The following is a 71,223-nucleotide window of genomic DNA, read 5'->3' on the forward strand; positions in this document are numbered from 1 at the left end:
CAGCCCATCAGCACACTGCTCTGTTGCTCACAGAGGCTGAAGGATTTGCCTGGGGAGACTGCGTTCTGCAGTGTCTACTAACTGACATGATGTCAGAGACTCGACTCAATAACGGTTTCCATTGTAGACAAAGACAGTTGCACATAACTTAGCAATATAGGCAGGGTGGGTAGCGTGCTATGCTGTTAGGGTCGGACAGCCTACCCCAGTTCAGGAAATGAAGGCCATCTGGTCCACTGGAGAGAAAGAGATCTGGAGTCTGAGTCTAGCTTGGCTATCACTAGGTGAGTGACTTTAGTCCTGGGTCTTCCTCTCCTGGGCAGTTTCCTCATCCAAGGTGGGAAGACCATCGCCTGATGGTCTCAGGTTCTTCACCGTCTGTCAGATGTCTGAGTCCCTAAGGCAGTGGGCGGAGCTCATGAAGAGGACAAAGATTCTGGCTCCAACTGACCACCTCCGTGCTCAGTCACACAGCCCCGCAAGACCTAGACATTTACAACCATCTGATGGAAGCAAGCAGTTCTTGCCCAGCTGACTTTCGTGAGTGAGTGAAGGGATATCACAGGATAAGGCTTCATGATAATCACTTGTGAGCTTCTGTTCCAATTAGCCACATGGTAAGAACTCTATGCGTTTGTGCCTCAGTTAGTACACAGTCGGAGTGGGTAAGAACCGCACCCACAGCTGCACTGGTAAACACTCAATAACTGCCATCGGGGAGAAGAATCCTGCTTTTAGGGGTTTCCCTTTTGGAGCTAGCCACCTCTTGTGACTGAGGAGTTGGATTTCAGGAGCAGGAACAGCCAGCCCCAGAGTGTCACTGACTGTCCACTGTATTTATGAGAACACCGAGAGTCACTCAGCTCATACCAGCGGTGGCAGGACCTGGAACGAAGCCTGCCTGCTTCTAGGCTTCATGCCCTCCTTGAAACTGAGCAGTGTGCTTTTTGTGACCTGGGGAGACCATGCTTTGCAACAGAAGAAATGGGTCCTAAGCCTGACTCTACCACTTTTTAGCTATAAGATCCTTGGATACCCAAACGTATTTGTTTGTTCACGGAGTGAGTGACCAGCACACGGGTCTCTCTCTGACTCTGACAAACATGGCCGAACTTTGTGACAAGAAACAGGACTCCCCTCCCACCCACCCTTTGACGAAGGGTCTGTGCCCCCCTCAACTCTGTCCCATGACCCCCAACATTCCAGCATAGTCCCTTGCTTCCGCCTTTTCCCATGAGTTCCAGCTCTGCAAAAAGCCAGAACCCTCCTCAGAGCTGCTGGAGCCTTGTGCCCTATAAATCAGGGCATGTCCTGAGCCGCAAGACCAAAGGAACACCCTGGAAAAGTCAATGATTTGATGATTGTTTTTAAACATCATTCCACCAAGGCCAGACCCATCTGTGAGATTAAGCTGCCTTCCAACTCTGCCTTCAGCAAAGACTCTCGGGGTTCAGTTTCTTTTCTGTTTCTTTATCCTTAGGTGATTCTCAGCCTTCCTAATGCTGTAACCGTTTGATGCAGTTCCTCATGTTGTGGTGACCCCCAACTACAAAATTACTTCATTGCTACTTTGTAACAGTAATTTTGTTACTGTTATGAATCATAATGTAAATTTCTGACATATAGGATATCCAAAATGCAACCCCAAAGAGTTTGAGACCCACAGGCTGAGAACCACTGCTTTGGGCTTATTTTCCATGTAGCACAGGCTGGCCTCAAATTTGCTTTGTAGTCAAGGCTAGACTTGAACTTCTGATCCTTCTGCCTCTACTTCCCAAGTGCTGGGATTACCAACATCTCTTCCTTGGTATTCAAGAAGCAAGGGGGAGAAGGGTCCTCCCACATGGCCCAGGGTTCCTGAAAGCCATGCCCTGTTCTCTGATATGACTTGGGCCTTCATCAATTCTGTCTGGGTAACTTTGCCAGAGGCCAGGGATCTTTAAGGACTTCTGTAAGGAGACTGCATTAGTCACCTTTTCTTGCTGTATACCATACATCACCATAGGGGAAAGCACAGTGGGAAGTGTGAGTGGCTCTAGCTGTGGCAGCAGGGGTGGGAGGCTGAGGATCACATCTACAGTCAGGAAGCCCAACTAAATGAACGCTGCTGGTTGGCTGTTTTCCTGTTTTCCCTTTCTATTCAGTTCAAATAGCCAATGGGATGGGTGCCACCCATGGTTAGGGTGGATCTTCCTGCCTCTGCTAAACCTCTATGGAAATAGTCTCTCGGGTATAACTAGAAGTGTGTCTCCTAGGTGGCTCCAAAATCCTGCCAAGTGGATGATGAAGCTGAAACCTCACGAAGATAGTGGGCTTTTATAGGATGGGCCTGACCCTAAGTCACATGATCTCCTTCTCTCTCTCTCTCTCTCTCTCTCTCTCTCTCTCTCTCTCTCTCTCTCTCACACACACACACACACACACACACACACACACACAATCTCACAATTGTGCTCCCACTTCCACCTAAGTCATCCTGGATTCTCTGGGATCTCAAAGATACAGAGTGTGACAGGGATTGTTTTTTCAGCGAAGATAAGAAAGATATCTAGATTTTCTGCTCCTGGGGAATGCTGTAAGGTTGTGGAACTGGAAAAATCACAGACTGTAAAGCTAAAGAAGGAGAAAGGTGGGTTGGATGCTGGCCTCGGGAGGACAGTTAGCCTGGAGTTCACTCACTGGACAGCTGGGGCTCTCCAGAGCGTTTTTGACCTGGAGCTAGGAAGTACATACTTGGGATTTGACAGGAGACCATTCCTTCTGGGAGGATATGAGAAAGATCTCTAACCATAGGAGGAAGGTTTGGGAGGCTGAGAGGGGGCCTGGAGATCCCTATGACATGGGCTCATAGAAGGCCCAACGAGAGTGAGCCCTGGGGCTAGGGTTTGTCTTTGCCCTGTCTTAAATGTTATAAAGTACAGATCTTTCCTTAAATATATTCCTGTGAAGTGATCTGAACAATCTAAAAACACAAAGTCACCAGCCCCTAAGGGAGCAGGCTTTAGGAGTCAGGTGGCCTGGGGATTCGCCTGTTGCTGGATGTTAATGGTCTCTGAGAAGAGTCTCCCTGTGGAAACCTGGGTTCAGAACAGGTAAGCCAGTGGGATGGGGTAGGAGTCCAGTCAGACAGGTCCCAGGTTAATCAAGAGACTTCCCACATACGTAACCATGGGGTAATGATTATTATTGCAAACTGGGCCTTGTCAGAATCCCGGGTCAGTCAAACAAGAGATAAGTATTTACATCATGAGTAAATACATGTTCATCTTGACCAACGTGTTCCAGCCCAGTGCAGGTTGTGTGGTACGTGCATGTGTGTGTGTGTGTGTGTGAAGGTGGGTAGTATGTATACAAGTGAATGTGTGAGTGTGTGCATGTGGAGGCCAGAAGATGTCTTTTCCTATCGCCCTCCACCTTATTTCTTTGAGACAGGATCTCTCAATGAACCTGCAGCTCATTGATTCACCCAGACTGTTAATGATGTCTCCTAGTTCCTGACCTGCCCCTAGGCCACCTTGCTTAGTTCTGGACCCCAAACAGAAAGGGCCAGGAGTATAAGAACTGTGTAAAATCTAAGGGACCCGCCCACTGTGATCAGGACCAGTGGTCTCTGGAGCGTTCATAGAGTCAAAGATATGGAATTTAGGAATGAACTTGGGAAAGTGTCATACCCTGAGACCCAAGGGTCCTGCGAGACCCAGAGAATCTCAACTGGAAATGGTCCCCATTACCTTCTAGTTAAAGACCTTGGCCTCTCCCAACACTAATGAGGAATCCCCCAGACTGCAGCTTTACACAGTGGACCCCTGGGCTGGTAAGGACTCTTTATATGGCCATTCCTGGGTCACAGAAAGTGCTCAACACTGACCTGGCCCTAGCTTAAGCCTGCTAGTGCCTGTTCTTTCCAGCAAAGCTTTCTCTCCACGCTCGGACCTAGCTCTAGAACCTGAACCTAGGTCACTTCCCTGAGCCCAGGCAAGCACTCCAGCCTAACCCACCTCACAAGAGAAGCCTTGCTGAGGGTCAGGGGGAACTCTAACTAGGGCAGGAAAATGCTATCTAAACATGTCGTGGGGCCTGGGGCCTGGGTGTCTGGCTGGCTGTCACCCGGGCCAGGTGGGCCTCTGACACACAGCAGGAATTTTCCATTGGCGCATCCTCTCTGTCTGGTTGGGATCCAAGGCCTTTTCAGATTCCCCACCCCACCCCCTCTCCCTTTTACTCCAGTTGTCTCTTCTGCCTGGTGGATACACACCTCAGGGCACAGAGCATGAGGACCTGTCAGAACCTAAAATACAGAATTCTTGGGGTGGAAAAGTGAAGAGGTGCTTTAAAAAAAAATCTACAGACAATGAAAGTGAAGTTCAGAGAGAAAGTGTCCAAAGTCGGCCAAACATGGCTTCGTCTAACTCGAATGCAATTCTGTTCTCACTGTACCCATTTCCCAGGCTTAAGGACTAACAGACACACAAAAGACATTCAAAGATGCAAGCAAGGACTGAGCCATTCACACAAGGAAACCTCCGAGTCACAGAAATCTCCACAATGGACAGCTGAACATGTGGGGACACATTCTTCTTGTCATGCTGGGGTAGAAGTGGCAACTCCAATAGCTCTTTCTCTAAGGCAAGGTCTGTGGGGGTGTCCCACCCTTACGAGGCCTGTGTACCCCTCATCTCAGTGGAAGGGGTGGTTTCTATGTTGGAGCATATGTACTTGGCCCTGTAACTAGAGTATTCCTGGAGTAGTAATAAAAGCCTGGACCTAGTGTAAAATACAGACAAGGAGGCCAGGCCTTCATATTGGAAACCTGCTGGGCTTATGTGTGAGACTTGTGGGATCTTTGTTAAACCACAGGGGTAGGCCCACAGGGTACAGCCCTGAGTTTCCAAGGCCACGTTCTTGGTAGTCAGGGTGATGTGTGTGCCTGCAGCGGGGAGGTCACAATCAAAGGGAAAAGCAAAGCCTACAAGCTGAATGGCATTGTATAGCTTCCTCCTCCAGACTCTGGGTGTGCCCCCCCACCAGAAACAACTCCCTGGAGCTTGGGTGTTCACAAAACTGGACTCCCCTGGAGACTCCAAGCTATGCAGGGAAAGAGCAGGTGGGGAAGGTGGTGGCAAGAAGACGCAGGGTGCTATTCGGTATGTGGGGGTGCTATTCGGTTTGTGGGGTGCTATTCGGTATGTGCAACCTCCCACTCCCATGAAAACCAGGGCCAAGGTCCCAGCTGCCAGCCATCATCCCCTAAAGTAACTTCTATGAAACAAAGTCAGAGTGCCAGAGGGGAAACATTTAGGAAAAAAAAAAATCAGAGAAAACCCAGCCTGATTCCTCAGATATATTACTGCGAGCTCCCTGCAGGTTTCATAAATGACAGTTCTCAGCTGGGAGAGAATCTGTCCCCCACAAGATATTTGTTGATGTGTTTAGACATTTTTAGCTGCAACAACCATCAGGAAGTAGAATCCAGGAAGTTGCTAACCTCATAACGTGTAGGCTAGCCTACAACCAAGAAACAAGCAGTCTGGAAAACCAGCGGTGCTGACTGAGGTCGAAAAGCCCTATCCCATGGCACTGTGAGTTCCCAAAGAAGATGTCTAGGGTCCAGGTGTGGTGCATATGTGTTCTTTGTGTGAGCATGAGTGTGTATGGAGGCCAGGGGGACAGCCTTGAATGTCATTCTTCAGATGCCATCCATTTTCTTCCTCTTAATTCACGGGGTCTCTTATTGGCCTGAAGCTCCAAAAACAAAATAGGTTACTTGTGAGCCTCGGGCCCAGCTACCTCCACCTCCCTGGTAGTGTGTGTGCACATACGTGCTTCCAAGCCTTACATGGAACTGGGGGTTGAACTCAGTTCTTCACGCTTCCAAGGCAAGTACTTTGCCAACTGAGCCATCTCCTCGGGCCTGTTCTTCATCCTTTTGGGCCACCCAGCACACACACTCTCCTTGTCCAAATAGTTGGTTTTTATTGCTATGAGAAAACACCAGAGCCAAGGCAAATCACAGAAGGAAGAGTTTATTTCGGATTTACAGTTCCAGAGGGTTAGAGTCTAAGACGGCAGAGTTGCGGCAGCAAGAATGCAGACCGCTAGAGCAGCGGCTCAGTCTCAGTTCGCACACAGGAAACACAAAGCTCAACTGGTATAGCACATGGCTTTTGAAACCCGACCCCAGTGACACACCTCTTCCAACCAGGTCAAATCTCCCGATCCCTCCCAAACAGTTTGAACAAATGGGGACCAACTCTTCAAGCCTATGAGCCCATGTAAGTCATTCTTATCCAAACCACCACACTCATGCTTGAAGATGTCTCCCGTGTTTGGAGGCAGGGGTTGCCTTCAGGTACAGGAGCTGGAAAGATCAATTCATTGCCCCAGCTTCTCTTGAATGTAGGGGGCAGGTCCATGACTTCACTCCACCAGTAAGTTGCCTTCCCCCAGAAGAACCAAGCGCAGAAAAAGGAGGGCCCCTGCAGAAAGTGTTACACAAAAGTGGTGGCCATGGCAGCCTATCTTCAGAAGTGGTGGCGGTAGTAGTGGGTACAGAGGCTGTACTGGTGCTGACGGAGCTGGTGACCCAAGCAAAAGTGTCTGTAGGGCAATGGAACCTTCCTGAGATCAGTCCTACCATGTGACCTTGAGTGTTGCTTCTGGCTGCTTACCTTCTGACCTTGGCTTCCTGATCCTACTGAAGGTTCTTTGAACTATCTAAGGTCTTAGGAATAAATCATTTCTGAGCTTAAATTAGGAGAGTTGACTTCTGCAGCTTGCAATCAAAGGCTGAGAACAGCTGAGCTCCCCAAACATAACTGAGCCTGGGCTTCTCTCTTCCACAGAATCCCTCAGGGGACGCTGGTCTCTGAGCGTACTTTGAGGCCTGCTGACCAAAATGAAAGTCAAGTGGGAGTTCTCTGACCTTTGACCCAACCAGAGCTCGACCCCTGTAAGAGTTCCACCTCTACCCCAGCCCCCGAACCGTGGAGGAACCCAGCGGCTGTCTCTTGCTCTCCACTGAGGCAAGACTCCCCCATAATGACCCTCCTCTTCACTGCCACCCAGAGTTGAGAATAACTGCAGCTGGCTGCAGCCTCCAACCAAAACATAATCAAGGGATGGGAATGATTGGACTTGTCAGATGAAGGTGGGAGGAAGAACCAAAAACGTGCATCGAAAATCTGTTGCTTGATTGGGGTGACGCTGCTGGCAAGGCGAAGGAAGGTTTAAAAAGAAATGAGGCTTTGAGAATCTCTCGGAAGTCAGGAGGGAATAGGGAGAACATTCCAGAAAGGCCAGGTGTTCCTCACCTCAAGAGGAGAGTGACTCTATTTCAAGCAAGACCCTGAACCCCATTCCAGGTGTACTCACAGAGCAATTTCCAGAACTATCTGTCCATTTACTCACCAATACCTGTGGAGCACCTGTTGTCCCTGGCAGCTTGTCCCCGTCTTTCTGGAACCTGTGGTCTAGAAAGGAGAAGAGCATCCAGAGCTGGGGATGAAGTGAACCTTTGTTGACATGGTGTGATGGGTGAGGGTGGACTTTTCTGCAGCAGAGAGTACTTTGGGGAAATGGACCATCAGAGTTCCCAGAGGGAACAAAATGGAAGTATAAGCTAACTACTCCATTTATAGATGAGGAAAGTGAACTCTGGAAATAAACCTTGGCTCTTCAGCATCTCCTTCACTGTCCTTTCCCCTGCTTCAGGTGTGTGTGTGTGTGTGTGTGTGTGTGTGTGTGTGTGTGTCTGAGACAAGTTCATTCACCTCTCCATCCAACTGTAATCCAGGCTGGCTGTGATGGCCGCATGAATTAAGATGTTTATAGAAATGAAAAAAAAAAAAAAAGCTTGGGGGAAGAAGTTAATCTCTATGCGGGAATGAGGGGGTCCGGTTTCACGAGGTTAATGTCTTGATTTTTATTAATCCCTTTTCTGTTTTATTCAAAGAGGATTTGGTGTTCCTAGTTCCAGCTGGGAGCTTAAGAAACAGAGCAATGATTCTCGGCCTGCTGCCTTCCCCTGCAGCTTTAGAGCCCAGCATTGCAGACCTGAGAACGGGGATGCCCGGAACCTGGCCTAGGCTCAAGCCAGTTCCATGCCTCAGTTCCCTGCTCTGTCTCCGATACTGTCCAGAAGTGTCCCTTTCTGTCCTTCTCCCTCCTGTTGGAAAGATAACTGGCCTGGCTCAAGAGACAAAGGGCTCAGACCCTGGTGGCAAGACAGGATTGATAAGGGGAACCATTAGAGAGGCCTGTCCTGGCAGCTGAGGGACAACCACAACTTTCTGTGGGGACCTCCAGGTGTGCAGAGGGGAGAGAGACCACAGAGTATTATAGGGACTATGACAAGGCATGGCCATTCCATCTACTGTCTGAGTAAGTCATCTTTCTCCTGCGAAGAAGGAAGTCTGCACATTTCTGTCAGTCCCATGGGCAGATGGACAGACACCTTGGGTGGCCGTTTGTCTCCCCCAGTTGAGCCATTGGAGTTCAGCTACCTTTTACAGCCCCACTCCCTCAAACCTACAAACTCCTTTGTCCCCACATACCAGGTGAGAACCCCCCATGAAGATGTTGCACTTCACAGGGGCCCCAATCCATGGTAATCATGGTCCCAGAAACTGACTCCAACGAACAAGCGTGTTCTGGCTTCTCCAGACTGCCAAAGTCCAGGCAGGTTTCTGCTCTAACTGGGCACTCTGACCGTCATGGGAGCCCCCTTTTCTCTGCTGTGCAAAGATTTCTCTTATGAAGAGACAAAAGTGGGAGCTCAGCTCAGTGAAATCCGCGTGCTAGGGTCATGTTAACCTGGCCCGCTCTAGGCCTCTGTTTCCTCGCCATTTGTTAGGGAGGACTTTGGGTCAGCTCAGGCTCCACCCCACACCTTCCCTTCACCACACATAATAGGTTCTAAACTTAGCACTATGAGTCTCCTGCTCAGGCCTCCCACAATCCACCACTCCAAGGAGTCCTCTAGCAGACAGATCTCCTCAGCCTCAGGCTAGCTTTTGAGCTGGAGGGTTGGCTTGGTCTTTCACAGCTCTTATCAAAGGAGGGAGGAGAGGCCTGAAGTCAGTGGCTTCCTTGTCTCATTCTCCGTGGAAGAATTCCCCTCTTGGATGCTGGGTAGAGGGAGGACTCAGACCACCCTGCAGAACCAAGAACTCATACACTTTAGCCTTCTGCTGCGCAATTGGATCTTCTCTGGAAGATCAGGGCCGTGCACTCTGGACAGGTCTGCTGAGACTCGATTTATTGTGCATCAATTAACAGACCAAGAGGTAGAGAGGGCCTGCTTTTAGGGGCTGAGAAGGACCATCTGAGCCTTGGGGCTGAGGCTCAGCCCCTTCCCGAGGGTAGTGGCAGGCCATCACCAGACACCCATGGGCGTCTGGCAGCCGTTCTCCCACTTGTCCTTTCAGATCCAGCCAGTTACAGCTCATTCCTTTGGCTCACATTGTTCCTTAACGACATCACTTTTTCCATCTCCTTGATGGTGTTGTGCCCTTCTGCCTGAGCGTTGCCTCCCAGCTGACCTCCATCTCCCTGACACGCTGTGGTTTCCACGGCTCACTGGACCACACCATCTCTGGACAAGCAGAGATCTACTCAACTCATGGTCTGGGTCTTCCTCCACCCCCACCTTGTGCCTCCCTCCTCAAGGTAGCCTTGGTCCAAATGGGTGGGATGGGCCAGTCCCCTTCAGGTCACTGAGGGCCCTGGGTGCACCAGTCTTCCTCCAGGCACCAGCTCAAAGCCCCAACAATATCCTTTGGCTTCCATACAGACACGGAGACCTTCTGAGTCCCTGCCTGGGCCGGGTGCCCGAGCGCTGTGCCAGGATAGCTCTACCCCCCCCCCCTTCCTCATCTCCACTTTCAATGGGTCGAGAGCTGTTCCCTGATAGTCTTCTCTCCAAGCTCCCTTGTGAGCCAGCGTCACCAGACCTTGGACCCGCTTCCCACCTGAAGTGGAGCATCTGTCCATCCATGGCAAATCCAGATGCCGAGTCCCCGAACCTGCCCGGCGCCTTCCGTTCAGAGCTCCTCATTCATCCATGTGACAGCGTTTTCCTGAGCTCTAGCTGTACGCCAGCCCAGCCTTAGCAGCGCCTTCTGTTCTGATTCCCCCGTTGTTGCCTGGCTCTGCCCTCAGTCATTTTCTAGTGAGGGAGCATGGCCGAGAAGGAAAAGTTAGGGCCAGCCTGATCGAGGATTGAATCCTGGCTCCCGGTAAGAACTAAGAAGTTGCTCCTGGAGGAGCCTCTGTGTCTTCCTTTACAGAGCAGGAGTGGTCCCAGTCCTGTATGGTCAGGAGCACTAAGCAGATGCTTGTATGTACCTGGTATCGCATGTTTCTGGTATGAAGACAAGAAAGAGACCCAGACACTTAGCAGAAAGGAAAAAAAAAAAAAAAAAAAGAATGACAGAGTAAATAGCCTTCAGGGAGACCGGGTAAGGTGAAGGGGGCGGGGCGTGAGATCACTCTGGGGATTAGATAGAGCCCAGAAGGCTGTGCTCTCGGTGTGTGACGCCCCTTTCTCTGTTACCAGTCAAGCTTTGCCTAGCTGCACTGGAGGTACCACCACCTCTCAGGCTGGCCTTCGTGTCTGTCACCATGGAAGCAGATGGGAACAAAGTGGGATCCTCTTCACAGCCACTGTCTTGAAGGTGGTGAGCAGCTGCTGAGGAGCAGCAAGCCCAAACCTGATGCAGCCTGCCACCTTCTCCCTCGTCTCCCTTCAGTCCCATCCAAGGGAACCAGCTCTCCTCAGGCCCGACCCCAGCCAAGGTTGCTTTTCCCCACTCTCTCCACTGGAAATACTCGAGGACCACTTGGGCCTCACAAGGACATTGGCTGCTGATAAGCCGGTGAGTTCCTCTCAGAGGACAGACCAAGGCCCTTGTCTAATTGCATGGGCACCAGTCATCTGACATCACCAAGGCCAGAAGAAACAGGAAGCCAGGTGGCCCCATGGTCTGCTCCTGCAAGGTCACCCTGCTCCCAAAACCATAATTATGACCATCATCAGGGCAGAGGAACTAACGTAGGAGAGCAGCCCCAGACCCCAGGGCTAAGGGCATCTTCCCCGCAGACTCCCCACAGAGATTACTTGCCTCCCGCCCCCCGCCCCCCACCCCCCAGTTTCTGCTGGTCAGCTCATCTGTTGAGTTTGGGTCACGCCATAACTTGGTACGAGCTCAGAGTCCCAGAACTTCAGTGCCAGATGGGACAGACGTTTCGAAAACTCCCTCCTCATCATCCCGATAATATGCAAGTCCTCTCAAAGGGAATTTTTCCATAGGGAAAGGAAAGCGCTGGGTGAACCAGTGGAAAGATAGCCAGTGGATGGCCAGCATCTCCCTTGTGCTCCATCTTGCCTACCCTTCACTTCCAGAACCCTTCCCCATGGCTTCTTCATACTTGAACTTAATTCTACTTTCTTGATGAATCTGGGACCCAGGTGTCATCAAATTGTGGCTTTAAAAAAAATCAAGGGTGTTTTGGGGAAAACCCATTTCATAAAATTTCTAGATAAAAATATGAATACAAATAGAATATCTATAGATTCTAAATATATAATATTCCATCTCTTTTTGAAAACCTGGTCTGACAGGGCTGGATAAATGGCTCAGCAGTTAAAAGCGTATGCTGCTATTGTAGAATACCCAGGTTTGGTTCCCAGCACCTACACTGCAGTTCACAACCATTTAAATGTCAACACGTTCTTCTGGATCCAACACTTTCTTCTGTATCACGCACAAACACATGTAACACATACATACATGCAGACAAAAGCTCACACACATAAGATAAAAGTAAGTAAAACCTTAAAACATAGCCTAAATAACTGAATTCTGAATATGCATTCCCATGTTTGAATATTTTGAGAGAGAAAGAAATAGTGTGTGTGTGTGTGTGTGTGTGTGTGTGTGTGTGTGTGTGTGTGTATGCACCATACTCATGTAGACGCCAGAGGACATCTTTTATTGTCATTCATTTTCACAACACTGTCCATTTGTTTATTGTTTTTGTTTTGAGAAAAGGTCTCTCACTGGTCTGGACCTCACTAAGTGGAGACAGGGTCTCTCACTGGCTTGGACCTCACTCAGAAGGCTAAACTAGCTGGCCAGTGAAGCCCAAAGATCTATTTATCTCCACCTCCCCAGCCCTGGGATTACAAACGTGCACTATCCTGCCTGGTTTTTGTTAATATAGGTTGTGGGGCTAGAACTCAGGTCCTTGTGCCTGCAAAGCAAGAGATTTACTGACTGAGCTGTCTAACTCACCAAACAGGTTTCTTTCAAAAAGCTCTAATCTAGATGAGAATCTAACCAAGTAGAGGTTCAGGCTTGGAATGGGCCCTCTCTAGTCTGATCCGTTCATTTGACACATGCAGAACGTAAGGCACAAGTTTGAGATGTGCTCCCTTGGGTGAAGTTCAGCTCCTCTGTAACAGAGCTCAGTCTCAGCTCAGGGCTTTGAGTCCCGTCCCCCCCCCCCCCACACACACACACAGTGCTGCAGTGCCTGGGCCTCAAGGTAACCTGAGACCACTTTGGGAGCATCCCTGGCCTCAGAAGATCCTGCCAGGCTTGTTCCCAGGCTGCTTTGGTGTCCCTGCTCACACGTGTGTCTGGCTCACACGGCTGTTCCATTGGGCTGCTGCAAGGGGCTGATTAGGTGTAATTGCTTTGCTGGGAGCGAGCTATCTACTTAATAGAATCAGCTCCCAGTAATTAGCCTGCCACAGGCCCATTTCCTTTGCTGAAGCCCCAGGGCTACTGGGCATATTGCATGTTGGACCTCTGCAGGTGGCAGCATGTGGGGTGGATGTGGGTGGGCTTTGGTTTGGGGGTAGTCAAGAGAAAACACCACTGAGGAGATTCAGCAGCAAGAAGCCCAGAGCAACCCTTCTGAAGGCTGGGAGCCAGGGAGTTACAACATTCCAGGCTGGAGGGAGAAAGAGCCTGGCGTAGACAGACTGCTCCAGAAATGTTAGACTGAACCCACATGAATCTAGTATAGCCCCTGAACCCAATACACTCATTTCTTATAGACATACTATGTGTCAGGCATGATACTGGCTCCAAGAATGCTTCTAAAATGATCAATTAGACTATGTTTACATGCCCTCTTGACCATGAGGTCTTGACACAGGCATCACCATGCCCGGTAGTCTGTGCCTTCCTGGGAAGCCTGGAGAACACTCCATCTTATGCTGTGTTGATTGTTGGTTGCATTATTCCATGGATCACTGGTCCCTTCTTGACCCCACAGGACAAAGATAATCCCTCCTGGGGTGACAGCTCACATGGCCCCTGTATCTTTCTCTAGGCTGAACATCCCAAGTCCTCTCCTTTGTGCCATGAACATCATTCTGGAAAGGCCTCTCATTAATCTGGTTGACAGGCCTGGAACCTGCTCTTGTTTGTCAATTCTTTGCTTCCAATGCAGTCTGGAGCTCAGCGGATAGGCCTGTACAACTCCGGATCCTGTCTGAGCCAGAACAACTGTGATCTTGGACAGTCCCAGATTCCCCTCAACATGACACTTCCAACAAGGGCTATGATGGCACTTCATCCTCTTCCATTAAGGAGAAAGACACCCAGAGCCTTCCCTTGCCATCACACACACACACACACACACACACACACACACACACACACACGAACGCCCTGCCTGCCCAGCACCACTCAATACACACTGGCTGATTAATCATTGCGAGTGCTATTATAATTATTGTGTTTGGTGCTGAGAACAGGCTGCCTCTGCTTCTCAGAAGCCATAAACCTGCAAAGAAGGATTTCAAGATTTGTGAGCTGTTGACGACATCTCCGGCCTTTCTTTTCTTCAGCGGCTGTGTGTTTGTCCGGAAAGATGGGCCATGGCCACACTTGGATCTCTCCGGAAGACAATCTGGGGACTTGATTCCTGCAATGAAAGTGGTAAGTGCAGGAACTTATCTTGTGGTTATAGATAGGGCAGCCAGGAGAGCTGGGCATGAGTCCCAGCTCTGGCCCTGTGTGCTTTAAGGTGTTTAGGGTATTCAGGCCCCTTGTCGAGTCTCGGTTTCTACATAGATACTAGAGATCTAAGCATTTCTCTGGCTTTGATTATGTAATTTAATTACAGGAAAGAGAATGGGTAGAGTGGAAAATGTGAAGGCTTAGAAGATAGAGGATGGGGAGGGGACCAGGACAGAGACTGAAAGAGTAAGGCTCACAAGCTCCTGCACACACATGCACACATGCGTGCTCATGCTCACATATGGCAGGCTGGAGAAGAGTCACTGTTTTTCTCTGGGTCTTACATGTTGTCGTCTGCCTGAGATCACAGTAATGGCTGAGTCCACCCTCTGTCCCTGCTTCAAGAGTGAGGATGCAGAAGATCTAAAGAAGAAAGGAAAAGAGAGAAAAGGAGGAGGCCATGGAGAAAATAGGGAGGCCTGGAAACGACATTGCAATCAGAAAGTGAGTAATAGCAAAGCTGGGGAGGAAGTGGGCAAGCTCCCACACTGCCAGGGAGAAGAGAAACCAAGATAGCCTGCTGAGGACAAGCAGCAGGATTTAGGAACACATGGGGAGGGTGTGTGGATACACTGTGACCACTTCTGGGTATGGGTCCTAGCCACAGCTCCCAGCATATCCTAGAGCACCCACAGATGAGAATGCTCACTGCAGGCAGCACACAGACAGAGAAAGAAGGGCTCTCTAGTGGGGGAATGGGGACAACCAGACATGGGACAGGAAGTTTAGGGTGAGGACCTAATATTTATGCAAATGGCGGTCAGGTGCAAGCCTGAGATTCCTGGTAGGGTTTCCAGTTGGTCCTCACTCTGACTAGGAGCTAGGATTTTGCACCCTTTGAGTCTGAGCCCTCATCATCCCAGATCGAAGTAGCCTTTTTCCCTAGGCCACACAACCCAGCTAGAGCAGGACTGAGAGAGCCAGGTGTTCAGCTTCCCAGCCCAGTTCCACCCCAACAGCCCACAGAGCCCGGCTTTGCTAACACTTGCCTTTTGTGTTTGACTTGGGCTTGAGATGTTAAACAAACAGTGGCTCTTGACAAATGCAAGCCGTTGCTGTGGGACCAGTTATGCTCTGGAAAGTCAAGTTAATCCCCCACTTCACTGCCTCCGGAGATACACCAAGAAACCCCTCAGTCACACCCACAACCCGCCGTTCAGGGCTATGACTTTGGCGCGGCACCCTGTAGTAGCGATCCCTGTTTTTCTGCCTTTGTCCTGAACCCTGGCCCCCTCACTACTCAGGCCTTCCCTGGCTGATACTGGGATGACTCTAGACCCTTTCCCCTGCCTCTGCTTGCTTCTATGAAACCCCAGGTCACACCAACCCACCAGGTGATTGGAGCCAGCAAGAAGGGCTCAAGGAAAGTTTTCAAAGTACCTTCTCTGTCTCGACTGTTGTGCTAAAAAGCTAAAGCCCACACCTATAAGGAGTTGGGGAAAGGCTTGTCCCTATCCTGCTCTAACTTATACTCTGCTCTAGACAAATGAACTAGAACTTCCCCCAAGGCTCTGTGCTAGCTCATAACTGATGGGTCAGGCCTTGAACCAGGTTTGTCTGACTCCAGGTCAGCATCTCCCTGCTTATCTCCCTGGTCCTCCCTTGGTCTCCAACCTAACTGTCCATGCAGCAGGGATCAGAAGTAATGGACTGGAGCATCTCTGTGCCTCCATCCCTCAGGTTCACATACCTGATCATTGTAAAGTGAACAAGAGCATCATTGGGTCACAGCTAATGCTGTATTTCTCAGAAATAGAAACTGAGGCGGAGAGGCCACAAAGCTTCCCCCAGTTCACCCAGGAGCATTAGCATCATGACCCAGGCCTCATGCTATGCAGCATGCTCCTTAGCCCTTCAGACACTTGACTCTGTCTTTGCCCTTCTCTTCCCTGGCAAGACTTGCTCCAGTTTGAGAAGCATCTTGTCTGTAGGCATGGAAGCAGGATGCTGAGGTTTTTCTGTCCCAGACTCTACTGTCTGAGTCCCTTTATCACTCAATCTGCCTGCAAATCCAGCAGAGACAGGACTGTTCTGGGTCTTGGCTTGTGTCCCAAGGTCCTAAGGAAATGTGTAGTGTGTCTTTGATATACAAAGCATTATGGGAAGAACAGTACTGTAAAAGGTTCTCTACCCAGGAAAAGATATCAAGTCAATAGGGAAGTCACAGTGCAGATATCTACTTGGCAAGAGGAATTGAAGCTCAGAAGTCCATAGAGGCACAAAGTACAGGACCCTTGTCAAAGTAGCTGGTTTTTCTTATGGGCGTGGGACTGGAAAGTGTTTCATGGAGATAGTAGCCTTTGGGTTGGGTCTTAAAGCCTAAGCTGGATGGCATAAGAAGGTAGAAGAGGCAAGGAGGTACCAGCATCCCAACTGATGGGAGCCCTGGAGCCCTTGGAGTCTCATGAAACATGAGAGGACACAGATGTGTTCAGAGATTACGGACGGATGGAGTAGCATGTTCAGCTGGAAATGACTGTGTCTAATGTTTAGTACACAATAAAGCATGACAGGGAATGACAAAGTCTAAACAATTTACCCTAACCTTGTTGCTGCCTCATTCCTCAGAAACTTGTCTTCAAAGAAGTGGCTATTCCCTTTTTGCCCAATTCTCAAGAGGCCCGAGTAAACAGATGCAATCAGGCCGGGAAGGTCATGGGATGTTATAAGTGAAAGGCATGTTGATGTTTTCTGGTCCAAACCCTCCACTTAGGGATATAAAACTCGAGGAGCAGGCAAGGGAGCGGCTGACCTCTCATGCTGCAGTAAACACAGACAGAGACAGGTCGACTTTGGGTGGACATGGACAGGTCCAAGGGTCCTGTACAGAAGGAACCAAGCAACGCTGTCAAATCTTTGGTACAACCCAACCCAGGTCACCAGAAAGAAGATGGATGAGGTCATCCCCGCTGTCCCAGGGGCTAACCAAAAACCTTGACTGTTGCCAGCAAGTGCCTAAATCACAACCCTCTCTCCATAAGGAACAGGATGTTTGGGGAGACCCAAGCTGTCCTCTGGAACTCAGGGCATGACATGTAGGTGGTCGGTCCCATCCATAATGGATGCCGCCCAAGCTGCCATCCTACTCACGGCAGGACCTTCACTACTGTCCTTACTGCCCAAGCCTCCGTTTCCTAATCTGGAACACAAGAAGGCTGAGTGAGATGGTCTGTAAGAGTCCTTCGAGTTCTCAAGAGCCACGGTGAGAACAAGCTCCATCAAAATTAATAATAAGTGCTCTGCCCCAAAGACGGGTTTTCCCCTGTCCTGACGCTTTTTCACGTAATAATATCGCCTTTCTTTTGTATAGCAGTCGAAGGCTGGCAGTCAGAAGTGGGAAAACCCGGACAGCATTCCTTCCAAAGCCCAGCTCTAGGGAGTAGCTTGCACATTCAGGCAGGCTGTGGCAGAACTGGTTTCTGGGGTGATTTTGACCGGAAACCAGCACATCAAGAGCACACTGAGCTGAATTTGTACCCCACCCATGGGAAGCTGGGAAGGGCATGACTTTTCTTCCTGCAGCCAAAGAATGCCAGGGACAGAAATACCCAACAGGCTGCGTCCAAGGCCAAGGGAAAACAGTTTGTTTCATCAACAAGTTGAAACCCTTCCTTCATGCGAGAGGGGACATGGGTGCTTGGAATTCAAGGTCCTCTCTGTCAGGCTGTGGTCCAGACACCCGAGTCTTAAGAGAGTAAAGGTCACCAAAGAGCTTCAAGTTCTTCCTCACACACATATGGTTTTCTTTGATTGCTTAAAGCTAACTGCTCAGGAGACTAGTACATGCTGATCAAACCCATTTTAGAGAAGGAAAAAGAAACGACACTCAAGAACTTAAGGAGAAGAGTGTGAGCTTAAGAAACAAAGAGGTGGAAGTCTCTTCTCAGCTCAGTGACCCTAAGTGATTGCATTGCCTTCAGCCTCAGTTTTCCCATCTATAAAACTGTCCTACGTAAAAGCAGACCCACTTTTGAGGACCAAGGTAAAGGTTAGGATTGTGAGTGTGGCATACTCCGAAAGACACGAGGATGCATCCTTGTGGAATGAACGGGCTGTTAGCTCTTCTGAGGGCTTTTGGACACAGAGTGGTGTCTGGCAGTGACATCCCAGCCCAGAACGTGGCAGATGGTGCCCTCCCTTGCTTGCTACCTCCCCAGCCACGGGGTTTGGGCCTCTTCCATGTCTCTCTATGTGGCCTATGCCAGGGTCCCGTGAAGGGCTGTTTGACCCTCCTTGGCACTGGGATTTGCATTCCAATCATTCTGCTCTCTCAGCCCATCCATGTCCGGAGCTGTTTGGAGCTGAGTAAGGCCCCAGGGATCATCTACCATGACAACTCACGGAAGAGATAAGGACATGAGGCTCCAAGTGGGGCAGCAGTAACACTTTGCCCAGGTTCCCACTTCATCTCCACAGACCCCCCCCCCCGCCACGTTGACAAATGAAGAAATAGAGGCAGAGGGACCCCTGCCCCAGTTTCTCCAGAATGTCAGTGAGTCATTAGGTCTGGACACCCACCCGCAGCCCCGATTTCAGCTGGATCCTCACCTGCTCCTCTGTGCCTTGAGGTGGTATCCCGTGTTTTCTATGCCGCCCAGCCCAAGTCCTGCCTGTCATGCTGGGGCAGGACCAGAGCCATAGATAATCAAGACGGAGCAGGTGGCCTCAGCCAGTCGCCAGTGCCTGGTGTTAACCTGGGAAGGAACTCTGTGTCAAGAGAGAAGGCTTCCCCTTGAGTCTTGGCTCACATGTACCCTGGGCCACAGCAAATCTTGCCAGTTAAGATAAGCCAGGGGCTGGAACACAGGGAAGGAAGTGTGACCTGGGGGGGGGGTTGACTGAGCCCCAGTCCTATCACCAGTGTGCCCTGTGTCACTTCACCTCCTATGCCTCAGTTTCCTCATCCATGTGCTAAGGAGTGGGCCAGTAGCGCCCAAGGTCCCCTCCATTCTCAGCACCGTGACTGGGGCAAAGGGCAAAGGCTCTTCTCTCTCCTCTTTCTGCCCCTTTTCACGACATTTGTGTCTGCGGCTTTCCAAGTTTCCCTGCCTCAGTCTGTCCCTCTCTTTGCATCTTTTCTGCCAGATCCCCTTTTCCTGTGTCTGTGTGGACCTCTGGTTTGTCTCCTCCATCACACACACACACACACACACACACACACACACACACACACACACACCCCTGCCCTCAGTCCTCTCCCTTCCCTGTAGTTATCTGTTTTCCTGCCTAGTTTTCTCTGGGGCTGGCGGGCTGGATCTCTGTCTCCTTCTCTCTCTCTCTCTCTCTCTCTCTCTCTCTCTCTCTCTCTCTCTCTCTCTCTNCTCTCTCTCTCTCTCTCTCTCTCTCTCTCTCTCTCTCTCTCTCTCTCTCTCTCTCTCTCTCTCTCTCTCTCTCTCTCTCTCTCTCTCTCTCCTCCCCTCCCTCCCTCTCCTATCTTGCTCTCCCCCCTCTCTCGTTCTCCCTCTCTCTCTCCCGCCTCTGTCCTGCCCGGGTTCTCCCGCTCGCTCCCCCTTCCCTCCCCGCCCTCGGCGCGGCTCCCCAGTCCTTATTTGGCTGGGCGGGAGGGCAGGCGGGAGGTGGCGGCCGGCGGCCGGGGGGCGGGCGCGGGGGCGGGCGGAGGAGGGCGGTGGGTGGTGCTGAAGGGACAGCTCCGCGGCGGCCGGCAGCGGCGGCGGCGGCGGCGGCGGCCCCGGAGTGCGGAGCTGGTGCCCGGCGTGGAGATCCGCGAGCGCAGCCATGCCCCAGGCCGCCTCCGGGGCAGCAGCAGCGGCGGCGGCCGGGGCCGGGGCGCGGGCCGGAGACGCCGGGGGGCCGGCGACAACCCGGGAGGGACGATGAAGCGGCAGAATGTGCGCACGTTGGCGCTCATCGTGTGCACCTTCACCTACCTGCTGGTGGGCGCCGCGGTGTTCGACGCGCTGGAGTCGGAGCCGGAGATGATCGAGCGGCAGCGGCTGGAGCTGCGGCAGCTGGAGCTGCGGGCGCGCTACAACCTCAGCGAGGGCGGCTACGAGGAGCTGGAGCGCGTCGTGCTGCGCCTCAAGCCGCACAAGGCCGGCGTGCAGTGGCGCTTCGCCGGTTCCTTTTACTTCGCCATCACCGTCATCACCACCATCGGTAACTACACTCGCCGCCGCGCCGGAGGGGACGGGGGCGGGGACCTGGGAATGCTGGGGAGCCGCCCGCGGTTGGGGGGTCCCTGCGGAGCTGGGCGGGCCGCCGAACCCGCGCGCTCCCAGCGGCCGGGGCTCAACCGGCGTGTCTGCTTTGCTGGGGGACCCCTGACTCCGACCTATCTCCAGCCCGGCTAGCCCTAACTTGGCCCTACCGGGCTGTGCGAAGACCCCAGGGGACTCAAGTGTGTGAGAGGGACAGGAGCAGCCGGCCCGAGGCTCGGGAGGAGGGGTGTGGCCGGGCTAGGCCCTGGGGCTGGGCACCTAGAGTGAACCCAGCGTGCCACTCCTCCGTGTCCCTGACGTTGGGTTTAGGCACCCGGGTGTCCACACCTGCTGGGCTGTGGGGAGGCACGTAGATGCCAGAACGCTGCACTCCGCGACACACGGGCCACTCTCTATCCGCGGCTGAGTGCTGCTGGGGAGGGGGGTGGGGTGCGTGTGTCCGTGTGGGTGTGGGTGTGGGTGTGTGAGTGTGTCCACCTCCACGAGTTTGGGCCGCACCAGACAGGGCCTGTAATTCTCTGAAGGCAGCAGAGCAGGGGCTGAACGCCAGATTCGGTCCTGTTAGGTTTCTTTCCCGGTGTCCCAGAGAAACAGTCACCCTACAGAAATGGCTCCACTTCTTTTCCAAGGCCAGGACAGATCACCCTGTAGGAGGCTACCCGCACACCCAGACCCTCTGAGAACATGGCACACAGGTACACAGAGAGAGAGAGAGAGAGAGAGAGAGAGAGAGAGAGAGAGAGAGAGAGAGAGAGAGAGAGAGAGAGAACACAAATAGATGTCTGTCAGAAAAGGCATCTCCTGCCAGGCCCTTCACCAAGCTGTTGAGGTGTCAGCGCCCAGCCAGGATCACACACCTTAACCATCCCCAGGACCCTGGACTTGCAGTCCAGATCCATGGCTAACCCTCTCCATGACCGACCTTGGGCAAGTCCCTTCTCCTGCCTGAATCTTGGGCTCATGTCCCAACACGTAGAGGTTGGCCAAAATGATGTCAAGGGCTCTTCCCAGCCCCGACGTGCTTAGACTCGGAGATTGAGAACCCACCTTCCCCCAAAGCCACTGGGATGCCTCCAGGAGCTTATTCCTCCATCTTCCCCTCTCCTTCTCATCCTGACCCCCACCCCCTGCCTTGGCTGAACTCCCAGGGGCTCATTGCCATTTGGCAAAACCCATTAGAAGATGGCAGTGTTTTCCTGGGAGTCAACAGGAGTGGAAGCGGGTTAAAGACAGAGCTGGACACTGTCTTACCCACTGCAGAATTCCATTCCGAGGCTCGGGCGCTCTTCAACTGCAGAGAGAGGAACACCCAGACACTACCCAAAGAGCAGGTTTGGTCTAGGGCCCCTTCCCTCCATATCCCGCTGCCACTAGCCCAGGATTTCACAGCAGGTTAGCTGTCTGTAAATCAGAGCGGACCTGTGTATGCCTCTCTCTGTCTTCCCACACCAGTTCCCCAGTTAGTGCAACTTTCCTCTGAGTCCCGGGTTTCCTGCTTCAGCTTAACCTCCCTGCTGACCTCCTTGCTTCCAGCCTCATACCCACGGCAAAATGACGTCCCTGGGACAATGCTTCCAGGGAAAAACAAACACAAAACTCCCAAAGCTCAGCTGTCCCAGCCTGCTTCAGCAAAGCTCACATGGCTACCCACTGCCCATGCTCCTTGCCCTACCTCCACCTCCAGGCCTGACTTTATTTCTTAATTCTTATTTGGATGGCATCTCTCTGTGGCTTCCACATTAACCCTCAGAGGATACTTAATATGTTTCTAGCCAGTAACACCTTTTCTTCTGCATTCCCTTTGCTATCTAATCTAGCTCTCTAGGTCCAGTTCAACCCCCCCCCCAACACACACACCCTTGGAAACCTCACAGGGCCACTGCCCTTGAAGACTGCAGCAGGACTCATTGGTAAAATGACATAGGTGACCCAGTATGGGCTCTTTTAAATGCTTATTTACATCCTAAGGGGTGTGTTTTGTTAATGTCCCTGTAGGCAAAGCGTGTCTCTCTGACTTTGAGGGCTAGCTAGGTGCCCAAGAACCGTGAGCACTAGAGAATGCTATCGATGGATTTAATGTGTGCAGAAATGACAGGTGCTACCCTTCCCCTCCAACCGTGTTGTTGCTTTCCAAATTGTCCAGGGTTCTTACTTAGAGAGATGCTCTAAACTGGGACTAGCAGCCTAACACCCTTCTGCTGGTATTTATACAGTGCTGGTCAAGAAGAAAAACACCATCAGACTGGCAATGCCTACTCCCTACACTACCCAACCAACCCTGGATTATTTTTTTTTTTTTTTTTTTTTTTTTTTTTTTATCACCTCTCAATTTGGTTATGCCACCTAGCTGGAAGCTGTCGTTGGGATAGTGATGAGATGTCTGGAAGGGACTCTGTGAGAATGTTGTTAGCCTGATCCTGACCCGTTGCCTCCATGGGAACATCCTGCGGCCAATCCTACTGGCTAAGGCTGGATGAATGACAGAGCCAGCATCTATTGGCCACAATGGTGTTATCACTTGGTTGGATCTTAGCCCTCACAACTCAGTGTGGGATTTTTAGCTCTGTTACTCCGAGCAGTGGGTACAGGTCAGGGAAGAGAAGGGCTCTCCTGCCCAGAGCCACCAAGCTGATGGGCAGAGGACTGAAAAGAAGCTGGCACTTCTGACTCCACACCCAGGGCTGTGTCCCTGCTGGCCTCTTGGCTGCTTCCTTTGCCGCCATATGCTATGAAGCCCAGGCCCAGCCTGGCAGAGCTACCAAGTGCCCAGTGATGCCAACTTGCAGGATGCTCACGAACAGCCCTGATTGGTTGAAGGTCAGCAGGATCTAACTTAGTCATTCACCTGGTTAGTCACATTCTCCACTCCCACCCCCTCATGCCTGGCCTCGCAGCTAGGGAACCCTTCCTTCCCTGCTCCCCAAGTTCACCAGACACAAATGGAAACTCTTTCCTTGGGAAACCTCGCCCTCCCTAGCCGTTGAGTCATCAAACTCCTCCAGGCCCCAGCCCCCTCTATTCATAGCCTAAAGCTGTCAGAGGAGGAAGGGGCCTGGGGATCAGCTGGCGCCATCACCTCCTCCTACAGAGAAGGCAGGGGCCGGGGAGGAGGCCAGGAGTCACACAGAGGGGGTACAAAATCTGACTCCCAGGCCCTCGGGTACATCTTTACCTGTTATTACTTGTTTAGTTCTATTTGTTTGTTTTACAATACTGGGGGACCTCCTGCATGCCAGGCAAGCATTCTACCACTGAACTCCATCCTGCTATTTCTATTGCCACAGTAGCCACAATAGCAATGGCAGCCTCCCTTTATTATCTACGCTCCGGAAGGCTCTATCTGGACACTTCATTTGTATTCGCTTGTTAAGTTCTGCCAGTCCTCCAAAGCTGACCTTATTACCCCCACTCTTCAGCTAAGCCACAGAAGACTGTAAGTCAGCCGCTCGCCCGTGGCCTTCAGAGCTTGGGAGCATAGCACCTGGACAGACTCAACAGACCCATGACTCTTGCTGGTTGTTTCTTTCTCCATCTCAAACCCAGCTCAGATCCGTGGATGACAAGGCACCAAGATATCCAAGCTGGTTCGTCCCTAACCGGGCGTCCCAGAAGAAGGGAGTCTCTTGTTGCCAGCCTGCCATTCTCTCATTGCCTAATGACCCAACAGACAGATCTCTGCCTGGCACCTGGTTGTCCCCGAGGCCATGTGGGGTTCACAGGTGCTGGTTCTCTCACAGCAGGCCTGGGAATTTTTCTGGCTCTAAGGCAACGAGAGCCCAGGTGATAGATCCGTTGATGGAGCCCAGGCAGGAAGCCTGTGCTGTTGCTCTCTGGCTCCGAGCCCGACCTCCCGCTGAGCACAGCCTCCTGTGGCTAGCTATGCCTCACGGTGACCCTAGAACTGAATTCAAGCAGGTGGCCCCAAAGAGGGAAACTGTGCCCTTTATATCTTTCCCAGAAGAGACCTGCCACTTCCCAAATCACAGAGCCCTATAATAAAAGAATGAGAGGTGATATTAGGGAACACCCAACCACTCAGAGAGGTCAGTAACTTGCCCTAGGTTACACAGCAAGTTGAGCACTTGATGGAACCCATGATCAGCCTGTTATCTTCACACTGTGCAGCTCTCAGCATTACTCCCCCATCCTCGGCTCTTTGCCTACAGGCCAGCCCTTCTACCTTGACTCCACAAGCCCTGACCTGGAAACCAGAGTTTCCACCTTCTCACCCCACCTTCTCTCCCCTACCATGACCTGCCCAAGCTATTAAATCTCTCAGATCTCATTTTGTCAGTTATAAAATGAGAATGAAATTATCAGCAGGAAATAATACTTTCATGCAAAGGACGCGCCTGGTAGAGTTGACGTTTATGATATCTGTTATGTTTACTATCATTAATGTTACTGTTCATGGAGTATGCCTTCCCCCATGGAGGAGCCCCCTCTCTCTCTTTCTGTCTCTCTCTTCGGGGTTACCATGGCAGAGCTACCTTCTTCGGGAACAGGGTTTGCGAGGTGAGGGGGTAAGAGAAGAGTGGGGGGAAAGGTCCAAGAAGCTAGCACATCCTTTTGTCTTACCCTCCTGAGATCCTACCCAGGGTCCCCTTTTCCTTCCGCAGGCCTGGAGCATGTGGTTCAAGAACTTTGCTACCTCTCCTGAGCAGGCAGACCCCCAGAAAGTGAGTGAGGAAGACTGAAGTCCCTGCGCTAGGAGAACTTGTTACAGATTGGAGCAAGACAGAAAAAAATTAGAGTCCCGTCGGCTCCGTTACTGGTCCTCTATGACCTCAGTTTCCTCCTCTAAAAGTGGGTATATTTGACTGGAGGTCCTCCTGCTTGCCCATCCCGTTCCCACACATTCCAGTGGGGAGCTGGAGGTGTTAGAGGGAGAGGAGGCGAGGACAGGACAGAAATAGTAGACACACGACTGGCCACAGTGAGGACAGGACAAACACAATACGTGTTTCCACAGGAAAACATAAACAAGCACAGATGAATGCAATGTGGATCGCCACTACAGACAGCTTTCAGATGGCAGCACACCCCATGGGCCTGCAGTCGATTTTATAATAATTTTTAAAAAACCGAAAATGATGTCCCTGTAGCCAGCCAGCAGCCGGGGGAGAAAGCAAGCTCCAACCGAGGTCACGATCTTGCCAGTCCAGGCAAACCTCTACAGGGACCCAGGGTGGACAACCCCTCTTCCACCCTGCATCCTGGCTGTGGGCTCAGGAAATTGACATGTGTCTGCAACAGGCCAGGCTCTGCCTGCTTGCTGTTCAGAACCAGTGTTCCCACACTGCCCTGCTCATAGAGATTTGGAAATTTGCCTAAGACACTACAGAAATAAATGTCAGCCCCAGGACTCACCCCCGCCTCCCCCCACCTCCCAGGCCTGTGTGTGTATGGGCATCTTTTCTGAGAGCCGTTCTTCCCATGGAGTCCCTGCGGTTTCTTCTATGTGAACCTGTGTACGATAGAGAATGGGTGCCAGGGTGAATGCAGGGCAGCGGGACTATTACCCAGAGCAGTGTGCCCAGAGAATTAGCTCAACCCTCTCTTGTGTGGTGCCCACAGAATGCGAGAAGGGTCTTACTAAAGGCCATACAGTTAGCATCAGAGCTGGGCTTGGAGCCCTGTTTTCTGACCCCTCCGATAGCCTCTGGTCCTCAGAGAGCCACATGACAAATGCCTGTCGTGGCTGCACAGAGAGCAGTTGAGCACCCAGCTGCCGCCGCAGCCTCCCAGGCCACGCATGCTCTCTTGCTGTTCAGAAACTGCCTGTGCTTGGACAGCTGCCAGGGGTCTCCTGGGACCAGCCCCTCACCTGGAACTGCCCAGGCCCTGGCAACTGCCACAGGCCAATTCTTCGCTTTCTTGTTGGCTACTGTGCCTGAGGCATGGCTGAGAGTAGGCAACGCCTCCTTTTCTGGGGGCCTCTTTGTAGCAGAGCCAGGGCAAGGCTGGTCTTCTAGTCTCGGTCTTCACAAAGGGTTTGCTTGTTTGTTTGTTTGTTCCGAGACAGGGTCTCATTATGTAGTTCCTGCCGTCCAAGAACTCAATGTGTAGACCAAGCTGCTGCCCTCAAACACACAGATATCAAAGGTGGCTACCACTACGCCTGGCACAAAAGGGGTTTCTTACGACTCCCGTACCCACTTCTGTTTCCTCCAGTGACATAGCAAAGTCCCTTTAAAAGGAATGGACAGTAGGAACATGGCCTTGGTACCCATGTTCTCTGTGTGTGTGTCTCTGTCTCTAACCCCCACCCTGCACCGCTGCCACCATCTCTCCTGCCCACAGGGGAGCACCTGTCTCCCTAGGGAGTTAGTTTTTGTCTGACTTCCCATCTTGAGTCAGGCTTCACATAGGGCTTCCCTAAGTCAGTGTTTCTCCCGTGAAGGGCGGGCCCTGGGTGCGCCCTGATGGAAATGCAGATTCTGAATCAGAAGCTGTGTGAAACACAGCCTGAGAGTCTGCATTTATAACAAGCCCCAAGGGACGCCGATGCTAGAAAGCTATGAGCCACACTGCTTAGAATCCAATTAGTCGTAAGTCATACAAAGATTCCAAAAATATCCACCGACGTGGAATGACACCCTTCAGTCTCAAGGTTTTGAATACACCACATTTCTGAGATCATGAAGAAGATCGTCAGTATCCCACATCAGGGTCAGAGCTCCTCCTTTATATGGCGTTTCGTCTTGGAGCGAGAGGCATGAGAGGAAATGAGTCAAGTCAGAAGGGATTGCAACTGAAGGAGCTCATGGGCCCAAAGAGGAGGGTCTGCTCCGAGGGCAACCCCCACACTGGAGGAACACAACAGTCGTTCCTCCCTCTGCCTTCCTCTCCCAAGCCAAATGTGCACACCAACTGGCATTTTAATGAGGGCAAAGCTAGCCATGTAGCTCAGTAGTAGAGTCCTTGCCTTGTATGCCCAAGGACTGGGTTTGAGCTCTAGCACCAAAAAATAAAGAAGACAACAGTCTCCCCAAACTGTTCTCTAGGAAAGGCAGCAGCAGGGGACAGCGGTGTTGAGCTGGGGGACTGCACGCTTGCACTCCTGCTGTTGGCTGCACGCACACCTAGGGAAACAAAGACCTAAAGGACTCAGAACACCCGGGCAGTGGGCACTGTTATTCTAAGAAGAAGAAACTTTTGAGCTGAAGAGTCCATAGGATGGGACCTGAAGGCTTGAATCCTTCTCAGGGCTCAGAGGAGCTGGGCCACATGCCACTTGGGACCAACTATGGAGCCTGGGTACCACATGCAGAAGCTGTATTGGGGGTGGGGAAGTAGGGAGCATGGGGTAGGGGACAGAGAAGTAATAAAGGGCCCACCCCTGGGGACAGTGGCAACTAGAAGACTGCTGGCCCTTGCTGCACTTCCCCTACTTACCTTACACACACACACACACACACACACACACACACACACACACACAAAATCGTGAGAAACTGGTTCCTTTTTCCTAGCCCCTGACTGTCTTGGTTTGTGTCAGAGCTGTTAGAACAAATGATCGCAGACTTTATGTGGCTGACTGGCTTAAACAACACTCAGTTATTTCTCTTGGTGTTGGTGTCTGAGAGATCCGAAATCAAGGTGCCCACAGATTGGATGTCTGGTAGGGATTGATCTGCTTCTTTCTTGCTGGTTTTTAGTTGGATCCTCCCCCACCACCCCCACCCCCCCGCACTGCCTGCCCAGTCCAGGGACTGAATGTAGGGAGGACCTCACACACACAAGGCAAGTGTTCTATTGGGGTGCTACATCCATGGCTCCATTCTTGCTTTGGAAACAGGGTGACCAAATTACCCAGGATAGCCTTGAATTTGCTCTGCAGGTCAGAGAGAACTCAGGCCTACAAACCTCCTTCTTCAAAGTAACTGGGGCCACAGGCCTGGCTCCACCTTCTCCACCACAGAAAGAGGGAGACAGGCCTGTCTCTTTTTATCCCACCGAGAAGGACTCCATCCTCATTGCCCAGCGCCCTCCTCTGAACATGAACACATTGGGGTTCGGGTTTGAACATGTGGATTTGGGAGACTGTACCACTGCCCAATGTCCTCAGGAGCAGAGCACCACCATCTCTCGCTAGAAGCCTTAACTGGGGAATCATTTCCTCAATCAAGAAGGAGCTGTGCCTCCCAAACATAGGCTAGGCCCAGACAGGAAAAGCCTGGAGAAGTCCTGTTCTGCACCCCACCCCCAAAGACACTCAGCCTGTTGTGCCAATGGAATGCAGGTGGAAGTTGCATTTTTTTTTTAACCCCTGAGCCAAGCAGGACTCCTGTGTTTGCAAACTTAAAGGGACACGGACAACCTGGGGAATCAGATAGAGGGGAAGCACTGTGTTAAAGGAGGGTGCTTCTGTTGCTGTGACACACACCATGATCAAAGTGACTTGGTAAAGGATTTGCTTGACTTAAGGTCCATCACTAGGGAAAGCCCAAGGCAGGAACCTGGAGGCAGAAACTAAAGCAGAGACCGTGGAGGAAGGCTGCTTCCTGGCTTGCACCTCCCGGTTTGCTCAGTTTGCTTTCTTCTATACCACAGGGCCACCTGCCTAGGAGTGGCACCACCACACTCTGTACTGGGCCTGCCCACATCAATCATTAATCAAAAAAAATACCCCACAGACAATGTTATGGGCAATCTGATGGAGGCATTTTCTCAGCTAAGGTTCCTCTTCCAACATAACGCTATCTTGTGTCAAGTTGGCCAAAAAAAAACAAACAAAACAAAAACCCTCTAGGACAGAGGTCATTGAGAAAGGAAATTCCCCCCTTAGGTCCCTGCCAGGCTATGGTGAGGGGAACGGAGCAGATCCACAGGGTTGAGCCCACACCAACAGAAAGAGGCCATAGGGAGACAATTTTGTCCAGCGTAAGATGGGTCTTGTTAAAGCTGGCAAAAGACAGCTTGTGGCGCCTCAAAAGTGGTGACCTCCCATCCCAGGGTAGATAAGCCAACACTGTGCATATGGTAGAAGCCCCCCACCCACCCCATTTTACCTACCCACCCACTCACCTGCTGCTCCACCCTCTTCCCCTCCCTACCCACCTCATTCCCTGCCACCACCACCACCATGCGTCCATCAGGCTTCAGCCAGAGAAGGAGAAGCAACAGAGCGCATATGAAGTTTAAAGGGGCAGACTGCAAGGAGTTAGCAGAGAGGGTAAAAAGACAGGCTGGTAAAGCCAAATTCCACAGGGCCAGCAACCACAAAAGGCAGGCTGAAAATGCCCCCAGTTTGGGTAATTGCTCCTGTCCACAGGTAGAATTTCATCTTCAGGGACACATCCCTTCTTCAGCTAATCCATAAGCCCTTTCAGATGACTGTGTCAGACCGAGGCGGTCTATCTGGGAGAAGAGCTAATCCTACATCATAACCTAGGGATAACCTGTGCTCCTTTACCCAATGTCAACTGGTTATGAACTGTGATGCCTCTGACGAAATGCCACCCTAGCAATCCCTCCGCTGGCATTTGAAGAACCAGCAAGCTTGGCCATAGGACCATCACATTGCGGATGTATTAGACTTGCGGATGCAGTGACCAGTTTCATCCCTACCCAGGAATGTTTTGAGTCCTTCCTTGGTCTTCTTGGGGAAGACTGGGGAGTTTGGGTACCCAGAGTTAGAGACCCCTTCCAAACAGAACTGGCTTTATCCTTTCCTTCTTGGTTTATCAAAAGTCATTGAAATCTCCTGAGGCTGTCTGTATGCCAGGCTACATATAAGGTACCACAAGATCAGACAGCTAAAACACGGATCCTTCCCTCAAGGAGTTGGGGTCTAGTGGAGTCCTAGGAAGTCCAAGTTGGCTGGTGTGCATGCTGACTCCACACGAAATCTCTCAGACAAGCCTGAGGTTTTTTTCTAGAGTGGCAGAACATTAAATGTTGGGTCGAGCTTTGGGGATAAAGACTGACAGTGGTCTTCAGAGAGCGAGGTGGAGGGGCCAGAAACAGGACACCCCAACCTTCCTAATGCTGCAACCCTTTAGTACAGTTCTTCGTGTTGTGCTGACCCCCAACTATAAAATTATTTTCATTGCTACTTCATAACTCTAACTTTTCTAGTGTTATGAATCATGATGTAAATTATAACTTAATTGTTCTAATGTTATGCATCATGATGTAAAGATCTGTGTTTTCCAGTGTTCTTAGGCATCCCCTGTGAAAAGGTTGTTGGTGCCCCAAAGGGGCCACAGCCTACAAGTTGCAAACTGCTAGTGGGTAGCCTTGGCTTGACAAGCAGCATAGGCGAGGGATGACTAGCCTGTGTCTCTTGCCTGGGTCTGGACCACTGGGTGCCCATTGACCCCAGATAAACCTGCGAGTGAGAGTTCACACCCTCCAGCCTGGTTACCCAGAAGCCCTCAGCCCATCTCTAGGAAGCATTTGTGCCCCTTCTTCCTGCACATTCCCCTCTTCTCAACCAAGCTCTGGAGGGGAGGTGAGACTTAGGGTCACTGAGGCATGCGGGAGCCCACTGAGCCACAAGACTGATGCCATCTGACAGGGGGTGGGTATTTTCTGCAGGGTCCCAGGTGCCTGCTATGGCATCTTTGCCTACGTGTCCTTCCCCCATCCACATTTCCGGACCCCAAGCATTGCCCACTTGACTTCAGCTGTGGGTTCTGAAGCTTGACCTGAAGTCAGCGACCCTTGTCAGGAACAGGCAGGGCCTCTCCTGGCAAGGACTCCAGATCTGAAATGTCCATCTCAGACACACCTGCCAAGCCACATTCCATCCTGCAGGTCACAGGACCACCTGGGGCGCTTTCTTTGGGGCTCTGAACTGTGGGAGAGCCTGCAGAGAGAGAGAGACATCAGGTTCACAGATAGGGACAGCCTCCTCTTCAGGACAAAGCCACTTCAGAGAGGCTCTCTGGGGTGTAAGTGGTGACAAAGGACAGAGTTGCAGGCAGCAACCAGTCCCCTACCAATGCAGCAGATAATTCTGTTCTGGGATATTCCACAGAGATCTGAGGACTGACAGGCATCAACCTCTCTCCCAGATCCTGCCTCAGTTTCCACAGCTATATGCAAGGCTGTTCCTATGGCTGTTATCCTGAATTGGGTTCTTTGTATATGCTACCTCATCCGGACCTCACGGATGCCCCAGGAGGAGGCACTATTTAAACTTTATTTTACAACCAAGGTCTGGGGTGGAAGGGGTGCTGGGCATGTACCCGAAGTCTCCTTGACTGGCAAGGGGCAGACAAGGCTGTGTTCTACATGAACAGGACTAAACAATATTTCTCCCAAGTATCACACCAACCCAAGGTGTGGGCATCATTACTCTTATTTCACCAGGAGAGAGGCTGGGCTTGACATGAGAAAGGACTTCCTGTGCTCCACATGAGTGGTGGTGGGGCCAGCACCAAGACAAGACCCTCCAACCCTATTCTGACGCCTTCCCCAAGAATACAAGTGCCCCTGCCCCAAGCCACAGCTGGAGCAGGGGTCATTCTCACAGTACAGATGTCTGGACCTCATAGAGACACATGTTGGCCTCTGGAGGGCAAAGGGACAGCATTGTGGGGAGCTGTCTCAGACACATGTTTGTAACTCTGTCACACTGAACAGGGGACCTCCAAGTGACAGTTCTTAAAAAGAATCCCTGAAGCAGAGGGCCTTGTTGGGGATGACTTGGGCAACCTGCCTGCTCCTCTGTGAGAAGACAGGTACAATGGCTCTGTTGTGCTGGGTAGGAAGGCTACGCCAGTTCCTGGAGCCAGAGCAGTGGTGTTAGCGCGTGTGCTGGGAGTTCATTCACATTTGCTCATGTGGCTTTGTCATGATTTCTGCCATGTTGTGAGTTGAATCTCTAGCTAGGTATGGACTAGGCCAGTAGTTGATCACAGAACTCTATCCTCAGCCCTGTTTTTGTTTCACCTTAAACCTGGGTTCTGCTTTTCAATTTTAGACAGGCTCTCAACAGATTGCCCAGGATAGCCTTGAACTCACTCTGTAGCCCCAGTCAGACTTTGAATTCAAGATCCCTCTGGCTCACCCTCCCCCCAAGTACCTAGGATTACAGGTCTGCGTGATTCAACTAGGTGAGGCTCGTGTTCTAAGACTCCCAGATAATGGGAGGCTGTAGCTATGTGAAGAGCAGAGAGCTTGTTAGGCCCAGTGCTCTACCCCTGGTGACTAGGCACCCCCTCCAGCCACAGCAGCTAGTCAGCTTTCTTATTTCCTCGGCATCTCAGAAACACCGAAGAGGAGCTGAGGAGGAACTCTTAGCTCAGTGAATTCTAAGGCAATGTTTCCAGGGTGAGCTGGGTGGTGGAGAGGGAGGAGTTGGGGAAAGCAGAAAGTCATGTTCATCCTCCCCAGAGAAGGGGACTAAGTGGGTCTCAAAGGACCCCTAATACAGCCTGCGTCTACCCCTTCATGGTTATTGCTCTTAGCCTGGTCTAAAACAAGCCCAGGAAAGGGGTCCAACACAGGACAGGCCCCATCAACAGAGAACAAATGGTTGACCCTCTGAGTCCTGGCCTTTCCACCTTCCTACTGCAAGGGTCAGAGGAAACCCAGGGCTCTGGAACAGGAACCCCTCTTCTGGGCCTTCTTCGGGCCAGCCCAGGCCAGAAAGAATGTATCTAGAACGTAGGGGGCAGGCCTCCTTCCCTCAGTGCCCTCTGAATCCCAAGTGCTTGTCTTCCTGCTATCTTCTGCTTGGCCCTACAGGGTTACTCAGAGGGCACACAGGCAGGCAAGTCTCTGAGAACTGTGAGGAAGAATTTAGCTTAGGGACCCATGGGAAGATAAGGTCATCTCAAATGACAGAGGGGACCTTGAGAGTGAGAGTGGTCCCCTCCCCTGTGTCTCTACTCCTTGCTGGATCTAATACTTGGAGCAAGTCCCACATGACCCCATCTTTGCCTGTGAAGTAGGGCTGGGAAGACTTCAAGAGTCTTAAGAGTTCGTTCTCACTGGAACGTACCTGACCTCCCTTCCCAGCATCCTCCAGGATTAAGCCCTTGTCCCCACTTCACCCCATGGTGTCCAGGCCCTGGAAGGACTTCCTCTGTAGTCTATCCCAAGAACAGAGTTCTACACAGGACCTCCAAATCACCCTTTTCTGAAGAGAGTGATTCTGGCTGTGGACAAGGTCCAGCTTATCAACAGAGGGAGGCCACGGCTCCAGCCCTTGGGACTGCTGGAATGCAGGCCCCTCCCACCGGAAAGGGAAGGGGAGGATCTCTAGGCTGTCAGCTCCTACAGTAGCCCCAGACACTGGACTCAGGAGACAGTACCGTTCCAGGAATCGGCCGACCCTAGTCAACACCTTCTGACAAGGTAGCCAGGAGGAACGCTGCAGAGAGCATCTCCTCAGTCACAGCCAACCCTGGGTGTGAACAAATGACCAGGGCTGCCATCCAGACCCTGGAATGGCTCCACCCATCCCCAGGCCCTGCCAACTGACATTGTGCTGACAGGCCTTTCTTCACAGTCCCACCCAGAGATCCCAGTCTCTTGAGCCCTCCTGGTGGTTATGAAGTCAGAAGGCTTAGGAAGCATTGTAAGGACCCGTGGATCCTGCCCTAACACCTCACTCCACCTCGTGCTAAGACAGGGGTAGGGGTGGCTCACTGTGGCTTTATTGAAGAATAAAGTCTCAAATGAGGATTAGACATAGCAAATTCTAGAAAGCTCTGGGGTCCTCCAGATTCCTTGAGAACTGGTATTGCCACCCAAACTTTCCCTATTCCAAACAAGATAAGGTAGAGCCAGAGAATAAGAGGAGATGGGGTGTGCAAAGCCAGGCCCCCGACTCCCTTCCTCCTTCCCTCCCCCCCACCTCACACCCCACAGGGTCATTTCTCCATCCACCCAAGCATCTTCGATGCATCAGGAACTCCACCACCAGACCAGTCTGGACACCAGAGACTCAGCCCAGGAAAAGGTGGCTCCTGTACTCCGGATATCTACTTGACAGGCGGGGGGGGGGGGGGGGGGGCAGAGCCTGGAAACTACATCATGCAAAAACAGAAATACTAAATCTTTGGCTGGCTCAGCAGGGAAGGGTGATTGCCACAAAACCTGATGACTACCTACTTGATAGAAGGAGAGAATCAACTCCCACGAGTTGCCCTTTGACCTTCACCCACCAACCATGGCATACACATCTGTGTACGTGAGGTTGCATGCACACACATGCACGCATGCATTCACGTGCAAGTGCGAGTGCATGCACATACATGCACACACCCCTATAATGTGTGTGTGAAAAAAAATTAAATTTAAAGTAAAACTGTTCAAAATCACTCTGTACAAGAGGGGAGGTGGGTTACAGGGCTATAGTCCATAACTTACAAGGAAGAACTGTGACGGGACCAGGTGACATCAAGCGAGGGGTAGTCATGGGCGGATTGAGGCAGTTTGGACAGCAGAGTGGATGGGACTTGCTGATGGAAGGATAACCGTGTTGGGGAAAGGGAGCAGTCTGTGGGAGTCAGAAGGGAATAGAACAAGCAGGCCTGGCCCTGGGTCTTTGATGTGAGCAACGGGTGGAGGCTGATCACTTATCAGATGCAAAATGAAGCTGGAGCGTAACAGGTTTTGTGAAAGAGATTCAAGGCTGCTGCTGGAGATGTCCTGATTAATCTTGAGACAAGCCGGGGAAGGCAAGGCTGCCACTAAAAGGAGAAATCAAAGCTAAGACAGAAACCTGTGAGATAGGAATAATACTGAAAGTCAGGTGCCGCGTGAGACCAGCTGGGGATGGCAGAGTGCCCCAGCCTTCCTGTGAAAGATCAACGAGAATGGCCAGAGGGCAGAGGGCATGCTGGTGTACAGGCCCGGAATCTTCCAGCCAGGAGAGGCGGAGGCAGAAGGACTGGGAGCCAGAGTCCAGCCTGGACTACCCAGAGAAACAGTCTTGGGGAACCACAGGCTGGGGGTGTGGTTTAGTGACAAAGGGCTTGCCCAGGGTGGACAAGGCCCTGGCTGTGAGATGGGGGAAGGGAAGGAGGATGAACTTCAGGACAGTGTTTCCCAAAAGCCCAGGAGGAGCATTCCACTAGAGAGAGCGGTCAGTCTTGCCCACAGCTGCCAGGAGGTCAAATCAGGAGACTCGGTGGGTTTGCCACCATCATGGTCAAAGCGGCATTGGCCATGGAGTGTCATGCTCTACAGCTCCTTCCAGCCCAAAGGAAAGGAAGGGGGGTTGGGGTGGATGATCTTCTGTACTTGTAGATCCTGAATTGGAGCAGAAACCATATTGAAGAGAGGCAGGGGTGGGACGTGGGGGAAAACAGCATGGCAGACCCTCCTTTTCACGCCTCCTGCAGAAGCCCAGGGGTAGTGATCCTTAGGTCTATTATAGTCTATTGTGAAAATGATGCCAAGGTCCAACAAGTATATCGGCTGGGACACCCATCCAGGACTGGCCACTCAGCTTTTCCTATACAGCTCCCTCCCTTACAATCCTGCCAGCTCCATAACCTCCCACCTCCCCATCATTGCTGCCCTTTGACCCCTTCTGTCAGCTCCCAGCAGTCCTGGCCTCTGGCTCCCTCTTCTGAGAAAGCTGGTTTTTGTTTTGCTGTGTGTTGTGTTGTGTATTGTGTTGTGTATTGTGTTGTGTGTTGTGTTGTGTGTTGTGTTGTATATTGTGTTGTGTATTGTGTTGTGTATTGTGTTGTGTATTGTGTTGTGTATTGTGTTGTTGTGTTTCCTCTTTGGTCCTTGCATGCCTGTCATCTTTGGTCAGCTGCATCTTCAGCCGAGTCCCATGGCCTTTCCTCAGTCATTGTCAGATGCTCTTGTACCCTGTGCCAGGTTGTCAGGGGCCGGGAGAGTGCTGAAAGAGTATCCCAGAGCTTTAGGGGGACATCAGCCTGCCAGACAGTGGTGTGACGCTGCCTGGCTGGGACTTAGTTCAGCCCCTGCACATTGCTGGGGACCCAAGGATGTCTCCAGGAGTGATCAGTAAGAGATCAGCCAGAAGGACGCTCTATTCTTCTCTGAGTGGAAATACGAACTAATTGAGAAGTGGCTATCAGAAGTCCTGAAGAGGGAGTCCCTAGTAAAGCTAGCTGCCTGGCTAGCACTGCCACGCCCACCTCAGAGAAGGGAGGCGCTCAGGACACCAGAGCTCTTTTCAGTCCTGGGTGCAGCCCAAAGACTATGTGGGATGGAGGGAGAAATCCTGGCCACTAGTGCGTGCTGTGTGCCCTCCATCACCCCAACCCAAAACGCTGATCTGATCTCTGAGACCAGAGACGTCATCCATGATATCCCGAGGGACCCATAAAGGACCCTTTCCTGACCCTTCAGGGTTCTGTGCTCTGTCGGCCCCAGCCTGCTTCAGCTTCAAACCAGAAGATATGAGCATAGGTTATCCAGCACGCAGACACCATGGCGGCCCAGCTCACTCCCCGCATCCCTGACAGGGGGCTGCAGTGGTAATTAGCTGCTCACACATCCCCGGGGTTATTTTAAGTCTCGTTCTTCCCGGGTTTATTTTTAAAGTAACATTGGCACGTGGCTGGCCGGCTGCCCTTCCCAGGTGCCTGTGCCAATTTGGGCCAAGAATGGAGCTGGGCAAGATGAGACCCTTCCCCTAATGTCCCCCACTGAAAGCCAGGGTTTCCTGAGCCCCTTATTGGATGGTTTTCGTTATACTAAAACCTAAACTCCAACCTAGGGCAGCAGCCGGCAGGCAGGCAGGCACCAGACCCTGGGAAGTTTCCATACCAGGCATAGCGTGACCTTGACCAAGCCGCATCACCACAGAGCGCAGCCTCCTCGGTTCTCAGAGGGCTGAGCGATAGTGACACGCGTCTTACTTGCTGTCAAAACACTCAAGAGTGAGCCATAAACAAAGAGGGGACGTGGTGATCAACTCCCATGCGAGCAGGCTGCCCACCACCCTCCTACTGAAAGCCCTCTCAGTGTCCACCCCGCCCCTGCCCCCGGAGGAGTGTGTTCCGGGTCTCCCCTCATCCACCTGCTCAGAGACCTTCCTTCTTGTTTCCCATTCTCAGATGCTTGGAGACAGTGTAAAGAGATGGTCCCGCTCCACTGTGCACTTGCTGTGTGACCTTGAGCGAGCACTTGACCTCTCTGGGGCTTAGTCACCCCATCTTTAAATGGGGATAATAATAGTCCCCACTGAATAGGATTGCTGGAAGATTAAATGAGGTACATATATCAGCTTTCTCAGAGCAGCGCCTGGCACGTAGTAAGTGCTGTATAAATGTTAGCTAGTATTGTTTTGAACTGGGGAGGAGGAATGATGACAGAAGTATTTAATCATTTGAATAAAGTCAAGTGCAGAGAAAGTCAGCTTGCCTGTATTCCACCCTGGGACTCGGGAGAGGGAAGCGAGGAGCCAGAGCGGCTTTAAGAGCAGCTGGAGAGGGCCCGGTCCTGGGGAGGCTGCCTGGGTTGGAGTTCTTGGCACCATAAAAAGCAAGCTTGGGACACATGGGTGTAACTAGGCTGCGTGACTAGACCGTGGAAGCCAGGAAGTCGCTCCTGTTAGATTCTGGCTAGGCCCCTGTCGTCTGTTCTGGGCTGTGAACAGGATGTAGATGGATGGCCAGGAAGACAGGTGGCTGGTGGAGGTCATTGGGAAGGCCAGGAAAGCAGGGATCAGAGAGAGTGGTAAGTCTGGGTGAGACGGGCTGGGGATGAATGTGTAGCCTCTGGGCTCTTGGTGAAAGGCGATGTCTCCAGGCAGCAACAGCAAAGGAAAAGCCCTGTGGTCTCATTCTTTATAGGAGCATTTCCAACAGGGTGTAGGGGTGAGTGAAGTGTGTGTCCATATAGACTGGAGCCTCTAAGTAGAGTCCTGTCTCCTTGAAGAGGGAGAGAGGACTTACAAGAGGAAGAAGCCCCAAGCCCTCATCCCTTCATGGCCTTCAAGTAGAGGTAATGAGGAGGCAGCAACTGCAGTGGTTCTAAAAACCACTCCCTTATTGCTGCACAGCGTCTCCGAGAGTGGTCACCCTGTAGCTCATCTGTTCTTACACTCGGCGCTTGATGGTGGACAGAGTCATGCTACGAGGTCACGTGGAGGCAGCCGATGTGCATCAGTGTGTATGTGTGTGTGCTCGTGTGTGTGTGTGTGTGTGTGCGCGTGCGCGCACGCACGCACTACGTGCATGAGTGAACGTTGAGGGCGAGGCCCCCACATCTGCAGACTGGCTCAGGGGAGAGAAGGTTCCAGCAGCTGCTGCAGGCCGAAGTCCCTGTTGCCTAGAGTCCCTCTTCTCCCAGGCGCAATGCCAGCCTCCACCATCTGAGCTCCTGAGCCCTGGGGAGGGTGCTGAGCCTAAGAAAAGCCTCCCTTCCCAGCTCCTGGCATCTGCTCCAACATTCCCTGCCAGCCCAGTGCTGTCTGGGCCACTAGCCATGACCAGGAAGGAAAGCAGGGAGCAGGTGATAGAGAAAGGATGCCCCAAGGCCTCTCCCCATCCCCAGGCCATCCATCAAGACTGGCCTCCACGCATCTGCTGGGCTTCTGCCATAGACACTGGGTACAGTGGGCCAGCAGGAGAAGGACCTGCTCCTACCTACATTGCAATGCCTGGCAGAGAATGGGGAAGACAGAAGGTGCCCTTCTATCAAGGGACAGGGAAAGGTGTGCCAGGAGAAGCAGCCCCATATCTAATCCGAGAGGACAGAGGCGATCCAGGAGGGAACTCCGGCCTGTAGCCACACCGCGCGAGCAAGTGCGCAGGGGAAGAGCAATGCTCAGAGGCGGAGTTGGCAGGGAACCCTTGATACAGAATAGCCTGAAGGTTTATGAGATTTGGGAAGTAGCTGGTCCAGATAGGGGTGTGTTGGAGCCTAGATTTACACCCTGTGCGCTGGACCTGGACCCTTTCACTGTCTTATGTAAATTCAGGGGATAAGGAAGATTTCGGAGGATGGAGTGGCGACTCCGAGCTGTGCTGGAAAAAAAGTACAGACACACTAATAACATCTCCTGTGTCTGAAGATTCTCCAGCACACACATGCCAGGCCTTGAACTACATACTTTCCATTTAGCCTTTCCAATCCCACGGTCACTCAGTTGCCTCATCAGATTGGACCAAAGATGTCATAAGTGTGGCAGAAGAAGCAGCTGTCCCCGCCCCCATGGGGGAGAGACTGAACTTTCCAAGACCTCTGTACCTAGCTGTAGAACTGATACTGTCCTAGCCCAGGGGTTTTGCAGGGCTAAAGTGCAGAGTGGGACTAGAATGTCCCATCCCCATTGTACTGTACTATATACACCTGATATGGGGCCCCAGAAATCTGGCTAGGCCCTTCTGTTGCGCTCACCATGCAGGGCACCCTGGATTCATGTGTAGGGCTGGGCATCCCATATGCAGGGCCTGGGACTTAGCCAGTGCCTCTTTGGAGCAGGGCAAGTAACGGGACTTCTGCAAAGAAGCAATAGCTTTTAGCCAGGGTCAAAGGGCATCAACCAGACCCAGGCTGCTCCCTCCGGTCTACAGGCTGAGCTACCCGTCTCTAATTTGTTCAGCCGGGCCCTGGCTTCTTTATCCACCACTCTGACTTGCCTCACCATGCTTTTGCCTCACCATGGTCTCAGGCAGGACTCAAATTGTTACTACCCTGCAGCTCAGCTCCCCAGAGCTTACCCAGCCCCTCAGTCCAGTTCTTGGGTGAGCCTAAACCTTGGCGATAGTTCATATAGGTTGTGTATGTCCTCTTCGCTTTGGTGTTTTACCCTGCTTCCATTCACTGTGGCCTGGGCCAGGGTGACGATAAAAAGAGAAACTGCTTTAACTGGAGTTGCTGTGGAAAACAGCACCCCAAAGAGGCAGGAGAGAGCAGAAGCCCCACCAAGTCTGCCACAGATGGCCGCTTCTAGCCCTGGCACTTACCCTCCACCTCCCCACCCTCGCCTCCAGCGCTGTCTGCCTCAGGGCCATACTGAAACCTCTCAGGATGGCCATAGAGAATTTCTAGGAGCTGCTCTCAAGAAGGAAAGGCCTGGTGGCCTCCAAGTTGTGAGATCCCCAGAGACAGAGAGCAGGGACCAGGTTCAGGAGAGAAAGACTTTAGACAGGACAGTTTCCTCCAGAATCACATAATTTGAGCACCTACGGCACACACGGGTGCTACGACTCTCAGATCAAGTATGTCAACTATTGGCCTCTGCTGTGAGGGGCTTAGAGTCAAAGGTCTGCTGGACAGGATATCCACATTCTAAGATAGGAGGACAAGATAAGAGGCCCACGGGGTACCCTAGGTAGTCAGACACCTGAAAGTGCCTGAACTTTGAAGACCCCAAGACTAGGCTGAATCACGACCGTGGTCACTTTTATGTGATGACCTTGGGCCAGTAATATTTCACCTCTCTGAGTCTTCTGCAGTTTCCTCATCAGAACAGAGCTGGTGCTGGCCAGTCAGAGAGTTGTGGTGAGGAGCAGAGGTGTTGACCAAAGGTGCCTGCTTCCCTGGTGCTGTGGCCATTACTCTCAAAGGCACCGGGAGCAGAAGAGCCTGGACTTGTAGTTTCATTTCTGTTGCCATGAAAAAAACAAAACAACAACAACAACAACAAAACCCCACACAACTTAAGGGACAAAAGGTTTATTTTGGCTCAGTTTCAGGTGACAGTCCATTATTGCAGGGTCTTGGAGCAGCTGGCCACACCACACCCACAGTCCAGAGCAGAGAGAAATGAGAGCGTGTGTACCTGCTTGTCCTCAGCTCATTCTCTATATTTATACAGTCTGGGATCCAAGCCCAGGGAATGGCGCCACCCACGATGGGTGAGTCCTCCTACCTCAATCAGAGGAATCAAGGCAGTCCCTCAAAGACATACCCGCAAGCCAACTTGATCTAGATGGCCCTTCAGGTAGACTCTTTCCAGGTGATTCTAGATCATGTTGTATTGATAATTAAAATGAACCATCACTCCTAGGCTGTGTTCTGGCCAGTGGGCTTCCTCCTTCCTCTCTCCCTCCCTCCATCTCTCTCTCCCTCCCTCCCTCCCTTTCCCCTTCTTTCCCTCCCTCCTTTCCTTCCTGCACTTCACCCTCCATATCCCCAGACTCCACACAGAGAGGAAAGGGAGGAAGCAGAATTCAGGTCATGCTGAAGCCCTAACCACCTCTCCAAGCCCTTCAGTATTCAGCACCACAGTATGTAGTGGCCCATTTGCCTCCTACAATACAGAGAAGTAAACGCAGCTTTAATCATGGTGGCATGACTTGCGGTGAGGAGTGACCATGCTAGCCACTGTCACCAAGAAAGGCTAAGTGCATGAGGAGTAGGGGGGGGGCAGGTTCTCAGGGACTGAAAATAGGAGGAAGGCCTCTTAGAAGAAAGCAATGTGGGAAGGTGGGACTCACAGAACCAAGCCCACATCAACGCAGGAGGGCTACTGAGTGAGGCCAGAGCAGGAGAGTGGTCTTCACGGACATTCCGTTCACCCCAAAATGTTCTACAAACAAATTTATTGTCTTTTTTAAATGGTAAGGAGCAGGATAAGCCAATCAAAATAACAAAAAAAAAAAGGAAGCAAGAACAGAGAATGGCCTCAGACATTGACCTTGAACCAATATATAATGACATGGTCCAGATTTCACTCTGATCTGGGTACTGTTTGCAGTGTCTAAAGCCACCCCCAGAGGCCACAGGAGCAGAAGATATAGCATTCCCAAACACTAGAGGTTGGCAAAGGTGCTGTGTCTTCCGACTCCCTGTCCTGGCTTCCTGGTCCTGCCTTCAGGAGATGGAGCCCCATCCCTGGCACAGACTTGGAACTTCCGAGGGCAGTTCTCTGCTTTTTGGTCTCCTCCCACCTGCACGCTGGCTAGTCTGTTCTCAAAAAGCACGACTTGGCTGTCCCGTTTCTGCATCCTTCCTCAGCACTTAGCCGGGTGCCTGGTACAAAGTCAGAGGTGCTAAGGGAATGTTGGCTGAGCTAATCAATTACAGCAGGCAAAGAGGATGAAGCCATGCCTGTCATACCCATTTTCCACCTGATGTTCTTGATATTGACAAAGTGTCACAACCTTCGGGGGTGCCTGCTTCCTGCCCAGTCTCCCCAAGTGCCCAGGTTTCCTCTGCCAGAGGTCAGTGTCTTTTCTAGGACTAATCCCGAGCTCCTCGACAATATCCACCTTCTGCTCTCTGACTCAGGATGCTGGTAGGGTCCTTGTTGGGGACCCAGTGCAGACTTGGGCTAGGTACAGGTGGGAAAGGCAGAGAGGGAGGAAGACCTGTTGTTAGAGATGAGCCTGCTGCTTGCTCATCCCTTGATGCTACTTAACCCTAAGAGGAGAGTTCCTGAAGGTCCCATTGAGATGTCCCATGGACCCTGATCCTTGACCCGGAAGCCTGGGAGGTCATTAATATGAGAAACAAAAGTGTAGTGTGTGGCCTGGGAAGAACTGGCTCTGTCACTGACCTGGATGGCCTTGACAAATTATCCAACCCTTCAGCTTAGACTCCTTCCCTGGAGATCCTGGTCAGCTGCCTTCCGTAATTCACCATCTATGATCCATCCATCAGCTACCGGCCATGGTGCCAGGCCTGAATGCATCCCTTGACTGCCATTCACTAGCTGTGTGTGTAAGGGGGTGGAGGTAGGTGTTATGAAAATCTTCTCTGCCTCAGCTTTCTCATCTACAAAGTGAAGATCATCCATAGATGGTAAAATTTCTGAGAAGATGAAGTAAAAAGTGAGAGAGAGAGAGAGAGAGAGAGAGAGAGAGAGAGAGAGAGAGAGTTGTGTAAAGCTCTGGAACCCAAATGTTCAGTAAGTGTGGGCTGAGTGCAGTGTTATTACTAGGGCTGCGCTACTGAGAAGCACAGGTTATCACCACCACCACCACCACCAATACCACCCTGAGCCCTAGAAGTCAGGAGAGGCCAAAATGAGACATATCTAGGTAGTATCTGGAGGTGAAGGGGCAAAAGGATGGGAGACTCGAGGGTTCTGAAGACAAGTCTGTAAGACTAAAAGGCATAGGGATGGAGATTTGGGTGCCTTGGGGTTCCGCAAGCAGTAGAAGACAACGACGAGATTTCCCCTTGGCCGCTACTTCCTCCTGACTCAGAAGAGGCTGTCTAGGGGAACTGGGATTTGAACCTTTGGATGCCCCCAACTTGCTTCATCTGAGGCACTGTTACTTCTCAGAGTGAAGCAGGCAGTCTCCTCCATACTCTTTTCCTCTCCCATGAATTTGAACAGTATAGACCAAGACTGTGATCTGATTGTGCAACCAGAGACCCAGTCATTGCTTTGGACACCCAAAATTCCCCTTGGTCCTTGGCTAACTGCCACTAAGACCATTGCTCTCTCTTTGATTTGGGACTAGAAGTTGTGGCTCCTCTGAGACTCTAGAACCCTAGGTGCTGAGGGGCCTAAAACATCTTCCCTGGCCTCTTTATATTCTACAAAAGGCCTCAAAGCCCAGAGAGGACCAGGTCTTGTCTGTGGCCACACAGTACAGCTGTCCATCTGGCCGTAAAGACACAGGCCATAGGCCTATATCATGACACCTGGTACAGTGAGTGGCCTAGGGTCAGTTAGCCTTCCCAGAATCCCCAGGATGTCTGTCCTTCCATATACCAGTATCTCCCAGAGCCTCAGACTAGATTTAGCCTCCCCATCTTCAACCTGTTCCAAACTCAGAGATTTATGCAGAGGCAGCTCTGTCCCAAACTGCTTCCCAGGTATGAGAAAAGCATAAGGCACAAAAGATACAAAGACCCTGCCCTGGGGTAGCTTACAGTTTAGCCCTGAACACAAGAACATCACACACACTGTACCCCCTCCATCTCCTCCCTCCTGGCTTCCTCCTTTCCCTTCCCACACCCCTTCCTGAGACCCCCCTCCCTCCACCCACCAAGTTCTCTTTTTCTCACTAGCTCAGGCCTGAGCACTTGTCCACCAAGCTATGCTGAGGACCCCGAGTGAAGCCCCCTGCCCCCAATCTCCCACAGCCACGTCCCCTCCGTTTCTACCCAGGGATGTGAGGAAATTCACATTTGTTTTTCTTGTTCCTTTCCTACCCTGGAGTTACCAAGGGTTCCACATTGCCTTCCAGGTAAGATTCTTTCTCTTGAGCTCTGCAAAGGTTAACCCTTGCCCACCAAAACAACTCTCAATTTTCAATCAAACTTCCTGCAGCAAGAACACCAGGAAGATTTTGTTGCTGTTAGATGTTATTATTTTCATCGTTCTGATCAGGCCCACACAGTGGTGCACTCTGGTAGTCTCAGCACTCAGGAGGCTGAGGCAGAAGGATCACTTGAGCCTAGATGTTGCAAGCCCAGCAATGTGGTAAGACCCTGCCTAATAATATAAATTGCTACTGTTACTATTATTAATGTAGTTCTACCTATAAAAGTATTAGAGGGTTGGATATATACCTCAGTGGTAGAGCACTTGCTTAGTATGTGCAAGGTCCTTGGATCAACCCTCAGTACTATAAAAACCAACAACAATAATAATGGATTGTTTTTGTAGAACATGTAAAACAGTGTGAAAAGGAAATTAAAATCAATAATAAGCTCATTATTCATGGATAAACTCTGTGAGCTCTCTGTCGCCTCTCTAGCTCTTTCTCTGTGTGTATGCATATGCACTTTTTGTCTTTACAGATTTAGGGTAGGATCCCACCGTACAGAAAGCATTGTGCCTACTGTTTTTGACATAATACAGTGGTTTTCTGTGTAATTAAGAGACTCCTCAGGAATAGCACTTTAATGGCTGTGCAATATTCCACCCCATAAATATACCTTAATATGTTTAACTAAACCCTATTGGTGAACATTTGGAGTGTTTACAATTTTTCACAATGAAAATGCTGCTATAAACATCCGTGTTCATAAATCTTTGCTCCGATCTCTGGTTATTTTCCCAGCAGAGATTCCTAGAAGTGGTACCTCAGGGTCCGGGTAGATGCATTTCTAAGGATCTTGCTGTGTATATGAAACTACTTTCCTGGGAGAATCTGCTGCTCCCTGCACATTGGTGACAGTGCCACCAGGGCCATTTTTTTCTGTCCCTTGTTTCTTCCTGTACATCTTAGCTTCAACAGCTCCCCCTGTGGGAAGTCTGTATCTTCCTTCTACCCTTAAGAGATCAGGACACATGCCACCTCCTTGTAGTCCTCTCTGACACCCCAGCTAGGGTTCTTCACCTCTGTCCCTCATTCTGCCGCTACCTTAATCACCCCTCCCCCCAAACCAGTCAACTCTGTCATGTACTCAATAATGAGTGTTGTAATTATCTTTGCTCTGGGGAAAAAAACAGTGACCCTTTCAAGTGCTCCCCCAAAGGGTTTCATCTGATTTACTTGTACATGGAAAATGTCTTGAGATCGAGGACCTCGGTTTGATCATCAGGTCTCCCTCTCCTGGTCATTTTCCCCAACCTTGAGTGTAGCCCAACTGCAAGCTAGTCTTGAGCTGAAGGGCGCTTTTAACCTTGCCTTTACTGTCCCTTGGCCTGGTGGGATGGACAAGGCCGCAACCCTTGGCAGCACTGAGGATGGCAGAGAGGATAAGCCAGGATATTCTAGTCCTCACTCTGCCTGTGACTTGATGTAGTGTGGATCTGGTCCTCTATGCCCCTCTAGGCCTTAGTTTACTCCTCTGTAAAATGGGCAAGTTGAACCACCCAAAGCCCAACACTGCAGCATGAACCCCTCCTGAGGACCCTGCTTGAAATCTCTGCTCTAGACCTATGAGGCCCCTGGACAGAGCCAGCCTGGGGGGGGATGGCCCAAAGGAGCTGGGCCCTGAGGCAGGCCTGGCTACAGGCCAGACTGTGTCTGCAAACACTGACCTTGGCTGCTGCAGGGATTTTCCATGACACCAGCACCCTCCTTCTCTCCCATTCCACATGGGCCTGGGAGGTTGGGGGCGGGGCACAGGAGTTCTTCTGCCTAAGAGGTCTCCAGTCAGTAATAGGGAGAGACACCTGTGGGTGAGAGACAGCTCAAGAGCAAGGGGGACATCGGGAAGTCAGGAATGGGCAGGGAGAGAGCCGCAGCTGTAGAGTGAGGGGCAGGAGCTGAAAACGGAGAGGCTGAGATGAAACCAAGAGGCCCCGGGAAGGGGCAGGGCAGAGAGACAGGCGCCTTGCTGCAGAACTGTCCTTGCAGGAGTTCTGGCCTGCAGGGTGACAAACCCCAGACCCAGTTCTGTGTGCTCATCCCCACCCCCACTCACCTCCTTGGGGCTCTGGTGGCTCCTCAGATCTAGCTCTTGGCTGAGCCAGGCCTACAGTAGTGTGACTCCTTTGGGGCCTAGAGTGGCTTCATTTTGAGGGGAAGGGATCGTAGCAAGGGCCAGGGTTGTGAGTCAACAAAAGATCCTAAGAGAGCTGGCCTTCCTTGCAATTAGGACTTTGGGGAGGGGTATTTGGGAGTCACCATCACAGATTGCACAGATTTCAAAGTCTTTATCTTCTAGGACTTTGGTCTTCCGGGTAGAACAGCGGTTGTTGATCAGCTGCCCCCGCCAGGCCCTGTTCATGACACCAAAGGGACTTGCCACTCCGTGGAAAGAGTCCACCAAAAGGGAGAGCATGAGCAAGGCGGGGGGGGGGGGGGAGTCCTGGTGCTTTGTACAAGATGGTGTCTGGTCTCTCAGAGTCCCAGAGGAGAGCGCCTGCACACTCTATGATGTCCACTAGGCCAGCCACCCCTCCCGCTGCCCTCAGCACAGGGCCTGGCTACCATCTGCCTCCATTTCATCTCCTTTAATGCACCCACTCTGGTCCTGTGTCTCTCCTCCATACTGCTGGTGTCCCCAGACCTCCGGCCCTTTTAGAAGGCACAGTCCCTCAAAGTCACCTTTTCCAGGTGCCCATGACTGAAACCTGACTGCTCCTTTCCATCCCCAGGCAAGCAGGCCTTCTGCTATCCCTTCTCCAGCCTTTTGGAGCAGGCCCTGCCCAGAGCCCCACCGTGCCCTCTTCCTTCTGCTCAACAAACCCAAGCAGCACCCCCTGTCGGGCCATCCCCCCCATTTCCAGCCTCAACCCAGTATGCAAAGCCTTTGGGTGTCTCAGACCCCCCAGGTCACCTCATTCATCTTCCCCCTGAGACAGACATTAGCCCTGGCCAGGGCCATATTTACTCTAGATAAGAGAGTCTGCTGAGAGACAAGGGTACAGCAAGGAACTGCCAAGGTTCTAATCCGCCCAGTGATGGAAATCATAGAGTCAGAGAACAGCCTGGAAGGAGGACCCCAGTTCTTGATGTGTTCGAGGAGCTCTTTCCAAACTAATCTCAGAAGAACCCTTAGTGATAAGCACTGTGAGAAAAATGTTCCACGGCCAAATCCATGAGAAACACATACCGCATTCTCCAGCTCGGCATAGGAACACAGACAAGTATGTCCTGTGTCAGTTAAGACACGTGATAAAAAAAATTCTGTTTGTCCCTGTTTTCCTAAACTACCCTTTTCTTATCCAGCCTCTAATATACCATGGCACTGATATTTGAGGAAATTAACCTCTAAGACATACAGAAGGCACCACGCTGATGCTGAGGGGAAACTTTAATGATGGTGCCATCCTGGAGACCCAAATACATCCCCATTCACATCTCACATCAATCAGCTCACCGGATCTCCCCAACAACTCTACGAGGGCGATACCTCACTGTACCCCATTTCATAGATGAGGAAGTTGAGGCTCGGTGGGTGCCGGAGCCTGGTTCAGGTGCAGGGTCTGTGCTCTTTGTGTCTCAGTGAACTGCGGACGTCCTACCTGTCTGCAGCTTTCCCACATACAAGGGTAACTTCCTTCGGCCTCGCAGAATCAATTATCCCATGCTAATCTGAAGTTCTGATTGACAGGTGTGCTCTTAATTGATTTTGATGGGGGAAATAAACTAATTAGAGTCTTAACAATCATCTACTTGGCGCCTGTTCTGTGTAGTAAAACACCACATTTGATCAACACTTCACAAACGGAGTCTTTGATCCTATGAGTGGTGGGTGAACAGAGAAAACACTAAAAGACATTCAGTACACTTTTTGAGGGTTTTTGTTTTGTTTTGTTTTAAAGGTGGGGTAGAAAGCTAGTCACAGCCAAGCTCAGGGAAGACCCATACACTTTACTCCACTGAGGCTATGGCTAGGGGCCCACTTTGGGGCCAGCTAGGCCAAGGGTAGGAGGCAGGCAGCAGCTCACACACTCCCGAGGCCGTGGGGAGCAGGTGGCCAAGACCAGGCTATTAGCCAGCACTCAGAGTTCTGCCTTGTGTAGAGGGAGCCAGGCCACTGGGAGGAGAGACCAGTAAGAGGGGCAGGGGCAGAAACAACCCCACCAGGCCCCACAGGTCTCTGAAAGCCAGAGCTACAACCAGCGTCCGAGTGCCTGACACCAGGAACTAAAAAGAACAGACATGTGAGGCTTCCAATGCCATCTTTTAGTTTCTTGGTGCCCTGAAATATTTATTAATATTTACTAATAATAATTAACAATTATGTCCACCATGGCTTCCTCAGTCAAATTCTTTTTTTAAAGAGATTTTTTTTTAAATTACGCCTATTTGTGTGTGTGTGTGTGTGTGTGTGTGTGTGTGTGTGTGTGTTCTATGGTATATGTGTAGAACTCAGAGGAACTCGTGGGAGTTGGTTCTCTCCTTCTACCATGTGGGTCCTAGGAGTCAAACTCAGGTCGTCAGGGTTGGCAGCAAATGCCTTTACCCACTGAGCCATCTTGCCGGTCCTGGTGGCTTCTGTGCTTCTAGTCCATCCCAAACCCACCTCTTAGTGAAGCTGCTTCTCGTGATGAGCTGCCAGCCCCGGCTGTGTGCGCAGGTAGAACGCGGTTTTAGAATCAGGTATCCTGGGCGGCCGCCTGGGCATGTCACCAGCTGTAGGCCGGGAGCATGTGGCCTTCCCTTTCTGCTCCTCTGTGGCTTTATCCAGACAACCTAAGGACTGAACCACATGGATACTAAGAACCTTTATTTACATCTGTGGTGGATTCGGGACTGGAGACAGGGAGAGGAGGAGACAGCCCTAGTGAGTGCCCAGAGAGGCGGCCTCTAGAGTGTGTACACTCAGGATATGAGTGCTGACTGCTTGAACCAACAGGTACTGGGAGAGGGTACCCAAAGACTCGGCCCCAGAGAGTAGCCCCCGTGTGTGTTGGTACCCAGAGGGACTGGCAGAGGCCCCCCCACCCCAACCAGAGACTCCCAACTAGAGGGAGCAATGGGCAATTCTTTTCACCTTCTTTACAAAGCCAAACTAGGCAGGATGCTGCCCTGCTGCCGGGGGACAGGGTTGGCCAAACTCCCGGTGACTTCCCAGAAATCCAGGGTCCCCTGGGACTGGCTCCACCCTAGCTGGCAGTCCTCCAAGCTAGGCACCCACGTCAGCAGGTCTTCGGGGCTCCTTTGCCTTTTCACCCAGTGACAATAAAACAGACAAAGGGATGGTTTACCCTTGGCCCCACAATAAAGGGCTTCTGTCCCCAGGGCATCTCCCGGCCAGCACCTCCCGTTCCCTCCTGTGCCTCGTCTGGTTTGAGACAGTACCTCAGGCTGAGGCTTCACATGGAATGTGCTTCCCTCTGAGCCTCAGTTTCCCTTCCTGACATGACAGTGGCACAAATACAGAGTCAGAAATGCCCAGTGGCCACAGCCTCCTCAAAAGGCTCCTCGAAACTTCTCAAACCCAGTTGTCAAACAGAAGTCAGTCACAGGAGTGCCCTTGGGGGACGATTTTGAAGGCAAAGTTAAGTTTTTATCCTAAGGGTAAGAGTTTTTGATTAGTGACCCTGGCTCTTGGTAGGGAGTGGGGGCCAGCCTGGCCATCCGCCCCAAAGGTCAGGCACTCGTTCTGCCCCTGGTAGGAACCTCTGGTCAGGCCTGAATGAGTCACTCGAGATGGGGGTGTACTTATGGCTAAAGCTACGTTCTGAGCCCTGCTCCTCTTGGGAACAGGGAGCTGGGCAGGAGCAGAAGGATGAAGGGGGAAAAGCACTGTGGGGGAGCTGGACGCACCTCAGGGTGCCAGATGAGGATCCAGGGCAGTGCCTGGGGGCCATGGCTAGCAGGGTGGGGCAGGGTGGGGCAGGGTGGCTGTTTTGTAGGCAGAGGATACCAGGCAGGTGGGCACTGGGTTTTCCTGAAAAGCTGCTGTCTTGAATGGAATCCAAGGCAAGTTGCTAAGGGGTGGGGTGGTGGGGTAGAAGGGTTCCTTCTTCCAGTGGTGGCTATGAATGGCTCCCCGCCCCCACAGGACCCTGCTTCTTGGCCTGTGTTCTCAGGTGCTTTCCCAAGGGCCCCTCCCAGTTGCGCACTCCACAGGTTCCAGAATACTCTCCCAAGCATTTGTCTCCTTTACTCCCTGAGGCAGATCTGATAGGTTCTGAGGACGTGGAATGGCAGGAGAGGCAAATGAGCCCAGAGACAGAGAGAAAGTCACCCAGGGTCACACAGCCAGAGCCATATCCATGTTCTGCTCTGCCTGTGGAGCTTTGCCCCCAGTGTCATGCCTGGAGTCGGGTGGGGTTCGTACAGTGTGGGATGCTCGTCTGGGGGACAGGGAAGGACGGGACAAGAAGCCGCTCTGGCTGGTGGTTGTCTCACTGCCTGGCTGTCGAGGTGAGTTGTGGTCTGGCTGTGGGGCCAATCTGGCGGGCACAATTTGTTCTCACACTGCTGGGGTGCGGACGAGCCAGGCACCGTGGCTCAACAGCTCAACTGCGCAGCCCCTGGCAGAAGAAGAGACACAGCCGCTGGCTAGATGCCACGCCGAGGGCAGGGGAGCCACTCTCAGGACAGATCTGAAGCCTTCACACCCCAAACATCTGTTCCCAGACCTCTCTGAGCTTTGGGATAATGATGCCCATGGTTGGCAGAGGTGTCTCTCCAGGAACGCAGCTGCTCCCAAGCCTGGAGATCTCTTAGAAACGTGAGAGTCCTCTGCCATCTCCTTCATTATTAATCAGTGAGCTATTGTTGGGCATTTGAGATGTACCAGGCTCCAGGCTAAGTGCCTCAATGCATTATCTCACTTATTCCCCCAAAGCCCTTGCTGTGAGTGACATACCAGCCCCATTTTACATATATGAAAACTTGCAAAGCTCATAATATCCCTGCCTGAAATACAGTCATGAAGTGTATTTGGGACTCCCTTGGAAGGTTAGAGGGCCCCATTATAGGTTCACCATGGCTTCTCCCCGCCAAGTTGATGTTTAGTTCTATATAGTGGGGGCCCTACAGGCCATAGATGAGCCTTCTCAGAACCATTCACATAAGCCACTGATCACTTTCAGCTAGGAGGAATTCCGGAAAACTGCCTGGAAGAAGCAGTGTTTAGTCGGCATTTCCTAAGACTCAGAAAAGGGGAAAACTTGGAAACTTAACCCACATTCTTTCATTCTCATAATTATCTTAATAAAAGCTGAAGTGTTTATGCTCTCTGGCCTGGTAGGAGAAACGAGTGGCCAGAACAAGGTTTCATTTTCAAATGAAGAGACACGATCAAAGAGAGAAAGTCATTTGTTCAAGGTCACAAGGCCACGACTAATAAGGCCAGAACTTGTGCCCAGAGTTTCTGGTTCTCATCCAAGGTCCTCCCCACCCCCACCTCCCCCAGGTAGCCAGGAAGATTTTGCTGCCTCTCAAACTCTCACTCTCCTGCCTCAGCCTCACACACGCTGAGGTTACAGGCATGCACCATTACACACAGCTGGGGGCAGAATTTTTGGTGATCAGCTCAGGGGGGCAGAGTACAAGCTCAGACACGGAGGACAGACACAGAAGAGGAGAGGGCTACTCCTGAGGAACGCTCAGGACTCCGGCCTTGCCAAGGGTGATGCACCACCCTCATGTGGACAGAGCTTACTTTTGGACCAAGTCCCTTGGGAAGACCCCAGTCTCAGGCAGGGTGGAAAACCTGGAGTACTTACTAATTCAGCTGTGGCAAGGGAGGGCCCTGCTAGGCCAGCTGCCCCGGGAAGTTGCAAGTTCCCAGTGGCCTTCACCCCACCCCACCCTACCCCGCCCCACCCTGCCCCAATAAGCTTTTGCTGCAGCAGGGAAACCATCAAGAAGCAAGAAGCCATTCATGCCTCGGTTTCCCTCCCCCCACAGTGAATCATCACCATTCCATCCAACCACCTCCCCTCACAGCCATGGGCACTGAGGCCCCCTGAGGGCAGGGAGCATGGCAAAGCCCTCAACAGCCTGGCTTCCATTCCCATATATCAGCTGCCCATGAAAAACTTCCCAGCAAGCACCAGCAGAAGTTTTCAAGAAAGCAGATTCAAGTTCAAACTTGGGTTGCAAAACTTCCCAACAGCGTGGCCTGGAAAGTCACTGAGTTCTCTTGGCTGTCTGGGATTATCATCTGAGCATTTCCAGTGATACAATGAGTTTGTCGCCCAAAGCAACAGGACATGAATGTGCCCATGCATTGAAAGGCAGACTCAGTAGCCAGCTGTTGTGGCAGACATAGAGGTGCATGCCTGTAACCCTAGCACTTGGAAAGCAGAGACAGGAAGACCGATATGAGTTCAAAGCCAGCCAGATCTACATAGTCAGAGACCCAGGCTAGCCATGGCTCCCTATCTAGCAAAAAATGAAGTGAGGTGGGGAGGTAGATCGAGAACCTGCAAGGCGAGGAGTGGAGGGGGCAGGCAGAGGAGGAAGGACCCCGGCCAGGTCAGCCCCACAGTGTGTGCTTTCTCTCCTCTCTCACAGGCTATGGCCACGCAGCGCCCAGCACAGATGGTGGCAAGGTGTTCTGCATGTTCTACGCGCTGCTGGGGATCCCGCTCACACTTGTCATGTTCCAGAGCCTAGGTGAGCGCATCAATACCTTGGTGAGGTACCTGCTGCATCGTGCCAAGAGGGGGCTGGGCATGCGGCACGCCGAGGTGTCCATGGCCAACATGGTGCTCATCGGCTTCGTGTCGTGCATCAGCACCCTGTGCATTGGCGCTGCTGCCTTCTCCTACTACGAGCGCTGGACCTTCTTCCAGGCCTATTACTACTGCTTCATCACGCTCACCACCATCGGCTTCGGCGACTACGTGGCGCTGCAGAAGGACCAGGCGCTGCAGACGCAGCCACAGTATGTGGCCTTCAGCTTCGTGTACATCCTCACGGGCCTCACGGTCATCGGCGCCTTCCTCAACCTTGTGGTGCTGCGATTCATGACCATGAACGCCGAGGACGAGAAGCGTGATGCGGAGCACCGTGCCCTGCTCACGCACAACGGCCAGGCTGGTGGCCTGGGTGGCCTGAGCTGCCTGAGCGGTAGCCTGAACGACAGCGTGCGTCCCCGCGACCCAGTCATGTGCCCAGCAGCCGCGGGCAGCATGGGCGTGGGTGGCAGCGGCTTCCGCAATGTCTACGCTGAGGTGCTGCACTTCCAGTCCATGTGCTCATGCCTGTGGTACAAGAGCCGGGAGAAGCTGCAGTACTCCATCCCTATGATCATCCCGCGGGACCTCTCCACGTCCGACACATGCGTGGAGCACAGCCACTCGTCGCCAGGAGGCGGTGGCCGCTACAGCGACACGCCCTCACACCCTTGCCTGTGCAGCGGGACGCAGCGCTCGGCCATCAGCTCGGTGTCCACGGGCCTGCACAGCCTGGCTACCTTCCGTGGCCTCATGAAGCGCAGGAGCTCGGTGTGAACCACAGCCAGGCCTAGAGTACCTGTGAGCCAGCGGGGTGGGGGTCCTGCCTGCAGAAGCCGCAGGAGTTGACCGGGAGGCCTCCCCAAAAAGACGCCTTTGGGCCCCGTGGGAAGTCCCCAGTCCACCATTACCACCTCTATTCTTCCCCAGCCCCTAATCTCCAACTGTGCGGGCTTGTACCAGCCAACAGGAGGTCGGGCTCTGAGGACCCCTGGAGCCCCTTTCCGAGCCCAACGAATTCCGAGAAATGTGAAACTTGGGAGGTGGGGAAGGCAGCCACTGGGAATCTTTCAGGAATCTGAGAAGCTCCCCAGTCCTCAGAGGCTCTGCTGGAACCCAGAACCCTTACCTCCCAAGGGGACTTCTGTTCTCGGTTGTTTTTTGTTTTCTGGTTTTCTCCTTCTTCTTCTTCTTCTTCTTCTTCTTCTTCTTCTTCTTCTTCTTCTTCTTCTTCTTCTTCTTCTTCTTCTTCTTCTTCTTCTTCTTCTTCTTCTTCTTCTTCTTCTTCTTCTTCTTCTTCTTCTTCTTCTTCTTCTTCTTCTTCTTCTTCTTCTTCTTTTCAATCTCTACTTATACCTCCCCTGAGCTCTCCAAAGCCCACAGTGTCTTTGTCCAGGTCACCCCCACTCAGTCCCACCTTGCTCTCTCATCCCCAGCCATGTCTCCCAGCCTTCCACTACCTTCTGTGTCTTTTTTTTTTTGCATGGCTATGCAGTTATGGAAGAAAAAAAAAAGGAAATCCCAGCAGTCTCTAAAGCTAGTCCCCAGGGAGCAGGACAGGAAAAAGGGAAATGGTGGGCCACAGGAGTTAGAGCCGAGTAAGTGCAGAAACTGTGGCTTCCAATTCTACAAGGTGGCCACATCCATAGGTGAGCTATCTGGAGTCTGATGCTGTGCTCAGGGCTCCTGGGAGACTCCAGCCTTCAGGACTGCCCTTGGAATGGGAAACACAGACTCCCGCTTGCTGTCTGTCCCTGGCTGCTGTTGCTGCTGCTCACCTCCTCTTCCATTTATAGTGATTTTTAGCACCGGAAACCTGTCCACCTACTCATTCACGTGAGTGTACTAACACTCCGGTTAGGTCACCTGGGCAATTCTTATGGCCATTTTTTCAGAAGAGGAAAACAGGTAAAAAATTACTTGCCCGGGGTGATGCAAGTCTTGAAGGGGAACGAGAACCTGCAGACTTGTTCCCAGCCCAAGTGCTCTTCTTTCTGGCCCAGCCTGCTCTCAGAAGCAAAGCCCCTGCAGGCAACACCCTGGCCTTGTGTAGGCAGCTGGGGCTTAAACTAGAAATCTAAAACCCTAGTCAGAGCCCCCCTGCCATGGCTCTGCCTCTGCTACTCTTAGCCCAGAGACTGCGGCTCTAAATGGACTCTTGTCTCTGTTCGCAAGCAGGGAAGTCTTTGGGACCCAGGTAAGCAGGACTGAGTCTCATGGACTAAAAGCCAGGAGTTGACACTCTGAGAGTTCAGGGATTGGGCAGAGCAGCCCAGACAGCTGGCAGGTATAACCTGGGACATTATCCCTGGACCAGAAGCCAGGGTGGGTACCTGCATCCTAAGTTGCGAGAGTAAGGCTTCCACTATAGCCAGGAACACCCCTCTGGGGGAGAGAAGGCATAGGACCTGGTATACCTTCTACCTCCTCCATCTGTGACCCAGGTGGAGGGTGGCAGACTGTTGGCTTGCTAGTGGGGACAAGCTGGAAGAGGGACAGTGCCCAGGACAACAGAAGGGTATGTGTGGGGCTGTGGGTATGGCTCAGAGGTAAAGCACTTTCTTAGTGTGCTTGAGGCCCTGAGTCTGATCCCCGGCACCAGGAAAAGGGGGACCCCCCCCAGCAGCCTTCACTCACTGTTCCCAAGCCCGGCTCCTTACTGCTGAGTAAGGCCAGCCTGACCACTTGGGAAGCTACAGAGAGAGCCCCACCATGTCCTCCAGGCCCTGGAGACCCCTAGGTGGAAGGACTGTGACTTCTGTGTATCCCGTGTCCATGTGGAAGAGCTGGCCCATGTGCCAAGACGAGTGGGACCCAGGAGCTGGAGAGGTGCTGTCTGTGTTTATGTTGGGCCAGAGGCGGCACTTGCTGCCCCTGTCCTGTGTGTGACCCTGCCCTCGAGGGGTCAAGTCCCGTCAGATCCGAGGGAGCCACAACCAAAGTTACAGAGAGGGTGGGGAAGGCAGCGAGTGGCCCTAGGGGTCTGAGCATGGGGGACTGCTTGTCTCCTGTAGGGTCTTGCCTAGGGAACTAGAAGGCCACTGTCACTTCCTGTCTCACCCCCTCCCACTGCAGACAGCCTTTCTGCTTCCCCAATGCCTTATGCCTGGGCACACTGCCACAGAATATGCAATATGTGTGGGTGACATGCCCCACACCCACCTGGGCAGCCCCTGAGTCCCCAGGCTGTGGCTGCCCTGGCCCCCCTCAGCAGCTCCTGCCCATCTGTCTTCACACTGAGATTGGCGCCTAATAAATGCTGTCCATGGAGACCAGGCTCTGGTTCCCGCTCCTCTGTCATTGGTCACCCTGCCCCACCAGTGCCTACAAACACGGCTAGAGAATTTCCCTCGGGCTGACAGGCTGCTTGAGGAGCCTTGTGTAGAAACCCGGGAGTTAAGCCTGGCTTCCCTCGGTAAATAATGTCTCAGAAGATCTGCATCTTTTCGATTTCATCCTGGAATAGACCATGAGAACAGGACCTTAGAAATGACTGGATCCTGTCCTCCCGCTGTGCATAAGTAAACTGAGGCCAACGAGGGCAAAGTACGTGCCCTGGGTCACACGGCCGCGAATGACAACTTCCCCACTTTTCCCGCCTCACCTGGCCTGAAAAGTCAAACAGGACGAAACCCAGCTTCTCTTTTAGCTAAGGCCCCTCCCCCAATGACCTGACAGACACACACATATAGATTATCTCTTTCAAAAGGGGCACATCACAAGTCATTGTCTTTAGGGTATTTTTCTCAGCATCTAGAGGGACACCTCAGGCTTGGGAACGGACCTTAGAGCCTGAGACAGATGTGTAGGAAGCAGATGGACCCTGCCCATTGGTGCCAGCACCTGAATCACTAGCCAATGGCTTCCAGGCTTCCCTGAGCATGAGCCATAGTAATATGTTCAGCACCACGATCTCTCGGCACAGCATGACTCATAACCACCCCCCTACATCCAATATGTGCATAGCCATTCCTTGTATAAATGCCAGCCGTGATCCACTCGGTTGAATCGCTTTACCCACCCATAGCTTGCTGTCTTCAGATTGACGCGCACTAGAGGACAAGGGCCTGGGGCCGGGCACATGCTTCCCTGATCTCCCCTTCTACCTACTTAGACCCACTGAAGAGACGCGGGAACATATTTGTGGGGAGGTTTTGGGCTCAAAGAAAAAAGGAGGAAAACCTGTGACCTCTCCAGGATACAGCCAGCCTTCCTATGATGCACCCCTGGCCGTCCCACGGTTTTAGGACAGGCTCATGGGTAATCGACTGCTCTCGGGGTGGGCACAGCAGAACCCTGGCTCACCCACTCCTAAAATCTGCTTCATACAATCAGGGCTCAAAGGCCTCCAGCTCCTGCCTTTCTTAGCTCTATGAAATGCAGCGTCAGCAGAGGTGGGTCCTTCTGGAGGTCAGCGGTGGCCGGCACAAGGTCACTTGTACTTTCTTACGCAGTGCTTTCAGGACACAAACATGACGGCTCTTGCACTGCTTTCAACATCGTCTGGGCAAAGCTACCACAAACAGATGTGGCAGGGATTCCCAGAGGGGACCCGCGCCCCAGCCCCACCCACTGCTCCCCAGAGCGCAGCACTACCACAGGATCTCCATGTTTAGACACTGCCAGGCCCATCCTCCTTACCTGTGAGGCTAGCTTAACTGGAAAACACACACACAAGGAAACAGAAGTTGCAAATCTGCCCCGGACACAGAGTGGGAACAAATGTCCTAAGCTCCAGCGTGGTGATTTGGATGAGCATCAGTGGGAATAAGCTTCCTGGGAGCCAAGAGAAAAAGAAGGTTGCAATGACAGCTCCTCTCTAAGCATGCAGCAGGTGACTCATAGCAAAGGTGCTTAGCAGGGTGACTCACATCTGTAATCTCCACTGAAGGAAGCTAAGGCAGGGAGATTGACGTGAGTTTGGGGTCAGTGTGCCTGTAGCCTGTCTCAGAACACCAGAGGGAAGATTAGGGCGGGCCATGGTCAAATGAATGTTACAGAAGGCTGCACACGACACCCTTTGTTGGAACTCCACAAAATTCTTTTTTTTTTTTTTTGGTTTTTCGAGACAGGGTTTCTCTGTGGTTTGGGAGCCTGTCCTGGAATTGGCTCTTGTAGACCAGGCTGGTCTCGAACTCCCAGAGATCCGCCTGCCTCTGCCTCCCGAGTGCTGGGATTAAAGGCGTGCGCCACCACCGCCCGGCCACAAAATTCTTAATGCAGTAAAGGTCCTGGGAAGTCCTGCAGCAAAACCACGGCTTATTTTTAGGTAAGCCAGTGCCACACAAACTCATTCCACACCAGATCCTGTTTGCCTGGCACTTCTTTACAGCCCAGATTCTCCAGGGCACTTTGGGACCTGCTCATCTGTCACAATATCACTGACAGAGAAGTAGGTCTCGGCCTTTCCTCTTGTCCCCCACTCTATTCTAAAGGACATTCAGGGGCTGTGAATGTCGCTCAGTTGGTAGCATGCTTGCATAGCATGCACAAAGCCCTGTGTTTGCTCCCCCTGCACCGCACAAAGGTGGCAGCACGTGCCTATAATCCAGCACTTGAGAGGTGAAGGCAGGATGATCAGGAGTGCAAAGTCATCCTTGGCTACATAGTGAGTTGAAGTCCAACCTGCAATACATAAGATCCTCAACGAATGAAGGAATAAACAAAAAAAGTAAATTTAAGGTTAAATAATTTATAACTGACAGCTGTAACAATGTGATATCTACAAGTTCATCATGTATTAAGTCAGAAAAGGCTCAGAGCATCACACTGGTCCAAAACCAGGCAGTGAATTGGTAGCACCACTGAGCCTGGGAGCCAGGCTAAGTGACTGCGTGGATGAAGCATGTGTCCTCACTCCTCCTATTGGACACTGCCTGGCAGTGGCCACTGTCTTCAGAAAAGCTTTGGCCATTGAGTATGAGACAAAGGCTCCCTCTCTGCCCCACCTCACAAAGCCCAGTCTCAGGTGGACTCAGTGGCCACCTGTGATGCTGCAACATCAGCCTTCTAGCTGCCCCTTCCCTCCTTGCCAACAGATATGGAAAAATGTACATGTGCGTGTTGTGTGTGTGTGTGTGTGTGTGTGTGTGTGTGTCCCAAGATCAGAGGGCCAGCTCTTAACTGTCAGAGGCAAGGAACTGGGTTCATGGTAAAGAAATGATAATTTCAAGGTCATGAAGCAAGACGATGGTACAGCCAGGGTTAGTAGCCACAGATCCTAACTTGTGTTCACATACACACACACTCGCATCCATGTACACACACACTCACATGCACCACACATACTCACGTGCTCTCACAAGTACACACATAAACACTCACACATATAAACGTACACTCACATCCATGCATACACTCACATGCCCACTCATATGTACACACACACACATACACCCAGGACCCTGGTTCCTCTGCTACTGACTGGAGCAAAGTGCTAATCCAGGAGCTGAGTCACTTGGATGCTGGAAATTTACATTGCATCTGGACAAACTAGGAGACTCACATCCTTGCTTCCCAGCTGCATCGAGGACTCATAGGGGGGCGATTGTGATGACACTGGTCTCTTTGATTCCCTCTCCAGTGACATATACATTGACAGCATTTGGCCACAACGAATTAACACTCTTATCAGGAAGACTATGGTCATGCCACGTGACCAAGGTCACAGAACTCGGTGTCAGAGCACTGAACAGAGCCTTAAGTATCCCCTCAGTGGGAGCTGTGCTGGGCCAGGACAGCAGTCAGCAGTCAGGTCCTGAGAGGTCTGAGACAGCCAGCACCCTATTGCTTACAGCTTCTCAGAGGGCTGGACAGGTCCCAGGCTTAGGGAGGATCCAAGTGGACACAGTTCCAAAGTCATTGGTAAACAGGGACAGGGAGTAAAGGACTCTTCACCCACTTTACCCTGTGCCCTGGACTTTGGACCAAGGTCAGCGGAATGTCCAGTCAACAACCCCTGCCCTCAGCAGGAGGGGACAAAGACTCTGCCTGTGACCCAGGTCACCTCTATGCATCTTCGTCTGCCATAGTTCTTGTTCCCAGGAAAAGGGTACCCGTGACCCAGTCATCTGCAGCCATGGAATGTTGTGGTCTCACTACAGGATCAGACGGGAGTCCTCGGAGGCCTGAGATCTTGAACTCTCTAGCATCAGGCTGTAAAGACACGGTGAAGGTTAAACCCTGAAGAGCAAGCAGGACTGCCCCCTAGCAAGGGGTCTGCCAGGCCCTGCAACCCTCTGGCCTTGCTCTGGATCTCACCCCTCTTTAAGTGAAGAATAATCTCCTGCCTTAAGATGAGGAACAATGAAGCTCTAGGCATTTGCCTGCTGGGGGCCCTGTAGAGATGACCTTCTAGTCCTTCCCAAAAGAGGTCCCAGAGGTTGGAGGATGTGCCCTCTCCAGCCTGGGACTGAGCTCAGCCCTCCCACTGCACCACAGCCAGCTTTGCCACTCAGCCCCTCCCCAGGCAAGAATCTGGCAAATTTTGGTTCAGCCCACAGGACCCCATGCTTTGGATGATCACCCCTCCACACACACACACTACGTGGCAGCTCCAAGGACCAACATGCCTTCCTTCCATTGATCAAAGAACTGATTTGAGGCTGTCACTGGAGGGCAAATGGTGTCATCCAAATAAGTCAAGAGGGCCCTCCAGGTCTTCTCAGGTTAAATACCCAGGTGTTCTACTCCCTTTCCTGTAAATGGACATCTGGGTACCCCACCTTCTCAAGGACAGCTTCAGTGTTTCTCTGGCCCAAGGGCTTGATTGCTATGTAGACATTCACGTAGACCCAGCCACACAGAGGTAGTACCCATTCCCTTCTCCACTCTGCATGCCATTCCCCTAGGAACACAAGCCAAGCATTCATTGACTTTCAGACAGCTGCCTCCTCAAGTTCACAACCCACCAAGACCTCACTGGAGTTTGACATGAGAGCCATTGAGTCAGCAATGGCTACCAAAAGCAAGATTCATTCCTGCCACCTTCTGCCTGATGACAGAGTGCTGACATTTCTTAGACGCTCATCCTTCCCTAAACCCAAGCCCTGGGACTTAGCTGACCCTCGTGATCTCAACATCAGGTTCTGCCTCAGTTTGGGGCTCTTCAGGGATGGCTTTAGAGGGACTACTGGGAAAGGCTTTCTTCCCATAAAGGCATCAGAGGAGTGTAAATGTCCCTATACTTTGACTAGATAGGCCTATGTAACCATCAGAACCATCTTGTGACACTGTAGACCCAATGAAGAAGGTAGATGGAGAAACCCAGGAGCCTATAACTGGTGGAGCTCTTGTCATGAGAAATGAAGGGTAATGGACCCAGATGGGATTTCTGCTACTGCTACTGAAAACCCCATGGCTCTCAGACTTCTGAAAGGGGATATACAGTCTAAACCCGGAGGGCCACAAGGAAGAAGTAACAGGGTTGGCTGGATGGTTTGTTCACCTTCCCTTTAGAGGCTAGCCCTAGGCTAGGTTGCACCTCTTATTCCCGACTCTTGAAAGACATTGAGGGACAGTCACAAAGATTTGTGGCCACTCTCGGGGGGGAAAGAGACCCCCAGTCCAATCTAGTCCAATTGGAAACTTCCATCAGATGCACTGAACACTGGTATTTTCCCTGCTCCCAGGACAGAACAAACCTCAGGCTCAGGCAAGGAACTTAGGCATGGAAGAGACGCGCTCTCCTCCACTCCCTCTGTCTATTTCTGGCTGTTCCACAGCCAGCTGGGAAGAACGACAAAAGAGACAGTGGAACCCTCTCTGAGGCCAGGATGCAGGTGCCAGCACTCACTGGGGTCCAGAGTCCTATCAGGAGCCTCTCCTAGCCCTTTCCATGGGGAGGCAAACTCATTTTCCCAAACTGCTGCCCCTGAAGAGCCCCCATTGCCTCCTATGGCCCCCAAAGGGGGAGGACCCCTAAGCCAGCCCTCCGCCATCTTTCATTGTGCGGTCATCACACAGGATACTCACGTATGCTGACCATGCCAGATAGTGCCCATGAGACATGCTACTTCTGCCTGTCCCCGTTCTACCCACCCCATCACAGGAATAGAGGAGGAGGAGCAGGCTATTGTCAAGGATAGCCCCCAGAGAAGAGATGCTCTCTCCTTGCAGGGTCTTTTGAATGAGTCCTACTGCCCCCTATGACTGAGTTACATCCTCAGGTCTTCAACCCACAGCCTCAGCCATCCTTTCTTCCATCTTCCTCCTTCCTGCTAGTTGTCTGGACAGGAGAGACTAGAGAACACCTCTTTGACCTTGGGTGTGTGTTCTGTTGGCAGATTCTTGGGTGAGGGAAAACGTTGGTGTGTGTCACACAGCTTTGGGGCCAGTTTCTCCTGAGCTGGGACTGACTTATGGCTCCGTACTACATCAATATGAGACTGTACACTTAGGCCATATTGGCATCCCAGGCCTTCCATGATGTTCTAGGGTCAAAGCCCTGTCCACATCACACTGATTCCTCCCCTCCCCCAGCCCCACATCTCCCCCTGATTTGATAATGCAGCCTTCAGGGCCATTATTCAAGCCTTTGATGAAAATATCAAAGAGGACAAGACAAGATAGCAGGTCCTTAATGCCAGATGACATTTTTTTCCAGCATGTTCTTTGTGAACTGTTGCTGGCCCAGCTCCTCACCTCTTCCCTTTTTGTATACTCTAAAACAATCTGCTTAATCAAAGCTGGCAGGTGGCTGGGCTCCAGTCACGTTCACCACTCACTGGTCCCTGGGAGGTCACAACCTGGCTCGGGGACTTGAACTTTCTGAAAACAGCAGATTGTGGATGCAGCTCTCATAGTAGAGTGTTTGCCTCCAATGCCCAAAACCCTGAGTTGGATCCCCAACACCGCAAAATAAATAAATACATAAATAAGTTTTTAGATAACTCTGTAGTGTACATTGCTGATTTTTGTAAACCCGCCTCTCCTTCCTGCCCCTCTGATGGTATCTCCTCAAGTCAGAAAGAAGCATGGAACCCAATTATAAAGTCGCGAGTAGTTAGTTTGTCAAAATGTTAGGAGTTCCAAAGTCAAGAGCGAGAGAGAGAGAGAGAGAGAGAGAGAGAGAGAGAGAGAGAGAGAGAGAGAGACCCAAAGAAAGTAAAGAAAGAAAAGGGAAATATCTCCCTCGTCCTGCTCAGCATCCCCCAGTCTCTGTGCAACCACCAGGCTTACTCAGACTGCCTCATATCAATCAGCTGGACCAAGCCCCCACCCCATCCCAGCTCCTGAGCTATGCACAGCCTTTCCCAGCTCAGACTCAGCTCCTTGCAGAGGCAACTTATCTGTCTTTGAGTGGAGGCCACAGAGGGCCCTTCTTGAAGCTTGGGGTTGGAACTGCCCCAGGAAACTTGATGTCAGGGGGTCTAGGATGTGTGGGAAGCTGTATTCAGGACATGCATGGGGAGGCTGGGCTAGGAGCAGAGTGTAAATCCCCCATCTCTTCTGCAGAAGAGGGTGTGATTAGCTCCATCCTAGGGGCACAATGGAACTCAGCAAGGTCGCCTCACTTGCCCAAGGTCGCCCAGCTGGTAAGGATCAGAACCAGGTCTCAAACCCATTATTGTTATTAGCTCTGAGGCATAATAGAAAGAGATTAAAGTCAAGGGGATTTGGGAAGGGAAAGGAGCCCTTCACCTCTGAGTTTGGTTGATGCCTCTCTGTAGTAGAGAGTCAAGAGTTTTAGCGCAGGGCTGGGAAGGCTCAGCAGGTAAAGGCCCCTGCACACAGCCCTGGCCTGAGTTTGATTCTGGCGTCCCACAAGGTGACAGAAGAGAAAGACTCCCGTGAGTTCGCCTCTGACCTCTGCGTGTGTGCTGTAGCACACATGCCCTGCACTTACACACACGTACAAAATAAATGAATCAACATTTTAAAAAGGATTTCATCACAATGAACATTTCCTATGAAGGTTGCCTACACCGAAACAATTTCCTCTGTACAGGGAACTGTTGCAAATGAGACTGTTTTAAACCAAAACAATGAGCCCTGCTTAAGACCTAAGTATATAGAACATCTTTGAGGATGGCCTGTCTCCTTTCCCAGAAGCAAACCTGCAATTTCCTGGAACTCTCACAAGGACTCGCTGTGCAAACCTTGTGACCCATGGTTTTACTTTGTCAGACTGCAGCCCTAGCCTAGGCACTCAAGGAACTCAGCATGATCTCATTCACCAGAAAGGAGAGGAGGGCATTTAACAATCCTTCCAGAGGTCACTTGAGAGAATCGTATGCATGGCTACTGTTCAGACCTTTAGGCACGGCTCTGTTGAGAAGCTCGAGCCCATGCGTGGGCGTGTCAATCCTCCCGAGTGGCTCTTTTAGTAACCTCCATGCTTAAATCCCTGTTTAAAGTCATTTCCCAATAAACTCTAATTCTGTTGCACACTGGCTTTCCTGAAATTCTTTTCTGAGGCAGAGTCAAGAATCCTGGTTTGGGGGACACACCTTTAATCCCAGCACTCAGTAGGCAGAGGCAGTTGGATCTCTGTGAGTTCATGCCCAACTTGGTCTACAGAGTGAGTTCCAGGGCATCCAGGACTACACAGAGAAACCCTGCCTTTAAAAAAGAAAAGAAGAGTCCTTCACCCAAGTGGAGGTCTGAAAAGAACTTGGCAGAGCCCAGAAGAGGAGGCTGACTCATCAGGTCAGAGCTTCTACAACCAAATCTGGCGACCGGAGTTCCATCTCCAGGACCCACATGGAAGAGGGAGAGAACCAAATATACAGATTGTCCTCTGACCTCCCCACACAGGCTGTGAAACACAAATGCACACATAGTAATTAGTACAGTGTGATTTAAGAACCCCTTGGGCTGCTGAGGGCTGCAGTGTATCTCTGGCGCTGCCCCAATGGCACTGGCATACGTACCACATGAGCCGTTCTCTGGCTTTTTTGCCTTCTCGGGTTTGTCCCACCCACATCCCAGGCACTAGTGACCCTAGACAGGGCAGCAACCTCAGAAAGAGGTGAGCCTGACCCAGGATGGAGTGGCGGGTTGATAGGGCGACATCGGGCCATGGGGAAAACACCCCAGTGTGCCCGAGACCCGTGTGACTTGGGACTGATCTCGGATCAGGCAGCAGAGACAGAGTGGGAACCTGCTGTCATCTGTCCCGAGCTCCGGTCATAGTGAACAGATGGGCAACCCCTCTCTGGGGTATAACTAGGGCATGCTGAGGTTGCTGAGAGGAAAGAGGGAGGTGAGGCAGCTGTGGAGTGGGGGCTCATGGGAGAGAGCGGGGATGGGCAGACCCAGCTCCGCAAACTCTACTATCAACAGGGCAAGTCTGCTGCATGAGACAGCTCTGTCTGTTCTTAAGAGCATTCAAGCACAGCCTAGACAAGCTTGGCTTGTCACACAGGTGGCACCTATGTCCCTTTCTAATTCCATACTAGAGCTAGAACCCCCAACCCTCCGGAACACCTAAGTTTCAGAGATGCACCATTTGAGTTTCAATGACTGGACCTGAAGATTCTAGAGTCCTGATCTGGTGCATTGGTTTGGGAATGAGGGTGCACAGGGTATGGTCATAAGAGGGCATTACAACAGTAGCCAGAACGACCCTTAGGAATAAGATGGGGGTCCAAGGCTTTGTGTTTTAGAAGGGAAGGAGGGCTCAGAAAATGGAGAGGTAGGCATGTAGCCAGGGTGACTGGCAGAGTCAAGGGTGACAGAGTCAAGGCCCTGGGGCTTCCTGGCCACTGCTACGGAGCCTCATCTGAAACAACTTTCAGTGTCACCAGCAAGTAAAGGCCAAGGAAACAAGAGTGTCGAGGAACGCCTCTCGGCCATGCACAGGATGGCGCTACGAGACACCTGAGAAAATGCACTGTGTCAAAGCTGTCACCCTGAGTGAAAGACATCAGACAAAACATAGCACAGGGGCTGAGGATGCGGCTCAGTGGTGAAACACACGAACCCTGCATTCAGTCGTCAGCACCAAATGACAACTGCAGAAGCTTTAAGAAGCCGTCCGCTGGGGCCGGAGGGCTGACTTGTCAGGTCAACATTCCTGATGCCGAGCTGATGCCCCGAGTTTGCGTCCCAGGACTCACGATCTCTACAGACAGCCATGGCACATGCACCACCAACCCACATACACACATACAGAATACACTTTTTCTAAAGAGCTTATGCTATATGATTCCATTCACATCATGCTTTAGAAAACAAACAAACAGAACCTAAAGGGACAGGAAGCAGATCAGTGGCTGTACATAGCCTCCAGAACAGGGGGAAAGAGTAGACTCCTGCAGACGTGTGCTGAGGCTGAGGAGTGGCAGGTATTAGCTATCTTCTGGGCTCCTCCCACCACCACCCTAGAGCTCAGAAGACCCAAGTCTCTCTCCACAGGATGCCATCTCCCCTGAAGTGAGACCCTGGTTGGGGTGGTAGCAGACATGTGAAGATGCTCCTGAGACACTGGGACCAGATTTCTGCCTGGACTACCCTGCTGCCAGGCTATTTGCATCTCATACATCAAAAATTAGCAGCATCTGGGGGCTGGAGTGTAGCTTAATGCTTGCCTGGCAAGTGTAAGGCCCTGGATTTGGTCCCCAGGACTAGACAGATGATTGATTGATAGATGGATAGATAGATAGATAGATAGATAGATAGATAGATAGATAGATAGATAGATAATGGGTAGACGGATGGATGGATACATAGATAGATTCATAGATGATAGTAGATAGATGATAGATAGATAGATAGATAGATAGATAGATAGATAGATAGATAGACAGACAGACAGATAGATAGAGGATGGATAGATACATACATACATACATACATACATAGATTCATAGATGATAGTAGATAGATAGATAATGGATGGATGGATAGATAAATGATAGATAGATAGATAGATAGATAGATAGATAGATAGATAGATAGATGACAGACACACAGACAGGCAGGCAGACTTTATATAAAAATAAAATATTAACAGAGGGGCTAGGGCAATAGTTCATTTAGTAAAGTGCTTATCATGCAAGCATGGATTGCATCCCCAGAACCCGTATTTAAAAAGCCAAGCATGTGTCACAAGCTTGTAACCACAACACTGTGGAGGCAGAGACAGGAGCCAGCACAGTCTACTCAGCAAGAGGCCAGTGAGAGATCCCATCTCAAAGTGGACAGCTTCTGAGGAATGGCACCTAAGGTCGACCCCTGCCTTGCACACACACACACACACACATACACACACACACAAATGTTAGCAAAGCTACCCCCCCACACACACACATACACACCCTCCATTCCCCCAATCCATCCTGAGAGGCAGGCCTTGTAATTTACCACACCCGATACCTGGCCCAGTACTCTGCAGCTGATCCCTTCATTCCTCCCTAAACCCATAAAGCCCGCAGGGAAGTAAACGTGTGCCCATTGGAGTGAAGATTACACACGGGTCAGACAGATAGGTGGGTGTGGCTGCCCAAAGCTCCACAGCTGAAACACCGTCAATGAAAGAGCTTGGCTTCCTGGTCAGCATCAAAGGGGTCCAAGGGGCATGAGAAAATTTCAGAGGAATTTACAGTCTGCCATTACTGAGAGGCAGGACAGGAACCATCTTGTCCCAACCTTCTATTGGGGATGAGGGTCCATCTTCAGTGTCTTCAGTACAGAAAGCCAAAGTAATGTGTCCCAATGAGAGAGAGAGAGAGAGAGAGAGAGAGAGAGAGAGAGAGAGAGAGAGAGGCTGGAGCCAGAAAACTAGACTGATTTCAATTATGGAGAGAACTTCTCCCCTTCTTGCTTGTCAGTCTATGGTCAGAATCTGAGCAGCACCTCCACATGAAGGTGGGGGTACCCAAAGCTGCCTGTCTGGAAGCCAGGCAAGCCCCAGGGAACTTCACAGCTGGGCGTGAAGGCCGGGTAACTCTCGCTGTTCACGCCTTGACAGTAGCCATGAAACTTTATGAGGTTTGACCAGAGTTAGGAGGGAGGCCTCTCCACCCACCTGGTTCATCCCTCCGTCAGGAAGCAGAGCCCAAAGAGGTCAAGAATGAGGTCACAAGTCCATATTCTATGCTCTGAGCATCAGGAGAGAGGGCTGGTCAGGCTGGCCCTGGGAATCCTGTGGATACTGCCAGAGGGGTTCCGGCTTAGTGTCCCATTTTCCTGCTCCCCTCAGCACTGGAGACTTCCTGAAGCTTGTGCCCCCAGGGACTTACAGAGCTCAGGTGCAAGGGACATAGCCCAGACAGGTTATGCTCTGACTGTTGCTACCAGCAGGAACCATTGTGCCCATCTTACTGGTGAGAGAGCTCAGAGCAGCTGAGTGACTCCCCAGGTCACCAGGCGATGCAGAGAAGAGCCTGGGATGCAGTGTTCTTTTGCTATTCCTGCCATCCGCTAGCCCAGGCTATCTGCCGCCATTGACTTCAGGATGTCTGTCCAGCCTCTCCCTCACCAACACAGCCAACACCCTCACGGGTCCTCAGCTGACTCTCATCAGCCCCAAGTCCTTCCGCCGCTGCCTTGCTCCCCTCACACAAGGCTGACCCTCGCCTGATGGTGTTACACCCGCTAGAACTGTCCCCTCCACCTTGGTTAGCCAAGGGGAGCTAACCAAGTGTGTCCTGGGAGAAACCCTGGGTGATGGGCGCTGAGATGCTCCAAGTTAACAGAAGCACCGATTTGGGGAAAGAAATACTTCAGGTCTATTTTCAAGAAAGGAAAACTAGTTTCCACTCCTCACTACCGCGACCAAAGCAAGCTGACATTAACACCTCGGGGTGGGAGGATCCCTTCTGGGAGGTACAAATGGCCTCTTTGAGTAGAAAAAGAAGCGCCCTTTCCTCAAGGCACACAACTCAGAAGAAAGCTGCACTCAGCTGAGAGAAGGGGAGGTACTGAGCAGAGGCCCCGCCCACGGGTCAGTAAAGGGGAAGGACCGAGCAGAGGCCCCGCCCACACGGTCAATAGCACCTCATGCAGGCCAGAGCATCCTTCTGTGGCATCTTGCCCACTTGTCATCTTCCCTCCAACATCTGCTGCAGAGGTCACTTTGCCCTGCGTCACTAAGCATCAAATGTTACCAGCCCTAGTGATTTCCGCTGATATTTAAAGGAGGTTTTGACCGGAGACTCCTTTAAAAGGCCGTCTTTTTTCCTTGGGCCACAGTGTTTACATTTGATGGCCCTTAAACAGAACTGCTTTCAAGCAAAGACATTCACTACTTTCCTCACATGTCCCCATAAAAAGAAAAAATCTGGAGAACGTCTGTATCTGCCAGCCAGAAACTTGCTTGAGAACCCAGCAACCAGACTAGAGTGTGGGAAGTCGCTACCCGACCAGGCTCCTTCCTCCTGGAGATCTGTGGACATCGACCCCTCTGGAGAGGGTCTATTTATAGGGGATAGCTACATGTACTAAGGCTTTAATGGGTCCAGGACACAAGCTGCCCGAAGAACTACACACAGCCTTCTATTTGACAGTAACCCCCATAAGGCAGCTATGGCTACCACACCCATTTCATAGATGGGAATCTAAGTCTCCAGGAGGCAAACTGATTGACTCAGCTCTGATTACACATCGGAGGCTCTTCAGGGCTTTTCCTCAGTCACAAAAGACATAGAAAGAAGTTTTCTGTCAAACTCCAGGTCTCTCAACCCTTCGACTATGCCACCTTGCCAACCTGGTTGAGGAGGCTTGGCTGTGTTCTCTCCTCCCTAACCCTTGGTGAAACTGAACCCTCAGAACTTCTTGTTCTTCGGAACCTCTCTGAACTACCTAATCACCTCCATAATGTCCAGGATATCACCTCTCCTAGGGGTTTGCTTCTGGTGCCAAAATTGCCTCAGGTGACCCACAACCATCTTTAAAGGCTGGCCGGCCCCAGCAGCATCCACCCTCCACCAGCGGGGTCAGCACGCCATCTAGTGGCTCCTAGCAAACCGTGTCATGGCCGGGCTGAACAGCTTGTGATCTGGGAAAAGCCCTTCCAGATCTGGGGACCCAGCGGAGCACGCCATCTAGTGGTTTCTAGCAAACCTTGTCATGGCCGGGCTGAACAGCTTGTGATCTCCGGGGACCCAGCAGAAAGGTTCAGAGAGAGCAAGCGACCAGCCTTAAGTGGCACAGCAAATTGGAATCTAGTCTCCTGGGTCATCACCCAGTTCTTGAGCAGCGAGCCATGCTTCCCTAATTTGCTGCAAGCTGTGTGTCTGGGAACAGGGAGCAGCCTTCAGTCTTAGTAGACGTGCATTAAAGGAAGTGGCCCAATTGCAGAATGCCCTCACTTCCTGTTCTGTATTTTTTTTTTTTATTCTGGTATCTTCCTGAGTAGGTAAGTTTGTACGTGGTATAAAATACAAAGGGCACAAAAATACATTTCATGGACCCCAGGACAGCACCTCCCAATTTTCTGTTTTCACATACTCATCCAGACTTCCCGTAGAGTTACGGGTATATACAGATTCTTGCATTTCTGCGCGCGGCACCGAACATACACAGTGCTCTCAACACCGCATCGACGACACCCCTGTGCACCAGCACACAAGGGACAGCTTGACTCTTACAAAGTGACACATCTCACATGGCGGTATGTGGACCTGACATCATTTATTTAACCCTTTCCTAGTGGACATTAAGTGACTCCCCGTGCGTTTGTGGAGATCATGCAGCTCCCAATATCCATCCCAAGAACAAGTATTTTGGGGGGAAAATGTTAGAATAAATCCTTGAACAATAGATCTATTGAGGTTGCCCATTAGGATTAATTTTTGTCTCATCAGCCAGAAAACTCAAGTATCATATTCTTCATTATACCCTGCAATAACAACAAGATGTCTAGCAGCATACGGCCTTGGGGGCACATGGCAGCTTCATGCTAGGGCACATGGTGGACACATGTGATTCCCATCGACAAATTGGCCTCTTCAGAGGTTTCACCCTGGCTTGATTTCAGTGTGTTGTTCCGCAGCATCTTCTTGTCACATTTTATTCACGATTGCCCCATTCAAGCCTGTGAAAGGCCTCACTGGGTAAGGTGATTGCTGTCCAACCTGCCGACCTGAGTTCAATCCCCAGGGCCCAATGGTGGAAGGAGAGAACCAATGCCCACAAGTTGTCCTCTGACCTCCACAAGAAAGTGCATACACATTTGCACATACACGATAAATAAATATAAACAAAGAGATCTTATTAAAATCGA

At 51.7% G+C, this 71,223-nt stretch overlaps 1 protein-coding gene across 1 annotated transcript; it reads left to right on the forward strand.

Annotated features, from left to right (window-relative positions):
- The first annotated feature begins 19,694 nt into the window (after positions 1-19,694).
- Positions 19,695-55,647, forward strand: Kcnk3 (potassium two pore domain channel subfamily K member 3). The gene is made up of 2 exons (XM_050128556.1): positions 19,695-20,150; positions 52,891-55,647. The coding sequence occupies exons 1-2, from the start codon at positions 19,868-19,870 to the stop codon at positions 53,829-53,831; spliced, it is 1,224 nt and encodes a 407-aa protein (XP_049984513.1). The 5' UTR covers positions 19,695-19,867; the 3' UTR covers positions 53,832-55,647.
- Positions 55,648-71,223: the final 15,576 nt, after the last annotated feature.

This window comes from Alexandromys fortis, unplaced genomic scaffold, assembly GCF_014885135.2.
Source record: "Alexandromys fortis isolate MF-2015 unplaced genomic scaffold, M_Fortis_MF-2015_v1.1 scaffold_304, whole genome shotgun sequence".
In the NCBI taxonomy this organism is placed as follows: Eukaryota; Metazoa; Chordata; class Mammalia; order Rodentia; family Cricetidae; genus Alexandromys; species Alexandromys fortis.

Bases quoted from the DNA above. Each gene is read 5' to 3' on its own strand.
- Kcnk3 (XM_050128556.1), top strand. From the start codon at position 19,868: ATGAAGCGGCAGAATGTGCGCACGTTGGCGCTCATCGTGTGCACCTTC. The intron at 20,151-52,890 runs GTAACTACACTC...CCTCTCTCACAG, and splicing joins CACCGTCATCACCACCATCG to GCTATGGCCACGCAGCGCCC.